This window comes from Anguilla anguilla, chromosome 15, assembly GCF_013347855.1.
Source record: "Anguilla anguilla isolate fAngAng1 chromosome 15, fAngAng1.pri, whole genome shotgun sequence".
In the NCBI taxonomy this organism is placed as follows: domain Eukaryota; kingdom Metazoa; phylum Chordata; class Actinopteri; order Anguilliformes; family Anguillidae; genus Anguilla; species Anguilla anguilla.
Window position 1 is genome coordinate 3,537,467 of NC_049215.1, and position 72,089 is coordinate 3,609,555.

The window sequence follows — 72,089 nt, forward strand, 5'->3', positions numbered from 1 at the left end:
CACATATGTCCACACACAATTATATATGCACACACATACACGTTCACATGCGTACTACAACAATTCACAGAGTTAAAGCAGCTATATATAAATGTAAGTCTTTATCAGACTACGTTGCATTCAGTGACCTTGGTGAAGACCTATACAATACACAATTTCTGAACTTTTGCAATGGGATTGTTCAGCAAGTCTTCACTAGCACACTCAGTAATGTGTCTTGTGAATTCTGTTGTTAATAGCATTCAGTGTAAAGACAGTCTTTCTGAGGTAGACTGCTCAAGTTCAAGGACAATTAATTTTCGTATTTTTTATTCATCTTTTTATTTTTTCCTTTTCTTTATTTTATTTATTTGTTTTTTTTTTGTTTTTTTTTTTTACAAATGCATGACATTCAAGACATAAAATAAATACTACATGTACAATATGTAGCAATGAGGTAGAAATGGTTATAAAGAACAATGCTTGAATATAAAACAATATATAGACATGAAAACAACATCTTTTGCTGTTTTTTGTACAAAACCTAGCCAAAAAGACACAAATCGAAAATAAGATTCAAGTGATTTGGTTGTGTCTGCAACATGAATAGGAATGGGTGTGCTTTTAACCTTAGTGTACTTCAGAAGAATATTTTTTTTCCTGTCTTATTCTTTAAACAAATATTTACGATTTAATAAGCTGCATCTCCCCAGGATAAAGCCACATTGTTGATGTGCAGTCTACATCAAACGTATCATAATGGTGCAATCTCTTGGTCCAATCTCTTGATCTCCCACCATGATGTAACTATGAATGGTACACTACACATTGCATCCAAACAACGTGTAAAATATAGAACTGCTGAGTGTCAGGGTGTATAATCAAAGCATGAATATCACTGAACCAAACATTATTCTTTCTAGAACAACAACCGTCATCTTCGGTTTTCCTAAATCCAAAATATGTTGACATTCCCAAACTCCCATTTTTCGAAGACCACAGAAACCTGAAAAACATAGAGCTAAATGAAGGGAGATGAGTAAATAGCTTTCATGTAAACTGCCATCACGCTCCAACGAACACTTCATTCATTTTGAGTTTCCCTTTCCAGCGAACACTAAGGAGACAAAATAATCATAAATAATAATAGCTTTTGGGCTAAGAAACACTAATTTTCTTTTTATATGAAGAAAAAAAAAACTGAAAAATGATGGCAGTCTTAAGGATTGGCAACTGTAAAAATATTCTTGAATGTGCTATGGATTTGAGGACAATTAAAAACAACTTCAACTTTTCAGTGCATTAATTGTTCACAAACTCAAGATTACACATTAAGCCAACCAAAATGAAAGACAACAAATGTATCAATTTAGGTTTTGAAGTAATTATATATGAAAACAGTTTCTTTGTGCAATAATCCTTGGTGTTAGCGTTTTAGTCAGGCAAACTGAAATAAGTGAAGTCTCACTGGAAAATGGCCTTTCATAGCAATGCTGAAATTAATGAAGGTCAGATTGTGGGTTAACACAGGGCAACAGTTATCCAGGACAAGCTCCGATAAGAGAAATGTCACAAAATTTAGTTTAGTGAATGTAAAACAGGCCTTCCATACCTCAACTAGTGCTTCCAGTTAAAATTTATGGAGACAAATACAGCACGATTCATTTAACGAAAACGAAACTCAATAATAGGTATATTAAAGAATAAAAAAGTTAAGTCCAATGAGGAATACATCAGACCCAGCCTTGTTATTATTGGGAGAACAAAACATACTGGCATGCCCTCAGTATACTGCTCTTCAAACTTCCTGTGGTATTACGTGGTACTATTCAACCACTCTTAGTGCTTAGCAACAGTTTCCATACTACTTCAAGAAAATAAAAATAAAATACCAGAAAAAGAAATACATTCAAACACAAGCCTTTCTTTTCTCATGCAGTTAAAGAAAAAGCAGTGTGACTTTACTGGCATCTCCCGCTTATGCTTGTCTGCTTGGGCACACTGCCCACAGCTGAGCAACCACGCTGAAGACAGTTTAAAGTGTAACAACATTAACACAGGAACCTGTGGGAGGAAGGGAAAGGAGAGCAACACGAGCCAATGGGAAAACCCCTCTGGAGCGATGATGTCATTGGTCATGTGATTTGGGGCAAAGTACAGTATTTACAGAATGTGATGGAAGATGCCCGCTCAGATCCTGACTTGCTTGATTTTGGAAAAAAAACAAAACATTTTTTGTTACTGAAAACACGAAAACAAAGAGACTCTGGAAGTTAGCATACCGAAGAGTTCCTGACATCTAGCCATCCATCCTCAAATGTTCTGCTTTCGGAGAGAACAGTAGCAAGCTGAGGTAGAACAGAAAGCAGGGCTCTCATAATCCTTACGTATCATAATAAGTATGGCCAGCAGCACCAGTATCAGCAGCAGAAAATAACTGGCTATCTAAAAACTGCCATTATGCCATTTTGGGAGAACACCTTAGCCTCTTTAACCCCAGAGACATTACCAATTAATTTACGTCTAATCTTGGCTCTCATGTCCTACACTGTGAAAGGGGCCATCAGTACGATTGATACTGATTTGTGTTGTTCCTTTGGACTGGTCTTGTGGCATTACATCATTTCCTGTGCTTTTTTGTCTGTGCTCTCCTCCCGTTCACTTTCCACATGTGACTGAAAGCAGTTCTGACTCGGTATTCAGAATTGATAAACACTTCTGAATTCAAGCAAACTTCTGCCCTCGCTTTCATGTCACAAATCAAATGAAACTACAATTCCCATGATTCTTCACATTAACCCTTGGTAGAATAAAATAAAAAAAGGGTAACTAAAATAAGCAAAACCTCTTCCTCTCAAAGTTCTCCCATCACTCCAGAGTATATCTGGTACATTCAAAGTCAGCTCCTTGTCCTTATCTCAAACTACTGAGGTAAACCTAAAAGTTTTACATAATATAATGTAGATTCCTAGCATAACACTCTCAGCAGTACGTAGTGCTTTTGACACAACCTTTTGAGGTACTGTACAAATCACAATCACTTTCCTGAGTTTTTAGCCAACAAAACATCAAAAGAAAATAAGTACATAAATTTGGGCCCACGTCACAATTACCCTTCTTGTTTTCTTCTGTTCTCACACGATACTACAGAACAGACACGATGAAAGAATACCGATTTTCTTACGATGCCCAACATCAGACCCCCAACACAACAGCGGATCCCTAATCTTAGTCTCACGTTTGAAGTTAAAGCTCTTTATATTAGCACATGCCACCAATGTAGATTGTGAGGCAAACAAACAAACAAAAATAATACAAAATGATAAAGCACCACTTCAGGCACTTGTTAGCAACTAAATTTAAAAGAACAGCAGAATGATATATACACATGCAGAGGGTTTTTATCCTCTCGAAGTCACCTTCGCCTTGCAACCTCTGCAAGTGGGACTGCCTAACATCAAGCATCAAAATAAGATTTATCCATTTCTCACTTGTAGATTTCCCAGCTGTCTTTTAAAGAGACTTCTTCTCCGACGCGCGGCAAGGTCAGCGTCGGTCAGCACCTCCTCCCCCCGCCCCCCCCTCCCGTCGTCGTCTTACACCGCAAGCGAAGGGGGTTCTTTCCTTCGTCCGTCCGTCCGTCTAACGGGTCTACCCCGGCCCGACGGTTCTCCCTCCACGCCCCCCCCCCCGTCTCTCACTGGCCGCTGCCGTACATTTTGTTCCACTCGGTGTAAGCGTCGAGCTCCTTCTGCGATGCGCCGGGCTGCATTTTGCAGAGAACGTTCTCGAAGTCCTGGTAGGTGACCGGCCGCAGCTGGCCGGGCAGGAGGGCGGAAAGGTCCGCCCCCCCCGGCAGGGCGTGGAGGGGCCCCACCACCGCCTCCTGACACAGCCGCGCCACGTCCAGCCCCGAGAAGCCCTCCGTCCTCCGGACCAGCAGCGACACCTCCTTGTCGCTGAGGCAGTAGCTGTGCTGCGACAGGAGCTGGCTGACTATCTGGTGCCGGGCCGCGGCGTCCGGCAGGGGGACGAGGAGCCGCTTGGCGAAGTACCTCCGGAGGGACTCGTCCATCTCCTCCGGCCTGCTGGTGGAGCAGAGCACCAGCACGTGGTCCTCGGCCGAGGCCAGGACGGCGTCCAGCTGGGCCAGCAGCTCGCCGCGGACCCTGCCCACAGCGCCGTCCTCGCCGGGCCTGGCCGCGAGCAGCGCGTCCGCCTCGCTGACCAGCACCACCGCCGGCTGCCGGCACCGCGCCACCAGGAAGGAGGCGCGCACCAGCTTCTCCCCGTCCCCCAGCCACTTGGAGGCCAGGGCGGAGCCGCTCAGCCGGAGGAAGGCGGCGCCCAGCTGGCTGGCCACGCAGCGGGCCAGCAGCGTCCGGCCCGTCCCCCGGGGCCCGAACAGGAGGACGGTCCGGGGCGGGGCCGGCAGGCCGCCGAACACGTCGGGCCGCATCATGGGCCAGAGGACCTCCTCCTTCAGCGCGGCCTTGGCCGGCTCCAGGCCCGCCACGTCGCCCCAGTCCACCGGGAGGCACTGCTGGACCACCTCGGCGGTGACCACCTCCAGGAGGCGCGGGTCGCCGCCCTTCAGCTGCTCCTCCGCGGGGTGGGCGGGCGAGGCGGCCGCGCCGACGGTCGGCCCGGGCGCGGAGTGCGAGAGGCGCTGCTGCTGCTGCTGCCGCCGCCCGCGGTCGTCCCCAAACGCCTCGCCCGACTTGGAGCCGCCGGGGGGCCCTTTGGCGGCGGGGCCGAAGGACGGCGGGGAGAGACGGCCGCCGAACTTCCTCTGCTGGTCGGAGGGCGGCGGCGGCGGCTGCTTGGCGGGCTTGAATGCTAGAGACGAGGCCTCGGCGCCCCTGTCGAACCCGTTCCCCCGGCCGGCGCTGGGGGCGCCGCCGTCCGCCATCCTGTACATGGGGCTGTGGCTGGAGCGCTGCTGGCCGTAGCCGAAGCCGCCGTAGCCGGGCTCCATCTCCCCTTGCTCCGCCATGTAGAAAGCCTTCCTCTTCAGCGAATGGTTGGCCGAGCCGCCGTTCAGAGGCGCCGGCGCCATCGGCGCGAGGCTGTGCGGCTGGTAGGCGTAGCCGGCGAGGGTGGAGGGGGGCAGGGGCGTGGGCGCCGCGATCCCCGACGGCAGGTAGGCCGAGGAAGGGGTCGCCCCGCCGGGGCTGTACGCGGGGGCGATGGCGGTCTGCGGAGGGTACCCCGCCGGGGGGTAGCTGTAGCCGGAGAGGTTCGGGGACCCGGCGTTGTAGCTGGGCACCAGGGTGGGGGGAGGGGGCGGCTGGAGGAGCCCGGCGCTGTGCAGCGGCGAGGGGTGGGGGGAGGGCAGGGCGGGGGCGGGCTGGCCGCCGTAGCCGGAGTGCAGGTAGGAGCCATTGTAGCCCGGCCCGTATTCCTGAGACGGGAGGTCGGGGTGGAGCCCGGGGCCCCCGTGGCCCCTGCAGTTGCCGCCGGGGTAGCCGGGCTCCGTCAGGGCGGGGGCCACGCCCGGGGAGCCGCCCATGCCGTCGGCGGCGGCGGCGGGGGGGACGGCGGCGGAGGGGGGCGGCCCGCTCTTGCCCCCCGGGATGACGTCGGGGACGCAGCCCATGGTGTACATCCCCTCCTGCCAGGCGTCCCCCTCCGACTTCCTCCCGTTGAGGAGGCCCGGGGCCGCCTCCGCGTAGGAGCCCAGCAGCGCCCGCTCGCCGGGGCCCTCCAGGAGGCCCGAGTACTTCTCGGCGTACTTCTTGAGCAGGTTGGAGGCGGTGAGCGCGGAGATGTCGTCGTTGGCCCAGGCGTACTGGTAGCTGGGCTGCAGGTGGGCCCGGTAGGCCTCGGCCTTGTGCGCCGGCGAGCGCGTGGTGGAGGAGATGTCGAAGTGCTGCTCCGCCCACTGAGCATGCTCCGGGGTCCACTGCATCTTTACGCCTGAAACCCAGCCAAAAAAACAAACGTCCACTTAATCACGCGCCAAAACATCCAATCAGCTCGGAGGGCTGCCTTAATCACGCGGCAAACCATCCAATCAGCTCGGAGGGCTGCCTTAATCACGCGGCACACCATCCAATCAGCTCGGAGGGCTGCGGGAAAACGTTAAATCACAGTCGCTAAGGGGCTCTTTGTGAAGACAGCGATGCACAGGAGAGAGAGGATTAACAAACATTCATGTCAGGAAAGACAACATATCAGCAAACGCAAGTGTCCTGAAACCCCTCTCACGTTCGTTCCATTTCAGAACGATGTACTTTTGACTAAGCTTAGCGCAAAAGCCAATCCTAAAACTGCATTTCGCGTACGCGCCACGCCATAACCTTAAAAATTCGGACTGCTATAGACATCCCACACCAAAATTCCTTCCCCGGCCTCCTCTGCTGCATGTAATAAATATGAGCTGGTGCTGACAGGCGGTATTGAGGCTGCCGCTCAGACTCCGGACCCAACACCTAGTTAGCGGGGTATAATGCACCCAGCACAGAACAACGTGACACAGACACCGCGGGTCACTCCGTAATCCAGCCCTCATCTAGCGCCGCCCGAGACGGTTTCGGAATCCGCCGCGGCGGCGGGCGGCGAAGCAATCTCCCGGCTGGAGGACTCCGCGCCCGCCGCGAAGCCCCGGAGCGCGGCGGCTGATTCCGCTCTGCCTCCCGCGAACGAGCCGCCGCACGCGTCGGTCCGTCCGTCCGTCAGCCCCTTCGGTTTACCTCAGGGACGGCTTCGCCACCCAGCTTAATCTCGAACGGCGTCTGCAAACGCCGCCGCTTTACGTACGCTGTCATTTTGGCCACGGATCGGCCGCCAGAGGAAGCGTCGCGCGGCGAAACGGGACGGGCGGCGACGGGTATCCAGTTTCTCCTGGCGGTTTGTTCCCCGGGCCGCCGTATCGACAGGCCTCGCCGCCGGCACGCGCGGCACCGAAAGAGCAGCGCAGCGTCAGGGGTGCCAGATGCCGGTCTTTGTTACCGGCCAGAGCCCACCCTGCTCAGCCCCTTCCCCTCACACACACACACACACCGTTCTGCAGCCAGGTGATCCTGCACAGTCCGGGCTTCACACTTACTGGGGACAAATACATGAATATCCAACACAGAAACGTAAATGCAGGTGCACACACACGCACGCACGAACACACACAGACACACACACATATGGTCACAGTAACACACACAGACACACACACACGCACGCACGAACACACACAGACACACACACATATGGTCACAGTAACACACACAGACACAGAAACACGCACATACAAACACACACACATGCTCACAGTAACATGCACATACACACACACACACACACACACACACACACACACACACAGAGTAACACGCACACACACGCACACACACACACACACACACACACAGTAACAGGCACAGACCTGTATAATCCGTCCCCACAGAAGAGGACGGAGACGCCGTTGCCGTGGGTGCCGCTGCACGCCGCCTGTTGTTTGGTAACAGAGCGCCGCGCGGGCTCCCACATGACACCCCTGAGCCGCCGCGCCGGGCTCCCGCATGACGTCCCCGAGCCGCCGCGCCGGGCGCCCGCCGCTAATTAGCAGGACGACGCGGCGCTAATTGCGTTAATTTACCAGGCTTTAGTCAAAGGCAACAGCGTGAAGGCTGGCAAAGCTCCCCGGCTTCAGAGCCCACGATCAAGGGCCCGGCAGCGACAAAGGGCCGGAGAGACAGAAACACAAGACCATTTAAGCCGGATCTTTGAAGCCGCCCATAAACAATGCATGCGGCGACTCCAGCCACAGGATCGGAGCTCTGTAATGCCACTCCGCACAGTGCCTGGGCGGCGTGCTCGTTTCCTTGAATATATCAGATATATAGGCCACGGTTAAATACAGGCGCCCCGAAGCAGTCGAAGCCACTAGACCATGGCAAACCCACTCCTGGCCGTCCAAAGGTAGGGAAAGTTGCTCGGAGAGTGGCTTTGACCTCACTGTCCTTATATTTTCATTTGCTTCCACAGTCTGTTTGTATGGTGCATTTATGACACCCGACTAATTAACTTACTAGCTGAGGGTTAGGGTAAGATGTGTATCGAGCAGGACAACTTGCGTGTATGAATCAATTAGCAGGCCTCTGCTTCTGTCAGGTTGATAGCTAGATAGAAAACTTTTGTCAGATTATTTTTTGTCAACTATTTACATAACATTTTAAAAATGAACACATCATGCATCTGTAAACCATAAAAAACAAAAAGAATAACAGCCATAATAATCAGGAATTTAAAATATAATGGATATTTTAAATTGTAAGAATTGTAGCAATGCTAACCCAAGCGGCTGAAGCTAACTCAAGCAGGTGAAGCTAACTCAAGCGGCTAAAGCTAACTCAAGCAGCTGAAGCTAACTGAAGTGGGTGAAGCTAACTCAAGGAGCTGAAGCTAACCCAAGCAGCTGAAGCTAACCCAAGCAGCTGAAGCTAACTCAAGCAGCTGAAGCTAACTCAAGCAGCTGAAGCAAACCCAAGCGGCTGAAGCAAACTGGCTGAAGTGCCTCTTTTCTTAAAGGAAAGTTAAAAAAATAAGAACTGTGTTCTGCTTACGTGCGTTTTGCTACTGACCACTGCTTTGAAATCATTCATCAACACCAAGACAAATAAGATTAAGAGTTCTAGGGCTAAATGCTCAGACAGCAATGTGATTACAAATGTATTAAATGCAATTAGTCAGGTTTGTGGCAAAAAAAAGAAAATCCATTCTTCTCTCTCTCCACAGCACAGCAAAGTCCATCATCTGCTTAAAATGCTTCCCTGCTTGTGTTTCCACAAACTAACTCCTCATGTTGTGTTGGTCGTGCTCAAGGGAGCAAGGTTCACTTTCAGTAGGAAAAAAATCTCAGACATGTCAGCAGAGAGAGAGAGAGAAAGGGAGGGAGGGGGAGAGAGAGAGAAAGAGAGAGAGAGAATGTGTGTGTGTGTGTGTGTGTGTGTGAGAGAGAGTGCGTGTGTGTGCGTGTGTGCGTGCGTGCGTGCATGTGTGTATGTGATAGTGCGTGTGTGTGTGTGTGTGCGTGCATGTGTGTGTGAGAGAGCGAAATTGGGGAGGGAGGGGGAGACAAAGGGAGCCAGAGTAAGAGTGGGGGTTGGGGAGAGAGGGAAAACCATTCTGAGAGGTAGTGGCTTCCTTGTGTGCTGGTGTCAGGCCTCAGTGAAAAAAAACACACGCACGCACACACAAAATGTCCCTGATCAATTTGTTCGTACACCATCCTATGGAAGAACCAAATATAATACCTATAGACTCCAGAATGTTCATGTGCATGGAAAGGCATGCGAAAAGGCTGTCATCACATTTAAACCCAGTGCCCAGTGGAGGCACATCTCTTTAAAACCCTAGCTTTTACACTGAACGCACAGACAATTTTAGCATTCAACTGAAAGCAGCGCACACAGCTTGCTTCATCTCACTGTGAGCGGTGTTATTAGTGAATGATCCATGAGTGGTAGTGCCTCGCTGGCTCTAGAGCTGAGGCTCATATTCCACTGATTAGCAACTCGTGGGCCACAGAGAAAGGCCTTTCTACAAAACTGCATTTGCCAAATACTCATCCCAGCAGTCACAGCTAGCACCTCACTGCCCACCCCCAAATAAACCATAAACAGCTAAAATGCATTACATTACAGGTATTTAGCAGACACTCCAATCCAGAGCGACTTACACAACTTGTAAGTCTACCTGATAAACTGTCATGCTCTCCATGAACTGGCATGTCATCCAGCGGTGCCACATAGCTACATTGCTATCGCTACAAATAACTGCAGACTACATCGCAACAGCACTGTGTGTTGAGAGACGCGTTAATTCATAGTAAGAAGAGAGAAAGGCAGAAGTGGTCTCACATGAACATGAATGTATTTATAGCTTAAATATTAAGCTAATTTTATATGACCTCTTGAAACAAGTACTCATTAGGCGAAAGCAGCTTTAGATTTACAACGACTAATGGTGGTTCAGTGCATTCTGCAATACTATGGAAAAGCACTCAACACTCAATCACACAATTTGTTTATGGCAGTATATTATATGTTAGGACACATTACTATGTTAAAGAATGGAATTAATATTGTGACATGTATATTAAAACAGCGGTAAATAGTATATTCTAGAAAATGGCATTGTTAAAGGTACAAATTGCCAGGCACATTTCTGCAATCTATGATACAGAGATCCAAGTGCTTTTAGCTGAATTAATGGCGTGATTCTTATACATTTTATGTACAGCACACAAGGATCTTTTCATGAAATCCACAGGCTAATCGTTACTGATTCAGATGAATGAATAAATCAAACCGGAGATTCTGTATTTTACAAAACGAACAAAAACGATCATTTTAAATAAAAACATCGACGCTGCACTCGATCGGGCGCGCGTTTAATTTCCATCGGTGCGATCGGTACGAACGGAGCAGGAGGAGGAGGAGGAGGAGGAGGAACGGCGGGCCGACCTCTCCAGGAAAGCGCTCCTCCGGCGAGCCTCTGTTGTTTTTAAGCAAACATGACTGCGCCTCTGCCCTGTCCAGCCAATTTCCCCGGGCGTAAATTGGTCTGCCGCTCGCGCAATCCTCTCTTCATTACCGCGCGCCAGAGAGGAGGCACAGACCGGGCGCTTTCTGTGTGTGACGCCATCCAACACATCACCAAGCAACAAGCCGCATTTTCTGCTCTAAACATTGAAATGATCTACTATCTATTACCTCTCTATTATCTATCTATCTATCTATCTATATATATATACACAAACATATACACACACACACACATATATATATACAAACATATATATGGGAGGTGTCAGCCATCTTTGAAATGTATCTTAATCAGACCCTGTACCGTTTTCAGCAATTTACTCCAACTGTGATGCTCATTTGCTTATTAGGCAATTGTATATAATTAAGCGTCGAAACAACGCACGAGCACTGAAGCCCGTCTTCAGTGCAGTTGGGCCTGTCGCCGTTCGCACTGTCGGCAGACAGACCGTTACACCCAGTAATGACGGCATTAAGCGGCAGCAGCGCAAACGGGCTTTTCTGAACAGCGTCGCAGAGGGAAAAGCAGAAAGCGGCTAAAAGCGCTCATAATTACCACTCATACCACATTTTCAGCGACGGCCGTGGACATTATGAGAGCGCCGCGTTTCGAATTGCGCACATGCACGCCGAGCAGTCCAGCCTTTGAAAGAAGAAGGGCTTCTGATATAAATGACGGAATAAGCAGACAGACACAGAACGTAAATAAACACACACCGTACTCATGTGATAATTAACTTCGGGATTTCAAGTAAAAAAAAAAAAAAAAAGAAACCAAATAATTCAATCTGCTGTGGTAATGAGTAGGAAACTGAACCCAATTCATCTTGTATATCAAGTTACAGCCGTTTAAACTCATTCTGGCTATCGGTACTCCAGCCATTAGCATTAATCTTAAAGACCAGGGGCCACCATTTAACCCCTAATTTAGCGGAATATGGGAGCTGGCGTCTCCGTAATTTCCGTGGCTCTCCTCCGCTCATTTGAGAGACCGAAGGCACGGCGTGACAGACCGCGGAGACTAAGATTGATGCGGCTCCTGTTTATCTCTGTCAGCAGTTCAAAGGATGACCCGCGAATACAGAGGACACCGCTGCACGCTCACAAAGTGGGCAACAAACCTGACAAAGCCACAGAGATAACTACAGATAAACATAACGGTAAAAGTACCTGCAGGGCACGTGGATTTAATTAAGTACTCTAAATAGTACTAATTAACTTCTTAGCCCTTAGTGAGTGACACAGACCACAATCTGGAACATTTCACTGTTTTGTGTAATTGAACTGAACTTTTGAACGTCTTCATTTGAAAGAGGAAAAAAAAGAAGGAAAAAAAATAGCACACCCACCCATACATACTGCAATCAAGAAACAGATGGATTATTTTTATAGAGTACCCTATAAAAGGAAGCATCTTATTAAACAACCATCAAACATCATAAAGTGCCTGCCAAAGTAAGTGTTCTACATGACACCTCAATCGCTATCAAAGAGATGTCAGATTTTAATATGCGGGCATGTGTAAATTATCAATAAACATTTAACTTTCTTTTTAAGTGAACACTCCGCTGAAACTAAAAACGAAAAAAAAAAAGATTTTTTCCCCTTTTTCACAATTAATATTTGTTGCTGCTGCATTTATTTTTCTAGCAGATAATAATCCCTATTTCTTTTGAAATTAAAAAAATTCAAGCATTCTCCGTGAGCGTACTATTTAAATCCATCCACAGTGCCCCGGCTAGCCACAATTAGAAACTAACAAAACGGTTTGAAGCGCCACGTGTTTTCAAAATATCGTTAGCATCGGAAGCGTAAATCGTCGCGTAACAAAGTGAGCACGCCTCAAGTTATTAGGCGCGAAGGTGCTTTAATCCGCCCGGCTCCGCGGCGGACCCGGAAGACGAACGGCGGGCCGAGCGCTCGGCGATCTTCGGAAAGCGACGAACGCGCGGCTCGATCGCAACGTGCGATGACGGCGGCTCCCGGGGGGGAAAACAATTTGGCGGGATAATTGCGCGCGGTCGGCTCGCGGCGCGCGCCCCGAACCCCGTTAACGGCCCAGTCTTGACTGGAAAAACCGCACTTGTGTTCCAACTGAAAAAAAAAAAAAATAATAAATTAAAAAAAAAAATAAAACATGTCAAACGTCAAAATTCCCAAAGTGATAAGGGCCTCGACAGAACCAGTCTGAAATATGAATGCGGGTATATAGCCTTGCCCAGGGAAATAAATCCGTTGCGCTGAACGTCATGTGTGATTTACTTTAGGATTATGTTAGATGCTGCGAAAATATGCGCAATTCATAACTTTTCCGTTCTGCTGCCGTGTCAGTAAGCCGCGTCTTGATCCCCGGCAGAGGCCTGCAATGCGCTGATGGTGGCGTCGACAGCCATTAGCGAAGGCTCCGCTCGTTCCAGATTTAGTTCGTTGTAGTTATACGCTGATGCCTGTTGGGAGAAAGCACTGCCCGGACACCTGACAGAGCCTGCAGTAACATCTCTCCAGACAGGCCCCCTCCGATTAATATTAAGTAACCCCTGTCAATAAAATATGTATTGCTCTTTTTTTCCCACCTATGGATTCCTCAACAATATCCCTGGGAGAATGAAGAACTGGTACTGTGTAGTGAGAGTACAGGCCAAACTCAATCTATGGGTATGAGGAGAAGGCATCACTTTAAGGAACAACTACGATAAAATCAGAGTGGAAGCTATGAAAGGCTGAAGATGGCTTTCCAACAATGATATTTAAAGACTTCCTCTGAATGCTATAACACTACAGCACTTCTGCGGTTACACTTACTGTAGAAAACTCTGGAATGAGCTCACATCAGGAAAACCAACTAGATAAAGGACGAGAGAGAGAGGGGGGGAGAGAGGGAGAGAGAGAGGAAGAGAGAGAGAGAGAGAGAGAGAGGGGGAGAGAGAGAGAAAGAGAGGGATAGAGAAAGAGAGAGAGAGAGGGGGAGAGAGAGGGAGAGAGAGCGAGAGAGGGGGGAGAGAGAGAGAGAGAGAGAGAGAAAGAGAGGGATAGAGAAAGAGAGAGAGAGAGGGGGAGAGAGAGGGAGAGAGAGCGAGAGAGGGGGGAGAGAGAGAGAGAGAGAGAGAGAGAGGGGGGAGAGAGAGAGAGAGAGAGAGAGAGAGGTATGGAGAGAGAGAGAAAGAGAGATGAGAGAGAGAGAGGGAGAGAGAGCGAGGGGGGGAGAGAGAGGGAGAGAGAGAGAGAGAGAGAGAGAGAGAGAGAAGCTGAGGTTTAGCGGCACCGAGCAGACGCCAGCGGCGCGGGCCGTAAACCCACGCGGCGTTGCCGTGGCCGCCGCCGCCGTCACCGCTAAAGGAGTCCACATATCCGTCAGACACTCAATTTCCTGTGACAAGACCCTGCTTTTCTAATCATAGTAATATTCATGATGCTATTCTCAGAGAAGACTCGGCGCGCGCATCTCCCGCTGTGACAGAGCTGTGATCATTTCAATCTAGTAAACACCCATTACACGTTCTGAAGCAGCTGCCTCCGTGACTGATACAGTAGTCACCCCCCCCCCCCCCCCCCCCCACCCACTATGAAAGCAGGAGTCAACGCACGAGTGTAACTGTGCCATATTATTATACGGGAAAGCTATACTTACACACTAAGCGCACCAACTTTCCTCGCAAAAACCTGCCATTTTTAGAGCAACAATTAAAGACTAATTCTGTTTGGCGGGAGAAAGTAGGTTAAATTCTTCTGCTACTTCTGCTCCTGCTTGCGTATACACTAATAAATGCTTTACTTCTTCTCCCCCCGTGTGTATGCGCAAACAAGCGCAGACTGAGCCTGATAATAATTTAAGACCCGGGTGTTAAAGGATGAGATGCAACCAAATCTTTTTTTTTTTAAACGGTATTCCACCATGAGTCCAACAAGTGATTACTTTGATAAGCAATGAGACGCTTGATGAAGAGGAAGCTCCCCCCCCCCTCCCCACCCACTTCCCCCTTCAATAGCGGGATCTAGGAACCCTGCTGAAACGTGTGTTGATATCAATTCTCCTGCCTGCGTGGTAGACCATGAATCTTTACAAGGACTCATTAAAAGACAGAAATGAAAGAAAGCACAGCACATTGGGGGGAAAAAAGCAGAGTCTTGACTACACGAGTACTGAATATATTATTGCAACATCGTGCAGAGGCCTGAGAATTACTTCTGAATCCGCTTAATAGAAAATGCAAATGTACAGCCTTGGACATACTGACATATCTCACTCATTCAAATCCATAGCAACGGGGTCCCATTGTATACTTGTTTCGTCTATAATTAAAATAGATCTCACTGTAGAGCGCTGGCCGTTCCGGCAGCAAATTAACCCTATTGATTCTCTTATTATTAAAGGTCCGCGCCATTTAACTCGTTTTCGTTTTAATTGTTATTGCCATCTCAATCCGCCACTGTTTCTTTACCACGGAATTCCTGAGTACACAGAAGTTTAACTTTGCCTTTCCATTTTTATGTGGTATTTTTGCACATTGATTTTTAGTAATTGCCCAGCTTGTAATCAGTAAGCATAATACAAAAACATGTAAGAACTGAAACTCTTCGCTTAAAGCAAAGGACAAAGAACAATGGTAGTTAGATCGAAAGATATGCCAAATGGGTAGTGTAATTGTTAAAATGCCTATTTAAAGTGCAAGAAAGCCATTCATTTAATTCAGGAGGACCTCTCTGTATAATTGATGTGACACAAGCTTTGCATGAACAGTGAAGACGTAGTCCATAATGCACATGTTACTGTGGCAATTATAAATCATTACAAATAGCACTTTCCTAAGCACACACTAAATATAGACATAGATGCGTTGTATTTAATGTACAGGCAATAAGCCTGAAGACAGACAGCTGGAAGAGTAATGACTACCAATTATCTTATATTGCCAGCAGTACTCATTTCCAAGTGTCTCATTTCTGAAGTATTGTCAACTGGTTGCTTTCGTTCTTTCGTTCTGGTTGCTTTTACCTTTCGCTCAAAAATGACTACGTAGGTCATTACGTGAAAGATGCTGAGATGAGATGATCTCTTCTTCAGCGTCACTTTCAAACTTTGTCTCGCCAAGTGGATCACAATCATGATGCACGAATCGCAACCCACGACAAAATAATAGAAACAACACGTGTCACATACGTTATAAAAATGCGGTACGCGATTATTCATATGATCGCAATGACCTGGATTAAATCAAGTAGGTGTAGTCACTTCAGGAAAAATGTTATTATCCTCCTTTTCTCTGATAAATGAAAAAAATCCAGGAAACAGGAAATGTGTGACCCGAACACTGTGATGCCCTGGAGATATTTTAAAAGCAATGTGAACTGCTGTCCAAAGAACCCGTTTGCTTGTCTCAACTTTACAACCCCAACTGTTTTAATGTGGTTAATAAGATGCATCATATTCACAGGACAAGAGTTTAAAAAAGCTATTTATTCACTAGAGAATGTCATAATACTTTATTTATGCAGTATATTATGAAAACCTAAAAAGCTGAATGGTATTGTGTTTCCTATTTGGAGCATATATCAAAATAATTGGCTACATATTATAAATGTGAATAGGAGGGCAAACAGAACAACATAATGATAACTGATTCACAAAGTGTGCTATAACTGAAAATAACTCCATTAACCCATCGATGCAAATTTCTTTCAGAATTTAAAAAATATGTTTTTTTCTTTATACATTATTATGAAGATTATAATTACTATTAGGCTGTAACTATTAACTTTTTGCTATTGTATTGCGGGCGGCACAGTGGTGCAGTGGGTAGCACTGTCGCCTCACAGCAAGAAGGTCATGGGTTCAAATCTGGGCTTGGGGCCATTATCCCTTGTCTGCGTGGGTTTCCTCCGGGTACTCCGGTTTTCTCCCACAGTCCAAAGGCATGCAGGCATGCAGGTAGGCTAATTGGAGACTCTAAATTGCCCGTAGGTATGAGTGTGTGAGTGAATGGTGTGTGTGCCCTGCGATATATTGGCAGCCTGTCCAGGGTGTATTCCTGCCTCTCACCCAATGCGCACTGGGATAGGCTCCAGTACCCCCCGCGACCCTGCTCAGGATAAGCGGGTATAGATAATGGATGGATGGATATTGTATTGTATTTACATACAAACTCCCACTCACAAGTTCAGGATCAGAGAAGTAGATATTCTTACAGCCACAAGCCTAATCAGGAGCAAGCCAAGGTGCCAATCGCTCGGTGAAAAGTTATATTCGTTGGTCAAAAGTCATATTCGTATTTTAAAAGTTTATTCGGAATGTTAAGAGACCACTTGACACTCTTCAAAGTAATAAACGTTTAGTTGGATTGTCACTTCCTGATTACAGAATATGTTATTCCGAATCCTGGAGGATGTGGTGTGATGGCGCTACTTCAGCCACTTGGGCGGGAATTGGAAGAGACTCTGGCGTTCCCACACAGGTTAGGTCTGCTGTTTCTTTCTGCCGTTCAGCTGAAATTTGTTTATAAAAAAATTCGACCAAAAATTCCAAATTCTCAACAAACTGTATATGGGTTGCTGTAGAAAATTACACTGGATATAAAATAAGCTTTGCAAATCTACTCCCTTGTGGAATAATTACAGCCTCTTAAGAGGTGCTGAGCCCAAGGTCCACTAAGAGTGTTTATACCCTGCAGGACATTCATAATGAAAAGGGGCTGATTTTAGTTCCTGACCTGAAATGGATTCATTTCACTTCCTGGTCACCCCTGAGTTTTATATCTCCAGTTCTCTCGCATCATGCACATGACGTTCCATGGGATTCAGTCTTAATCCACACACTGAGTGCATGTATTAGTCCTGTGACAGACAGCAAGGGTGTCTCAGATATTTATGATTATTTTTGCTCATTAAAATGTAAGGCACTTGCTGTCACTCCTTGTATGAAATCATGAAATGCACCAATCAGGATATGACTGGTCCCATATTTCAAATGTTTTCTCTAAATTAGTAGGAGTCTCTGTACTGAAAGGTCCACTTTTGTCTCTGTTGCTTTAAATTCATTTCTGAAGAAAATTATATTTTCTGCTTTAACTGCTGCTAAAAAAAAAAAAAAGCAATCTTACAACTTTGGGTTACTCCAAATTCTCTTTCAGTGAAAATTTGGCTCACCTGCTACTGGAATATTGCTCATACACAAATTGAAGGAAAAACTTGAATAAATGAGTGGAGAAACATAACAAATGCAGATGCTTCCATACAGGTGTACTGCATGACACAATTAAGCAATTAACACCCTACCATGCTCAGTGGCATGTACAAAAACACTGAGCAGGCTCAGTTGACCCGATTTTGGATCAAGATAAAAAGATCCAAGTGACTTTGAAAGAGGGTTCATTATTGGGGCATGGATGGCAGGAGTTTCAGTCACAAAGGCTGCTCAACTGGCTAGTATTCCAATAGGAACAATGACTCAAGTGGCATCTGCATTTAGATTTATGGGGAAAAACACCAGTAAGTGGGGTCAGAAATTGTGGTCAAAAGCATAGATTCGATGACCGTGATGCGTCTGCATTAGACTACCCTCAAAATTGTGTTAAAATGCGTTACCACTTTTGTGTTACAAATGTGCAATCTTTGTGTTACAAAGGGAGACCTTTTAACATAGACATAGAAAGTAACACAAACTGTGTTGTCCTTAACTTGACATGGGGGTGGGTCAAAACACGAGTTGTTTTTAAATAGATCTGTTTTGAGAGTCTGTGTGTTCATACACGTGTGAAGATCAGTAGCCACTGATTTATATGCAAATCTTTTTATAGATACAGGTTTTCTACTTCAAATACATCAAAACAAGAACCCCCACATACTCTGGGTGGCATTCTCAAACGGTTTTGATCTACGCAGCATGTAATCACACATAAAATAGCTTTTCATCCCTCCGGAGGTGAGATGTGAACGTGTACCGTATCATACATTTTTACCAATAACTTAAAACTTCAAACATCTTCATTCTTAAGCTACAACCTTTCATAAAGAGAGATCCAGCTCAGTAGTAAATGACTGGGCTCTTGAGTGGTGATAAATGCGAGTCGAAGTGAATGAGTCGTTTCTCTCTCTGTCACAGTACTTCTCAGCACTCATTTTTACTGTAGTGGAATACAGAGACTGAGATATAGAGTAGCAGCCCAGACAGGCTACGGCACCCAGACAATCGGGACAGAACCATCTCTTGGAACTCAGAAATGGTTAAAACACCACAGACACAGAGAATGGTGTTACATGTGCAGGGGATACCAGAAACATTTAATGTGTTAAGAGTTAGGTAGGTTATAATATTCGTCACCACATTAATCTGACAATCAGCTGACATTTGGTTGGCCAACGATCTGGGTCAAAAAGCTACCCTCCAGAAAGAAGTAGCCAGAGATTTGAAATCCATTAAAAACCTCCCAACATTGGTATAGCATGTTCAGCTGAGCAGGGCCTATTGGAAATGCTCCACGTACGAATATGGTGCGATTCCCCTTATTCTGGCGATGAAAGAATATCAGGTTACTCACACTCCTGAATGGACATTATGGTGATTTCCATAGGATCTAAACTCTCTTAAACACTGCCAAGGATTTTTTAAATTCTTTCTAGTGGAAGGTAGAGCTGGTTTAACATGCACTTTCAAAGAGAAAAAATATACATAATTTTATAAATGTATGTGTGTGCATATGTTTTTAATTAATAAATCATCATTTTTCCCTCCTGATGTATGCAAAGGGGAATACATACACATACTCTATTTGCCCATTTTGGTGTACATTAAGAAAACAAAAATATTTATTTTTGGACAGCATACATGTTATACTTGCTTAAGAATATTTCAGCAAGGGAAGGCTTATGAATTCAATTACATTCCTACACAGGCTTAATTCTGTCTACAAGTGAACAAACAGAGTTCTCAGCGACAGCAACAATGCAGATTCAAAAAAAGTTAATTTATGCAACGCCGGATTCTCGAGGAAAAACATCAATACTACACTCAAATAAAAGCGCGTAATCGTATTCATGAGATTTACCCAAACGTATTAGCTAACGAAGAAGTGGCATGTGACTGATGAATCCGCGTTTTTTCCCGGCCCCGTGCGAAGGCATCGTGTGAACTCCAGCGCCGGGCGCTCATCTACTTTCCTTCACCGCGCGGTGAAATATCGGCACGTGCGCGGCGCAGTCGATTCCCTGATAAATTCATCTGGAGGTGCCATCAGAAGATGGCCGCCGCGGCGAGAGAGAGAATTCAATACTCGCTCGGACGTGACACCAGGTGTCACGCATTTTTACATTCGTCCTTTCCCCTTTGCGATCCACCAAAACACCCTCCTGTAAAGAACACACCCCACGCAGGGATCCAGCCGCCACAATCCTTCAGTTGTGCAAAGACAGAAGTGGACCAGGAACACCTGCACCAAGACCCTGCCGGCAGCACTTAAAAAATCAGAGAGAAACCCTTCTCTGGGCGTGGGGCGTTATGGCATGGGGTCCTTGGTGATTGTTTTGGTGAGGGATGACTGACAGACCCAAAAACACTTCCAAAGAACAAAAATTGATTTCACGCCTTGCCATTACATGGTTTAGTGGGCTACTAACTGTAAATTCCCCCAACCAAACACAGCATACACATACAGAACTCATCTACAACACTGTTAGTCACTGTTCACCCAGAGAAACCGCTTTTAGAAAGGACTGCAACAGTTTTCAACACAACCAACTCAAAATTATTAGACTGAAAGAAGCAACTCATCTCAACTTTGAAGCAATAATTGAGAATTATATTCGATTTAACAGCAGTGCTAACATTTATGCAGTAAATGTATTTTTAAAAATTGTAAATACTTTTATTTCACCAATGTCACGTTGGGTAGGAATCGATACAGCTTTATTGGAATTCATTCACATTTCATCATTCATATTATAATGAACTGCATACTTTGTGTTATTGAACGTTAACACAAATGCGCTATGCTCGGCCGTGACTGACGCATAGTAGCTAAACGCCGAACGAGTGAAACTATGTGGAGAATGGCAGACGTTCATTGTTAACTTCCCAGAATGCACCTCGGGTTACAGGCTTGGATTGGATTCTCATGACACCCAGATTTCGGATCTAAGACGTGTGCGTCAGACATTTGAAGATGTTGAGCACCATGTCGTCTTTCTTGTTTTTGACCATACTTGCAGCCAATGCCATAAACGAACCATCATGCTTCACTTTTGCTATGCCGAAGCAGTTATTAAGTCTTATAAAATCCGCTTCTTTTATTGCTGGACCGCAGCTGGAATCGAGTCCGGTCTGAAGCAAACACTTCATCAGCGTATTCAGTTTAAGTGGATGATTCACGTCTAAAACCTGTAAACGTCACCGTGTATTAGACGAGTTGCGTACGGCCTGAAAATAGCCCATTCAAGCCTGGCGGGTACGGCGTCTGGTGCCTCCACAATAGAAGGGCCTGAAATGACTTCGCATCACGTAGTTTACACAATTTAAGTCGATGCTACGGAACAGCAAAAATGTTTACAATGCGAGGAATGCATTAAGCCGCAGGGCGCATTGGGTATATTTGCACAGGCAGTCCCGGTAGTGCTGAAAGCGTTCGCGAAGGCATTATTGTTCTGCGCGAAATGTTGATCATTAAAGCCGGACTCCAGAGACAGGGCAGAAACAACATTCTCAAGAGCGGTTACGCTCTCAAGCTGCGGCACCTTTCCCGTTTCCCTCCGTCACGCGAAAAACAGCGTCAAACGAGGAAACGCCAGAGAAGCCTCGTTCTTTTAACTTCTTTTTTTAACGTGACTGGTTACGCCGCAGCCGCTTTGACGTGGAAAGAAAAAAGCGGTACGCATTTCTCCGTTATTCAGACGCAGCCAAATAATGAATGAGAGGACCACGCAGGCTTCGCGGGTTTCGCGAGCTGCGGAATCCAGGAAAAGCCACGGCGGCTGTATTCCGCTTCCCCCGGGAGCACTTACTCACTCCGCGGGAGCGGGGCCGGAGACAGCGACCCCGGCAGACACGGCCTCATTGACCGAAAATCTACTTCCTCACAAAAAAAAAAAAAAAAAAACACAGAGACATATCCCTGCGAGGATGACTCCACTGAGAATCCTCACTAAGCAATGTGGGGTCGGGGTGGGGGGGGGGGGGGTTTGTGGGTCGCAATAAATTTAAATAATATTTAAAAACAGCTGACTAGTCCAAGACAAAGGCTTAACGTGTACCACTTATCCAATTCCAATCTGCCCCTCAATGATTTAACAGCATGGGCAAGCAGGCATTTGATTTGTAAACCAATAGGACTTCCCCGCCGCACATTCCTCGATTACCCTGTTCACTGGTCCAATGCGGAGTTGTGATTAAAGCACACCGGGGCCCATTACGGTTTATTACACTTTACAATGTGCGGGGCGGAGGGGCTGGGAGGGGGGGTGGGGGGGGGGGGGGGGCGGGGAATGGGGAGGGGTGTCAAATTAAAGTAAGTGTCAAAAACAGCTGATATTTCAATCTGGCGGCCAATGTCAGGAAAACAAAAACAGCTTATCGCAGTGAAACGCGCGCCGCGCTCGGTGCGCTCGAACCCGACGCTGATTGTCGCTAATCTGCGGAGGACGAAGGGGCCCCCGCTTCACACGAACGGCCTGGGGGCTCGCTGCCTACAGGGCGGGGAGATGCGCAAAAATGAGGTTTCTGTCACGCACGCCGGCTTCACTAAATATATACATTTATGTGTGTGTGTGGGTGTGTGTGTGTGTGTGTAGGTGGGTGTGTGTAGGTGGGTGTGCGCATGTGTGGGTGTGTGCGCACGCGTGGGTGTGTGGGTGTGTGCGCATGTGTGGGTGTGTGTGCGTGTGTAGGTGGGTGTGTGCGGGTGGGTGTGTGTGGGTGTGTGTGCGTGTGTAGGTGGGTGTGTGCGGGTGGGTGTGCGTGTGTGTGTGTGTGTGCGTGCGTGCGCATGCGCACGTGCGTGTTTGTGTGCATACGGTAAATGTGTGTAAAACAGTACCAGTTCACATTTTCAACGCGCTGTTAAAGATGAGATTCTCGGATCGTAAATTCGCGCGCAGGTTACGGCCCTTGGCCGTCCTCCGTGATGCCTTCGCTCACGGCTGACGTGCGTTCCGCGAAGCCCGGGAAAGAACAAAGGGTCCTAAAGCATATTATAATTGTTTGCTTTGTGTCACCTCACCGTGGGGGGATTCATTTCATTAGGCGACCTAACTCGATTGCGCCAAGACCATCTTTCCGGCGCTGAATCGTTCAAACTCAATAAATCCGTGACAATGTCACCGCGTTATGTATTTTTGCCCATCCGTACTAGCAAAGAAAATAAAAAGTGAAGGGAGGGGGGAAAGGGGGGGGGGGGGGGGGACATGCCATTTGTCATTTTATGTGCTGCAATGCTTCAAAATACAAAAAGCTGGCATCCGGCTTTTTGAGTCATAAAACAAGGCCAGAACGGTGCCCGTTACACTGTGCTTCCACTTCTAGAACCATCCTCTCGTGAGAGTGAATGGCAACCTACCTACAAGATAAAAAAAAAAGAACCTTGAGTCACAACCGACTGTTTGAATGCTTTTATGTCAAATAACATCGTTTTAGTTTATGCCCAATAACATCATTTCACCTCACGGAAGACATTCAGCACCGTGACAACAAACATACCATAGGCGCAAACGATTTTGCAGCTACTGCCCGTTGAAACAAGCTGTAAACAATAGAACACGTTGTCGTTTCTTTATATTTACATGCATCCGTCTTGACCCGAGGACATGTCGGTGACAACAGCCAAAACTGGCAGGCTAAATTTGCTTTACCCATCTGAGTAAAAGGCCACGCTGACACACGGGGGAGGCGCAGCGCGTTCCGTCAAATTTCTATGCACGTTACCAGGTGTTTTTAAATGCTCAGCTCAGCTAGGTTTTAACTGCAGTCGCAATGATGATCAAAAAGGGAGGCATGTTTAGACAATACGAGATTTCTCTTGCACTTTTACACAAAGCGCTTCAACGAACCTAATTAACATGCAACAACATTCAGAAATAAAATCAACCAAGAGGAAATATTTTTATAACCAATTAAGCTCGCAATTTCCTGTCTATCTTAGGTAAACAGACACACACACACACAGACACATGCACACACACACAGACACGTGCGCACACGCACACACACACAGACACGTACACACACACACACTCAATCTCGCACACACACACACACACACACACCGAAGTAAATCACCATCATACTTAAATCCACACTGTCAGGTTTTAATTTAAAATGGCAGCCTTTAAGGTAAAATAAAGGTGTGACATTCTAATGGATTTCCTGCAATTAAAGCGCTTTACAATTCATTCGATATGACACATATTCTTTCAGCTAAAATTTGAAGCATTAATCTGGTGACCCGTGGATCCGTGAAAGCAGTAAACTTTTACAGCCGACTTTATACAGGCTACTGTATTTATTAAAAGCGAGGCTTGAATGAATGGCTTTTATACAAACCTAACCCGGCCCATTGTTTTAATCGCCCCCAGTATTAAATAGTAATTGAGCGCCTTAACATGAAAGACTAATTAAAAAGAAATGAAGTGCAGTGTCGTTAAATAAAGGGAGTTTGTCCGCAGTTGTGAATAACGGTCTCTCTTCCGAAGCCCCGTGCGTGCGGCGATGCACTATTGACTGCGGTTCAGCTTTAAGGTCACTGGCTGGACAATGGCGAAACTAGGCTGCCCAGAGACTCGGTGCTCAATACCGAGACAGAAATGTCTGAGATGCGCTGAAATAAAGTTACTGAACTGAAGTGGCAAAACTATAAAGGGAACTTAAACAAGGAGAAGGTTGTCTAGAAAATTGGTTCACCCACAAAATCACCCCCCCCCCCCCACTCCACTCCACCCCCACCTCCAGCCCCCCACCCCTCTGCAGCATTCAGCTCGGCAATATGAGGTGAACTACACAAGGAATGTAACGCCGATGCCTCCATTTACCTTAAAACAGACATACACGTATTCACTACCACTGAAAAGGACTTGCGCTTACACTGAAGAGCATGGGTGAAAATACAGTTTAAAAAAAAAATGAAAATAGGCCCGCAGCTCACATATCAAAATGCATTCATACTGCTTTTTGAGAGATGGGGTTTTTCAGAGCAATATTAGTATGAATAATATTATTAATTATTATTATTATTATTATTATTATTATTATTATTAACAATAATAATAATAATAATCAACTCAGCATTAGCGTAACTGTGAAGCAAAATTTTCAACATTAGCCAAAAGGCAACAAAAGAAACGAGTTGTAAGGTGAGCTGTGTAAAGTATATTTAACTTGCGATGTTAGCATATGAATCCCTCCACTTCAATACAGGCTCTTCACAGGGAGCAGCTTCAGTGACGGTTCCATGTTCATATCACTGAGACAGGAAACCGACCGATCAACATCATTTATCATTCGCGCGTGATTCATGCTCTTAAACCGCCTCAAACAACGAGAGAACGTAAATATCAAAAGCTTATAACCCAACTGCCACTTTTACGCTCATTTTAAGATAAGCGAGGCGTCCACATTATTCACAAGATTGCAGCGTATTAACACGAAAGTAAATAATGACATCGGTAGGCTGTAAGCGGGCGTGCATTTGGACTGCATATACCTCCGGGGTCCGTCTGAGAATTCAAAATGTCCCCTTTCAACGGCTCTAAATTGAGCCCTGCGGAGCTCCAGCTTCACAACGGCGGCCTCGCCCAGGCTGCAGGCTGAGTCCCGCTCATTTCCGCGGTGCCGCGTCCTGCCTTCCCCACCATAACGAAGCGCAAACAGGCCCGAGCAACAGCGGCCCCGCAACAGGTCACGCCGGACCACCGGCCACCGGCTGGACTAATGAGCAGAAATGGAAACCGTTGGCGACGAGCCGCTGATTGAGGCAGCGGTTGGCGGCTGGCGGGCGGGAGCAGAAGCCAGGGGTAGGTGGGGGGGGGGGGGGGGGTGGGGGGGCGGGGGAGGTGATGCCAGCGTGGGCCGCGCCGACGCGGGGGCCTGCCAAGCGGCCCGGCGGAAATGAGATGGGGGGGGGTGGGGGGGGGATTGGGGGGTCAGCGGAATGAAAGGGGCTCCAGCAGGAGAGCCTTCACGCGGGGGCCAATGGCTGCGGACCGAACCTTCATTCCCCCGAGCGCGGGGGTCTTCTGGTGGTCCCGAACAGAGGGCCCACTCCTTCGCCCCCAAATGAAGCCGAAAAGAGAACGCGTGGCAAGGGTCCCCCCGCTGTCCTTCAGCCGGCTCGTAACAAGTGCACGCAGGAGCCAAAGGCCAGGCAGGCTGATCGGCCACAGTCAAGATGGAAATAATGGGTCCACTCAGTTTTTGATGGCGACAGAAATGCCGAGACCTCATTATTCCAGTTAAAAAATAAATAAATAAATAAATAAATAAAAAAAGTGTCTGCATCCAGGCTTAATGTTTGATACACAGACAAGCAGTCAGGGGGAAATGTACACACAAATCAGGTTCCTTTACAATTACATAGACAGTAACAGAAAAAAATAACACACAAAAAGCTATCTTCCCTCAAGTAGATGCGCGTTCAAAATCATTTACGCAGTTAAGTAATGATTGAATCTGAATGTGCTGCATTTGCATGTTCTGGGTTTGCCCAATTAAAAGCTAATTAATTAGATACAATTCTATTAAGAAACAAATCCCACTCATCGATAGACACGACCCCCGGGTCACCGATTGCTCAAGCGCAAATTGGCTTTAAGAATCACCGCAACCTAGAAGCACAATAACCGCTCGAGATTTTAAAAAACGGAAACGCGCGGAAGGGGGCGGTTCTCCGGTGTGAGAAACGGACGGACAGAGATTCCATCTGTAAAGCAGGCCCGAGCATCAAGAAGCGGAGATCTGGGAGACGTCACCTCTGGGGAAAACCTGGAGCAGGATATGAAAAGAAATGATTTACTCTTTAAGATCCCGCTCTTCTGATCTCGGCAGCGGGCATCGGTCACGCAAAGTCGCCGTTTGAGAGGGTAGCCGCCACGGGCCTCCAGTGGTTTGGAATCGTCCCTAAAATAACACCTTATGCAGCCCGTGAACTGCGCAATGGGTCCGTATTACCCACCAGAGCAGGCAAACGAGTCTCACTGTAATCTAGCCTTCAGAATGTAAGAATGTAAAAAATGTAAAAAATGAGCAAAACCTCAACGCAAACCTCTTCCTGTGATCTAGCACCTGAGCTGCGACAGACCCCACGGTCCAGGGCGAAACTCGGCCCCGTCAGTGCGGACTGGATGGGAACCCTAACGCATTACTGGCCAGAGAATCACCCACAGCAGGGGGGGGGTTACAGTCAGCAGGATATTCCCTTCTCCCGATTGGTTGATTGGGCGCATGTGGTCTGCCTGCGGTCTACCTACGGTAGCGGTTCGAGCCGCGCAGTTCCCCAGGACCATCGTTGTGTACTGTCAATTACGAAAAACATGCCTGCAGGAGTAGGTCCTCCACAATTTACAAAGGATGATGCAGTGATTGGGGAGAATTACAGCACACCATTCTAAGTCATGCAACAAGGAAGCTCATTTTATTTTAGTTTCTTTTCAGGCTTTTTATAATGTAATTTGTGTGTGTTCAGGATTTGCATTTCGGTTTGTAGGTTACTTCCATTAGTGTTTTAGAGATGTTCTGCCCGCACACTCAGTCTGGGAACGCTGTTCTACCTGGTACCGTTACTCGTACAATTCAAGTGAATGCACTCATTCTCTTACATTACAAAATCACTCTGGATAAGAGTGCTGGCTAAACGAATGTAACATAATGTGTAATGTGAAAAAAAATCTGTTTAATCAACACTTACACACTTACAATTATTATAATAGATACATGCAGAAAACTGGGACTTTATTAAACTGAAAATAAATCACATATGATGAGCACTACAATGCAGTACTTCACTTATTTTTTATATAAATGCAGAAATGATAATGGTCCTCAGGAATGTATCTGATCAGGTTGCTGTTCTGATGACTGCTGTACCCAGTCAGAGTTTTGAGGAGAGTGCTTATTCATATTCACCTCCAGAATCTTACCTGGGTCACTGCATTCAAAATGTGGACAAAAAAAAAAGCTAAATATGCAAGGATGAAGTGCGAGTAATTTGGCATTACAGCCAATAAATTATACGGAGAGGAGGTGAATTTCGCTTAACCGCGATGAAAATCGCCCGTGTCAATCCCCGTTTCTAAACCCCCGCGTCCCGTCTTCCCCCCTCACGCTCAATTTAAAGTCTCTTAAATCCTCTCTTTCCTCTCGGTCTCATCTTGCATCTCGACCTCGTCTGCGGGCCAGCTGCGGCGGAAGAGGAAACATTCGCATTGAGCCGCAGTGGTCAAGATGCAAAGCCTGTCTGATCACGCTTTTCGGGAATATAAGCTTAAAAAGAAGGTGCATTTTCAATTGCAGAAAGAGAACAATGCTGCCTCAGTAATTATGATATGAATCACTGCTATTTACACATGGAAATTTCAGTGTAGGTATGTCAGACAAGCACATAAAAACAAAAAATAAATGAAATGCATATCAGGGACACCGTGCAGTTTGCGGTAACTGAGAATTAAAACTGTGCTGCCGACGTTCTATAAACCTGTCACATGTATGACCTACTGAGAGTTCCACGGTAATACTTCTGTCCAGAACGCAGGACTCTCGCTTTCCTTGTTCTTGACATCCACCTCTCCGATGACAGTTATGAATCACGATGATGAATAGAGGACGGAAAAATCAAGAGAACAGATTCACGCAGGTGACACCAATTTAATTTCAGGAGGAGGAAGTCGTGTCACGATCAAGAGATTCACATAAAGTATTAATAATCGCAAACAGGGTTGCCAAACACCCTGCTGAATATACAAATTTATGATCAATTAAATCATAACCTATATAAATAATAACTTAGCCTAATTAATGAATGAATGCCTATTCTATTTATTTTAAATTATAAAATTAAATTAGGAGGAGACACGAAGAGAGCTTGAAAAACTGGCTGAAATAAAAGCACATCCGATCTATTTTCTTGACACTATGGAACCGGATAGCCAAACAGCACTGAATAATCCATTTCCAGTGTGAAAATTCTGCTACTGGGAGAGTAACACTGACTTAGATGACCTCTGACCTGGCCTGCGGTAGCAGCTATTCTGACAGAAACATCAAATTATGCATAATCTGAGAAAGAAATATAAATGCATTATTTAAGCTCTTTCTGGTAAACCTGGGGTCCACGGCTTTGTTCTAACAGCGCCCCACAGAATGCTGAGTTTCGTTTCAACCTTAAAATTGGCAACCAACAAACCAAACGAGGTTAAGCTGTGCAATAAATCATTTTAATTGATCAATTATGCACAGATTAAAAACTGAGACGAGCACACAAGCAGCTCACTAGGACCAGAGGCTAGGCCAGCTCACTAGGATCCATTGCATTAAAGCAGGGGTGTCCAACCTTATCCGAAAAGGACCAGCCCGTGTGCAGGTTTTTGTTTCAGCCCACAACTAAGACACCTGATCCTACTTGTCAAGATCTTAATTGAAGACCAAGATAAGTCAATTAGTTAAATCGGGCATTGTCATACCGCTCGACTAAAACATTAACCAGCACACCCACGCCGGCCCATTTTTGGATACGATTGGACACCCCCTGCGCCAAAGGACCGTGACACGTCCGTCAAGTCGGTCATAATTTGCTTTTCGCCTTCTTGGGTCAGTCAGAGAACCCGGGCAAAGCCGCCCTTACTTATGCAGGCATCACCGCGGTGTACAGGTGTCCGGTCGTCTGTCACCGGCAAACATACACACGGTGACACCGCTCTCCCCCGTGACAACCCACTGTCAGCGGGTGGCCGGCGACTTTTGGGGGGGGGGGGGGCGCGGATCCCTCAGGTACCCCCCGGAAAGGCGCATTAGGACCCTCGGTGACAGACTGACAGGGGCCCCCAGAACACGTCCAGCTTCACCCCCCCCCCCCCCCCCGGCCGTCAGGCCCCCGGCCTTCCAGAAGGCAGGCACGCTTCCACCCAAGGGCTGGCCAATTCTGTTCAAACCACCGGCTCGGCCTACACGCCCCCCCCCCCCCCCCCCCCCCCCCCCCCCCCCCCCCCCCCCCCCCCCCTTCATCTCCCTTCCGAGCTCACCTCTCAGACTTTGAGACTGGAAGTCCACATTAGCCGAAAAGCTGAGGCGGTAGGAGGCTATTGTACGGATGCAGCCACATCTGGCTCGATATTTATAGGCAAAGTGGGGAAGGACAATGCACTACATTTCAAACATAATTGTATCCATTGTGAATTGATGTGACCGCAAAACACACAGTCATGGGGAATACACAAATAAACATGACAGAATATCTTGATTCTATGAAAATAACTTACTCACAGTTCACAGGATCACATCTGGCATGTTCACTGATTTCAAAGACAAGTAGATGACAAAAGCATGTTTACATTTGAAAAAATCATATTTGACTCTCCAGTGCAAAAATAATTATCAAAGACAGATAACAACCCTGCATTACATTACATTGATATTGCAGTTGCCCTAGTATATACACAGACACACACACGCACATATTGTTAGCTCTCTTGTACATTAACTAATGATGCGACAACACAAAACACACAGCTAGTCAATAAACAGCTGAGCAGCCAACTGCTCAATTACTTTTGGTCCCACAAAATGAGAGGACTACGCATACACACGGCTGCAATTCCTATATGGCTCACCCGATATGGATCTAAATATTCACAAATTAAAGCTGACAGTCTGCACTTTAACCTCAAATTCATCCAATGTGTTGGAGTACAGAGTTAAAACAAGACAAATCGTGTCACTCCCCAAATACTTACTTACTGACAGCACTGTATAGTGTGTACAGCACTGACAGCACTGTACACACACACACACACACACACACACATATAGGCTATACAAGTATAATTCTCAAGGGTAATGATCACCTGGGAGCAGATGAAAATGTGAATCATTTTCAGGCATCAATCAAAACATCAGAACAGTAACAAAAATGATAACAAAACAATTAAACTTTATTCATAAATACATGCCTTTCAAAAAAAAGATCACACTACTAATCACACTACACACGATCTGGGAATATATAATGAGAATATTTTAAAAATAAATATGATATAATCAGTCATATACACCATATTTTAGTGACACATCACCCTATTCAAATATTACCTTTCAGTCCTGGATTGCACATAGCACTATTCACAATTCAATCCATTATGTTAATATCACTAAAAGTAATCATACATACAACTCACAAGTATTTTCATTCTACAAATGACTTGTCATCATACATGCAAAAAAAGTTTGAAGCACCAATTACTTCACCAGTTTGCCAGTACAATGTACAACAATTTAATCTAAAGACTTTTGTTGTACATACACAATATTTTAGCTACATCTGCCATTCAAATGCTTAATCATACTGTAAAAAACATGACAATATCAATTAACCTCATTTTAAAGCCAGATTGTGAGTATACAGCCGTTTAGCAGATACACCTATACAGAATGAATTACAGTTTATTCTTTTTACCTACAATCGATTTATACTGCTGGATATTTACTGAAGAAAATCAGGATAAGTACCGTGTTCAAGGGGTCATTGCTGTCATTTAAGCAACTCACACACATACTTACTCACACACATACTTACACAGCTTCAGTCGGATATGCATAGATATATGCATATCAGATCCGATATGCATCTCAATATGACCTCATTTTTGAAGCCATAATTCACAAAAACTTTTAGAATCATGACATGGATAATTAATTTTAAAATTATAAGCAGAACTTTATATTATTTGTGATTTTGGGACCTATTTAACAGGATAGGTGGATCACGCAAAAGCTCTAAAAGTTGGTTCTAAAATCACTAAGCTTGTTTTATTCCCCATAGCTAACAACAACGGATAAGAGAATGACAGCGTGTGAATAATTTCTTCACAACCGTCATTTTATAATACATTAATGCCAGTGGCGATTTGATAATGAAAACACAAGGAGAGTCAAGCCTGTTAATGCCATAAAACCTGCAGGATAATGGTGAACTCTATAAAAGGAGTTTCTTTCCTTCACTGAAATCAATCTAACTCCATGTGGATCAGGTAAATCCGTCAATTAGGCCATACTCAATAGAAGCACAAACAAGCTGTTTCCAGTTTTAGATCTTAAACACTTAATGTGCATCCTTAACACAGCTACAATGAGCGATATTACTGATGCAACTGAGGTTTCTTTTAAAAGGTTCTTGAAGTTGAATTGGAAAAATGTGCAAGATATTTTCCTTGATATTATTAGAACTGATATTATTGATATAATTATGGCATGATATATTCTTAAGCATTTACCGTATGCAAAAGGTATAATACTGAGGTGGTCAGTCAAAGACGGTCAGAATTTTTATTTCCCAGAAAAATGTTTAAACAGGTATGGCCACACTTACATGCAGGCGTTAAATGGGCAGTACGTAAAGAATATACGCTGAGAAAATTGTTCTGGATAAGAGTGATAAATGTCTAAAATATAACAGCGTAGTTTTACCTGCTTCAATATGGATTAGAGGAAATCTGTTTTAGGATCCCAATATGTGAAATGAATTCCCTGCGCACTAGAGCAAGGGTGCCTAATCTTATCCGAAAAGGTCTGATGAGGACAAAAGTTCATGTTTTAGCCCAACACTAAGGCTGCACTTACACTGCAGGTCTCGATGCCTAAATCTCATTTTTAAAATTGAAATTTGTTCTTTTGACTATAGTGTTTACATTACATGACCCGCATGTGGCCTGGGCGTTCACATGTCAATGCGGTGTGTATGACGCACATGCGCATAGAGCAACACAGGTAAGGTCGGCCATGCTCTATGCGCATGGCAACAGACAGAAGTCAACATGGAACCCAGTGAAGTTACGGTGATGCTGATTTTGTTCAGTGCCCTGTGCTTCAAAGGCAGGACATGCAAGTGACAGCAACTGATGGTAAAAAGATGGAGAAGGGCCATCACATTTGATGTCTAATTACATGTGCGCGACAGGCACCTCCACTACTTCTGTTGAGAAGGCATGAATACACAAGAGGACTCACAGGTGGGGGGGTGGGGGTGGGGGCACTCCTATGATTTCCAGTGGTCGAAAATTTTTACAGTAACAAGAAAAACCAGCGAATATTTGCACTTTCCAGTCGAGTTTCCTGAGAAAGCCACTCCATTTCGCCGACCAAACCCAGCCAGGAAGTGGGTCGTCGGAGGAGGAGGGCTGTTGTGGCTCGCTACCGGCGCGGGGTATTGCTCTATATCGCACCTTTCTCGCGCAAACACACCCTCTCTGTGCTTAATAGTCCGTGCGGTTTTTCAGTCTCTGAAAAGTGAACTTTTTAGAGAGTACATACATTTGTCCCACGGTCATTAACTCCTGGAACTGGCTTCAGAACGACGTGTCAGTGCCCTCAGTGTGTGGGAGAGGCTGGCGGGGCCCGTATCCCCCCCCCATAGCCCCGAATGAGAACCACGGCCATTATTTCAGTAGCAAAGGCCGGCGTTTGGTGGTGGTGAGATATTTCGGTGAGATCACACATATATCATATATGTGTGCGTATCTGTTTTCTAAGCATAACATTTTTAATTGCTATTAGAAAAAAAAAGTAAGTAATGAAAACACGGATAGCAAAATAATACATAAGAAAGTTTTTAAGCACTTGTCAGCCATAATTCAGTGCAGGAAACAATGCACTTTTTACCAATGCAAATAAATAAAAACAGAAAAAGGGCTAAAAAAAGTAACATTGCACTAACCAGCTAGGAGCACGTCCGTACTTAATGTGTTGCACATACATGACGTCAGAACGCAGCCACACTGCCAGGAAAAAAGCAGTTCAGAGTGTTCAAATTTAAGATGGATGTCGGCGATCGGAATTGTACCGGAACACCACGTACAAAGCAATTAAATCCGATCTGCGTCAGGTGTGGAGGGGGAAAGAAATGGGAATCAGGTCACATCAGAGTGTAAATGGAGCTTAATACACCTGATTCTGCTCATCAAGGTCTTGATTGAAAACAACTAGTTAATTTAGTTTATTCAGCTGTCACAGTGCTGAGCTAAAACTAAAGCCTGCACCCACACCGGCCCTTTTCAGAAAAGACACCCCTCCTCTACAGAATGCAAATTAAAATCCAGTTCTGTTGACCTACAAAATAGAAAACATGAGATATTCATAAAGCAGCATAAGAATTAAACTGCCTTTCATAAATGATGACTGTTCAGTTTCTCACCCTTCGCTCCAGCCATATGCTCTTGAATACTGGACAACACAAAACTCCAAGCTATCACACTTTTCAATTCTCAAAGGCCTGATAAAGCTAAAATTGTCACCCTAATTTAAAAATGCAAGAACGTCCGAACACACGCGGAAAATAATCATTTTCCCAACCACAAAATACAAACGCAGACCCCCTTTTGTCTGAAGTCCTGTGGCACTGGCAAAGAAATTGCAACTCCCTATTTTTCTGTAATGTGAACGCTCCATTCAGCTGTCTCCATGACTTATTCTACCCACACTTCTACTCTCATACTGATAACAACATTCGGCATGATGTTTTTGGATATCCCCACCAAAAATATGGAAAGAGAGAAAACCCACTCATAAGGGCTGCACACAGCATGACATTTCTATATGGCTGCAGTCAGAAAAACTTTTATTTTTCCAAGATGGGATGTTAACAGAATTGAAATGAATCACACTGCAATCCATGCCTTCTGAGAGAGAAGAGCAGCACCCAGACCCAGCATCTGATGATACGTCCGGTCGCATATATTTCTGGTAACAAGATTCCACCAGCGAAGTCCGGAATATAAAACACAAACAGAAAAAAATGGCAAATTTAACCACATGCAGCCATATCACTGAACGCCAGCTAAAACAGCAATAGTGGAAGGCTCTGGTTTTTGTTCCAAGCAGTTATTCTGACTTTATTTTTTAACCAGCTGTGCTAGTTCACTCCTACATCAAACCACAGAGCAACAAAAATGTCAAATAAAAATGAATGTTTGGGTAAATTAAATACGGTAGTGCAGAGACTGGGATGAAATCCTGAAATTAATCAGCCTTCTTTGTGCACCCCTGACCGAAAGCAACCTCCTTCAACCCAAATATTAACACATTAGTCTCATAATGTAAAACATAAATGAGCTGCAATTTTAATTTTGGCAGCAATTAGTGTAGAAAACTTAAATGGCAAAAACACTACTCACCCAAAACTCATACTTCTCTCCAGTAATATCAAACCCCAAAACATTTTGGATTCTTTTTGGTGTTTTTGGATGGTGTATTTTGTCTGAAGTAAATGCATTAATATTTTATAACTTTTTCACCCAGATTATTGGGTAAATTTCTGCAGACGGATCAATAAAAATGGCCTTGAATGGGTGTGCATTCTTTCAAGCTATTTGTCCATGTGAATTAGACTTTATGTCCACCATGTCGGTCACACATATGAAGATAACTTTTCAATTACTTTCATTAAAAAAAGCACTGAATTGGCACAATCTTCCTCTCCGTTCACAAGCTAGCTACACGTGTAAACATCCATTTATGTGAACACCCTCCACAACACATAGTACAGGAAAATAAAGAAGTAAAAGTAATTCATGAAGACACAATACACTGACTGATAATGTTGCTTTAGTTTGCGTTTCTTTTTTACAAGGGAAAGTGACGAGAGACACGTGTTCTCCTTTTCAGCTTGAATCCTGAACTGAAAATGAAATCCAGGAAGCTAAAGCGGAAACCACCCAGACAGCAAATACACAGGAGTACAAGTCAAAGTATCTTAAAAACGTAAATGCCTCCAATGAGAGTCAGTGATGTTAAAGCCAAGCAGGGCCACAGATAGGGTGTGTGAGGGTGTGTGTGTGTGTGTGAGGGGGGGGGGGGGGGGGCTTTGGGAAACTGTCTCAAGCACAGGCCCTGGGGGGGGGGCCAGAATGAGGGTGTAACCATTTTAGATTTGGTTCACAATATATATATTCGGGGGGGAACTCCCAATATATTTTGTCCTGGGCCTGAGATTCCATAGCTGCTGCCCTGAAGCCAAGTGCATAAGAACAGACCATCCCAACCGGACCGGTCAGTGAGGAAACGACGAGGTGTGATCATGACCAAACTCCATGGTGACACTGGAAAAAAAATAAATAAATAAATAAAATGAACTGAAATAACTGGATAGCTAGAACTGGATAAAATATCTGGATAGCTAGAATACAGAGAAAATACTTTGCTGCATGTACGCTATCAAATGAATGGCCCATATAAACAGCTAGTATTCATTACGGTTTCAGTAATAATAATCCTAGGAATTTCTTTCATTATTATGAGTATTTCGCTGAACACTCAGACAGCACTCCCCTCCAAAAGGTGGTTGTTTTCTCTGGAACTCAAGGTTGTTTCTGTCAATCAATCCTGGCAGGCTGCCAGCCCATAAAACATAACTCTATTGAGGATGGATAACACATTGGAGATTCACCATTAGTCTGTGTGAGAGAAATATCTCATCTACTGTTACTCTTGCCATAGTTTTGTTTAACATCCACAAAAATGTTCCAGATGAAAGCTCATTTTTTAGTTCATGCTCCATCACCCAGCAGGAAGATGTACAATGAGTTTACTTTCGACTGTCCTTCTGTCTTGAGAATTGACTTTGAATGAGTAGAGAATTTCAAAATCGGTGAACTCTGACTTCGGGGACAAGAATAAGTTGGAGCAAGCCAGTGGTGCAAGCTAGAGAGACAGATCGTTACAGCACTTCAGTAAATTATAAGGACATCTCATTAGCTAGCTGTGACTTTAGTTCTGTTCCCCTTCTATGGGTAAGAAGTATAAACATTAATGAAAACAGCAAAACATGTGGCAAAGCAAACATTTCTGCCTGTTCACTAGAATACAGTATGAGCACAGAAAGTAGTTCATTTTCAACTGCTTGCTCCATGCTGAAGTAACATTTGGCCACCGAAGTTAAATTATAAAAGGAAAAATAAATAATAGCAAACAAGCAGTTAGCTCATATTTTAAACCTTTTACCAACTGTAACGCAATGCAGATATTCGTAAGCAAATGCAGAGTGTGATACACAGAGCTGGTACGCTGCAGAAGGGATGATATCTTGTCCAAATGACAGAAATGTTTTCGGTGGCAAGAAGCTGCGAATAAGCAGAACTGCAGTAATTAGCAACAGATGGCAGAAACGCAGTTTCTAGCACAAATGCGACCACTGCTATTCAAACTTAAAAACTACACCCATAATTTGTCATGCTTCACTGTAACATGGTGTTGAAACACCTTCAGTATTACAAAATGCAACACAGTGGGCACACTACACCAGCCCAATTTCTTTTCTCCCAAAAACTCTGAACTCCACGACCATCTAATTGGACCAAATCTTACTTGCATGAACTTAGCACAAGTGGTGTCAAAAGCTGCTGAGAAAGGTTCCTTACGAGTAAAGCCTATTCCTGCAGTATATTTTAAGTCAATAACAGGTTTTGCAGCTGGCAAGGGTCCTAGGTTTACCAAAGACTTCAGTCTCCCAATTCTGAAAAGACCTGTTCCACCAGAATGCGCGTGGAGTTTCAATACCGACCAAAGTTGAACAAAAGTTTCTTATTCTTTTACAATTCATTCCTGTCACTACAGAAGACAATCTCACAGCACCACAGAACATTTTTATGAAGTAGACTTAAGTTTTTTTTTTTTTTTTTTTTTTTTTTTAAATGATGGAAGCGCAAATCACATAATATATCCTTATAATTAAAAAGCTTTGCATGCACATCAGTAGCTGTTTAATGAAACCTCCTTGCTTTCATTAAAAGTGACAACACATTTTTGATTAGTGGCCAATTGCATTTATATTAAAAATCACTAATCTACACATTTATTACTTGCACATAAAAACCTACTTATTGGTAACATTCCACAGGACAAATCAATGGCATGTTTAAAGAAGGTTATTCTGCACAGGAGGCCTTGCAAAATTATTCATATCCCTTTCAAATACTTAAAAAGAAGTGAAATCTTTTCATTAAAAAGAGCTTCCAGAAAAATAAAGTGCTCTTTTGGACTGATATGCCCTAATGCATGCGCAGCTTGTATCCTTGGTCTCCTTGAACTGAACAGGAAAAATATCATAATAGCCATTATGAATCAAAAGTTTAGAAGACCTAATTAAAATGGATACAATGTAATGAAGACATCAGTATTTTCTGCAAATGTCTCTACCTGCCACATGGGGTATGGTAATTACTAAAACAAATCCATGAATGCTCATGAATCTTCTACAAGTCCAGATTAAAAGCCTTACTGCTAAACCTAATTTTGGACGCCAGGAGATTGTCTTTTCTAACGGATTCCCAATAGGCATCAAACTGTCTCTTCTCTTTCACAGAGGAGAGACAGCCAAAGAGAAGAGAAGGGGGAGCCGGAACAAAACCTATAGTTCATTGATTGAAACTGCAAGCAAGAAAAAAAAAAAGGAAAGCTGACACAAAGCCATATTCTGTTCAAATCATTTAAATTACTTTTATGACATGCATGGCCTGAATTTAACGGCCCACAATGATGTATTCAATTCAAAAGCACAGCAAGTTACATCATGTCACGCACAGCTGAACAACACCGCGCGTGCACACACACACACACACACACGCGCGCACCTCCCATTCCCCCCACTCCACACGCGCACACACACACACACACGCACAGACGCGTACACACACGTGCACACACACACGCGCGCACAAACTCACACGCACAGACACGTACACACACACACGCACAGACACGTACACACACGTGCACACACACACGCGCGCACAGACACGTACACACACACACGCACAGACACGTACACACACGTGCACACACACTCACACAAACAGACACTCACACACGCACACACACACACGCATGCACACACACAGTCTCTCAGTTAAACGTTTACATAACGCATTTCAACAAAACAGACATTAAGCAGCGATATACGGAGTGCTCGGTAATATCAACAGATGCCTGCATTTGTCAACGTTACAACTAAAGCAGAGCATCGTCCCTGCCTCCTCGCAAAAAATCAACAAAGAGCAATAAAACCAATGGGCCATAAATGAGTCAGTGAAACTCTAAAATATACCATTTCTCCTCACCGCAGAGTTCAAACAGCGTGCTGAGAAATAAGGGGCCAATCTCACCGTGGAGGAACCTCCGTTTCCCACCAACAGGAATACCTCGCTCTGATGTGCGTGACATCAGTCGCAGTTCCCCAGTGACTCGACTTCTAAAACAAGACTACCTTTTTCCCCATTTCCACACAAAACCTCAGAATAAAAACAGACGCCTTTTTTTCCTGAACTATCAAAGCAGCACAGAGGAAAAGAATGAAGACAGGGCGGTTTAAAACGGTTTGATTACTGCGTTCGGCAGCATTTAAGTATTCTTCCTGCCAAAATGACATTGATATTTTTCACCATCGGTTGTTGATTTAAGTAACTTGCCAGCTGCTTGTTAACATAAGCTAAATCTTATCATAAGGTATCCTGCTATATTTAGCTATAATAAAGCAATAAACATTATTATTGTAACGAGTCATTATCGAGAAAGCTTATTCTACAGTCAGGCCAACCAGACATCAGGAATGGGTTTACTACAATTTGCCAGCAAGATAGGGTGCCAGGTAGTTCATCCTGGCACCATTCTATCCCATGGTCTGGTATGGAATTCAGACCAGGCCAGGGCCAACTGTAGCCGGCAGCTCCACAGGGTGACGCAGTCCACGCTAGATCGCCCATGGACGGGGGGGGGGGGGGGGGGGGGGGGGGGTTCAGCCAGCCAGGTAGGCCGTCACCGTCTCAACGCACAGCGGTGAGCACTGCTGTCCAATCAGGGGCACAGGCAAGTCCACCGGTTGAGCTGCACACGAGGAATCCTCCTCAGACTCATGCCTGTGAGCTCAGCGGTGAGCTCGGCAGTGAGCTGCGGCGTGATGAGAGGAGGCAGCTGGCATCACACGCTTCAGCAGAGAGCGCGTGCTCGCCCGTGCTTTTCGAAATCAACAGCAGAGGCTGCAACAGCGAACGGTGGATGAACATCAGGGCTCTACAGGGCTCCCATTTTAGGAGCGTTTGCTCATGAAAACAGGACGTGCGCTAACTGGAAAAAGTATTCAGGAGCACATCTGCTAATTGGGATGCATTGTGCTCCTTGGGGAAAAAATGTTAGCACAGAGGCCTAAATATGACTGAGCATTTCAGATTTATAACCAAATAAATGCATACATCCTCATTGTAAAAAAATATTAGAATTATTATAATTCTTATATCATTTAAAAATGATAAGATCCAAATCACATCACCTACCTGTTGCAATTAAAAATAAATATTTTTCATAGTCAAATTATATTCCATAAAATCATGTGACTCTTACCACATGGGCTATTCCTCAAGTTGGTATTTTTGGTAACGCAACGGTGCGATTTAATTCTTAAATAGGTGTGGCATAATGTCCAAAACGGCGAACAGTTCTTTAATTTATAATTACTCTTTTAAATGCACTAAATGTAATAACAGTGTGAGGCAAAGCTATTCCAAATTTAAAGTCTGTGTTTCCATCAGTCTGCTCCATGTTATCTTGAGCATGACATTTCTTCAGACAGCCAACAAAGCTCTGATTTCATATTGCAGGTGGTCACAATACAGTAAGAGATTATGGTTGTAACTCGCAGATTCTGGCATTTTGGATGTAATATAGCCGGTTGGCCATGTTGCATCCCTCCGTGTGATTCCTCCCCAGAGTTTCCGGTTGAATCCTTTGACAGCCAACAAATAATCTGCTGTGACTAAGCAAAATTTTCCATATAACACACTGTATTAAAATTGACTGACCAAAGCATGTCTGCTATGGGGCTTTTTAAAGCAATGTTTCACGTGGTTAGTTATTCATATTTGTGGACAGCATTTTTTGTTAAATAGGAGACCGTACAAAACCCAGCAAAACCCTGAGCAAAGGCCTTAGAATTCCTTCTTCGCTTACAATAAAGGGGGATTCAGAAAAACGTCTTAGATGTCTAAGAAAACGTCTCCACCAAAAACATCCTTATATTTGCTTACATCGTACACCTTTTGCTTAGCACTAGGCTGAATTTTGGATGTGCATATTATATTCTTCGATTCAACAACAAAATAAATATATATACATTAGATACGGTGAAAGCCTGCATTTTTCCACGCATTTACTGAGATTTTTTAAATTTTAATTTTAGCAATTTTTAATTTTTTTTATTGTTTTAATTGTCAGCTTTGTTTTCTATGCAGCAGCCAAATATCGGCTGTACACCAGAGATCAGGGCAGTAAGAGACACAAATGCACACAGAATCCACACACTAGGCAGAGATAATGGACATGTATGCATTTTTAAAAATGCCTATGCCATACGCTGTCAGTCAAAACACACACACACACACACACACACACACACACACACACAAACGGTCTGAGAAGACAGTCGATGCGTCTAAATGAGATGGTAGAAAAAAATGGGGGGGGGGTAGATGGCGGGAGGGAGGAGGGGGAAGGATGTCAAGGATCCGCGGTCCTTCATCTTTGCAGTAGAGCAAACACGTCTCTCGCTACAGCAACAGACGGCTGCTTCCACTTTCTAATGCGCCCTAACTTAGATCACTGAAAGAACTGTCAGCACACGGAGAAGCACACAAAGATAACGCAGCCAGCTGCCACAAGGGAGGACGGACTGAAAAGAGAGAGAAAGTGCAAGAGAGGTGGAAAAAAAAAAACAGCTCTCAGAAGAAACGGGACTGGTTCCATTTGCATGAGTCTACCTCCCTTGGGGTCTCCCTCGCTTTTCAAGGGGGAATCACAAAAGCCAACATTTAGCATATTTGTTTAAAAGAAGAAAAAAAAAAGAGAGAGAGACAATCTTTGGCTTGATTTCATTTGATCCTTTGCTTTATCAAGACAGAAGACGGGGAGAACGGATCAGGCTCGTAACCGAGAGCAACAAACGTGTCCACGCTTCAACTCTCACCGCGGGTGCACCCCGGTAGGTAGCTTCAGTCAAACCGGACAGCTTCTGGAAGCTTCTCGGAATCTGAACGCCGTCCACCGCTGTCAGTCTGACACGTTTATACAGGACACCTGAAGGAACGTCGGGCGTTCCACCCCCCCATTCTGCCCACTTGGTCTTTTTTGGGGTCGCTGACAAATCACGGCATGAATAGTGTAAACAAAGCAGACAAAAGGACACGGTTTCAAACAGTCCGTTTGTCAAAACACACACCATAATCCCGGCCCGGCCTGGCCCCCTCTCATTACCCCTTTATTATCTGGGGTCTGTGCGTCAAAGTTAGGTTGAGACAAAACGACGCGTCACGCACAGAACCGGGGAAGGCTGCACACTCCCCGTCAATCAGGCGAAGAGCGATCCTCGGAAGGTGGAGGACACCGCATAGACACAATTACGATTCATCAGATCGACATCTGTCAAAGTTCTCCGCGCTTGTTTTTCTTACGGTCGGGATAAGGGAATAAAGTCGTTGTGTATAACAAGTAGTAAAAGTTACTAACACGCACGGTAGCCAAAGCCATTTATGAATTTTCTGCTATTGGGTTTATAGGATTGAAGTGGATAATTAAGATGTCAAGGTTTATATTCAGACTGCTCTCTGTCAAAGGGATAGATCACTTTCTGGATGTAGTGTACGTCTTGAAGGAATCGAAGGTAAAGTTTTTGAAACGCGGTTGTACAAATAATAATTTAAAGCAGGGGTACACAACACCGGGCCTGGAGGGATCGGTCTGGGTGCTGGTTTTTGTTCCAACCAATTACCTTAGTTTTTGTTTTCCGACAGCTGTATAATCAACGCCGGTTCACTACTGTACTTCAGCGCAGTAAAATCTTTAGCATACACTGGCGACCTGCAGCTGTAACTGGTGCTTATACAAATGACAGATCAAGATATGACTGAGCCAATTAAACAAGAGCAGGAGTCAGAATCAGAAAACGGATTGGCTCTTGTTGCGCACCCTTGCTTTAAAGCTATTTTATATAAGAGCTAGAGCTATTTTATATTATTTCGGTTTTAGAGTTTGTTTTCAAATGGCTCAGACATTTTTATGTGCAATGAAGTTTAGTTAACATACTTACAGACAATATAATTCACCACAAGCAAAACTGCCAGGGCAAATCGAAAACATGCACTAAAATAGAAAAATATTTTTGAAAAGTCCAGAATGTGAATTCTCTCCTCAGCGTGTTATTTGTGCCATCAAATTTCAAATACTTTCATGTTTTCAGCTGCACAAAATTACAGAATCACATCAACAAAAACAAGACTCAGGATTTTAACTGAACATACAGGCTGATTCAGCCTTCAGACACCAAAAATGTGTGTCAATGCAAAACTACATTTTTTTTAAATCCACAAAAGCTGTCAAAACCAGTTGAGACCACGTGTCACACCTTTCTGGCATTCCAGGACATGTCAGCAGTACACAGCCACCAGGTCTGGGGTGAAAATAGCACTGAATGCCATTCAGACTAATTCACAGAGACTCCGAGATGTGTATGAAAAAAAAATAATTACAAAGTACAAAATTACAGTGCCTTTTTTTTTTTTTAGCATTTTAAAAATGGCAAAAACCATTCTAAAACAAGAGGGAGAGAGAAACTGATCGTTTAGGATGTTCAAACTGGTTCGATAATTGAGCCATGCTTCACAGCACTCGCCAAATTCCATCGAATGTATTATTCAGCAGCGTCAGACTCCGGACAACTTCCTAAACAAGGGCATTTCAGAACACGCCAGTGAAAAATGAATCAGATCTCCGTCTGTGAAAACATAGTTCCCATCCTCTCGGTTTGTAAACTAATCTCCGCAGAAATCCAAAGGCCTATAAAATGGAAGGCACAATTGTTCTAATATAAAATTTAAGCTAAGAGCAGAGATTTATCATTAGCCAAGGTACACACAGCACCAACAAAAATATATAATTTGATTTAATGCTACATCGTTGTGTGCATCTTCCACACAACACATACATGTCATATTGCTACACAGTCCACAGCAAATCTATTGTAATAACAACAACTTACAGAAATATTTTATTTTGCAATTGAATACAATGAACATAAACACGCAATAACATAATGCATTACATAGACAACTGGAAAGATATGCCAGAATAGACAACAGTACGTAGTTAAATATCAAATGTGCATATGACATCACAATAACTTCTCTGTAAAATAATATAACTGGAGGGTTAATTAAAGTCTTACACTAAAATAACTGAAAGACATGACATTGATGGGGGGGGGGGGGGCGAGGGTTAAATAAATTGGAGGGGGTTGGGGGAAATCACATCTATTTTAGCTCCCCATTTTGCCCGTGAGAGGCCATTTCTGCTTGTTCCACAGCTCCTCTGTCTGCACGCATAAAACTCTCCGCTCGCACGTCAACATGCGCAATGTCAAGCATAGAGGGTGGCGAAAAGAGGCGGGGCCAACATCTGTCATCGCGCGTGCCACGCCGCCGCGAACTCCACACCCGCGTTAGCTCCTGGCTCCGCCCCCGACCGCGCGCGCCACAATCAGGAGCGGGGGTGTCACGTCGTTTAGCATGCATATTGGGGCGATGCGACTGCAGGTTAAATGCAGACTAACAGCAATTTCACCCCCTGTAGTGCGGGCACGCACACTACAATTTCCGCCCTCGTACGCGAGCTACAGGGCTGAGAGCGTGCACATGAACTCTGCACACTTTCGCCAGCCATTCAGAACGACGCACTTAACCCACAACGTTGCTTACCCAAACAATCAATATGACGGCTAGCGTTGTCATCAACATCCAATTCGTGGGAAACATAAACAGGGGGAAATATATTTCTCCAAGGGTGACCCTCTATTGAGGGTCGTCTCTAAAACGAAATGTATTAAGACGACCTTTTTACAGGGGATGCTACACTTGGCTTATTTGTACCAATGAGACCCGTTTTACCCGACAAACAACACTGGCAAGAGTATGCCATGGTGTTTACTGAAAATAAATGTGTACACAGTTCAAAGTTTAAAGCACAATGCGTGCCGTGTGATAGTTTATTCACAACCGTTTCACCAGCGCTGTGAACTACTGAACAATCATTTCAATTTAGAGTACAGTCCGTTCATATTGCTACAACATGCAAAGTATAATCTTGAATACCTCTTCCAACAAGCAATAGCACATCATTGTACAAGGGGCTGCATAAAGAGTCATTCAGTTGTAAACCCCTTCCCCCACCATCCTAAAATGCTGATGAAACATGCAACATTCTGGATGATGAAGACATGATGTGCAAGGAATTCAAAAATGTAAACTCAACATTTTGAGTGTAGTTTATACTTATGGAAAAGACAAACAAAAACAGTATTTTCAACTTGAATATTTCAAAGTAAGGGACAAAAGACCACAAATTTCCATAATGAATGTGTTTCTCAAGTTCAGCAGTGTCATATCTGAAGAGGGAAAACACACTTCAGCCCATAGTTGCTGAAATTAATTTCCATGTTAAATAACAAGATGCAAATGGAAGCTATATACAAGTACATTTAGCACAAATCACTATTGTCGTAGTATGTATTTACATTAACAATTCTACAAATGCATGTTATATGCACAGCTATAAATTAAGCTGTATTGGAAACTCGCACTGCAGAAAGAGGACTGACCTCATCTAATTACGCTTCTGTAATGTAGGCTAGAGTATTCGCAAGGCCATGGAAACGTGTATTACCTAGTAGCACAATGCTTGGCATCTGATTATTTCTTTCCCCCCACACACACACAATCAATAAATCACGTCGTGATATAACCTGTTGTGTTGTTTGGTAGCCATCAAAACCGTTGTCCATAATATTTAAATGCTGCTGAAAGTGTGATGTCCAAACCGTCTATTAGTTTCTTATATTTACAGGGCAGACGTGCCTGCCCTCCCTGATGTGATTAGTGTCCATTACAGTTTTATACTGAAGAGCTCATCGAAGTGGCATCAGCTGAGGTCAGACATATAACCTGACTACATTTCTCAGTTTAAGTAAATAACACGATGAACGTCAATCCGTTACAGAATTATAGCATGTACGGGCCTGGGTTTTATTTCGCACATAAAGGAAAACATTTAAATACTGCGCAACAATCGATAATCAGCATCTGCCACATTGGCAGGCACTCTTAAATGACACGTTTCCTATTATCGACGAATGCAGCGGATTGATGCAGATTAATGCACACGTAACCTCCACTCGATAGTCATTTTAACTTTTAGTCCTCGTTTCAGTAGTAAACATCGGGAGATAAACAGCACACAAATATTAAACTTCAACTATGCACTGCATGAGGGCAGTTTAATTGCGCGTTAATTTAGATCATACGTAGGCCTAGTGACAGTAAATCAATCGCAACCAAAACTTGAAACAATCGTATCACACGCACACACACACACACACTACGTTACCCTACTGTTCAAGTACACTCGAACTACATTTGCCACATCCGTGATGTTGTTTTCAACATGCAGTCAAAATGAAATCAGTAAGCGGAAAACATTTTCTCCTTCAGATAACTAGATAGTAGAACTCCTTTCTGTCCCCGATTTAAAATGTATAAATGTGATACCCTGTTCATCAGAAGCAAGCTGACCAATCTGCCCTGAATATATATTACAGCTTTAACATGCAAACGGGGAAAATCTTCCAAGGTAATCGCATCCCCGCGTATTGCTAAATGACTCTGCACTCATACCGATAACATTTCTGATATAAAAACACAAAACCAAGAGACAAAACAAAGAGCATCGTTTTAAATTCAGTGGATTCCGAAAATAACGTATTCGTACTTTGGGCTATAGCGTGCAAACTAGTTTTTGTTGCAACCATACAAAACAGGTTAATACCGTGTTGACAAAAAATGAAATTGATTCAAAAAGGATTCAACACAACAAAAAGAGAATGTGTAAACTGGCACAACAAAACAGGTAAATACATTTCAATGCTGTGAAATTCCAACATGCATTGAAGATGATAGTAGCCTAAAAATAAAAATAAAATTTACTAGATATACGTTCTTCAATTGAACTCACAATTTATAATCTAGAGCTCTGATCAAAATACATTCCATAATTTAGTCTAAGGCACAAATCAGCGTGTGCACCTACACAAACACTGAATTACATGCAATGATATATATATATATATATATATATATATATGAAACCATAACACTCCAAAGTTGTTTTTTTGAATATATATTTAAAGCAGTTAAGTGCAAGTGAAGTAGATAAGAAAATTGACATACCATTAACAGTGGTGCAACTGATCATTTCTTGCTGCGATATCAGGGGGAAAAAAACAGAAAAAGAAAAAAGCTGAATCGGAATTTCACAAGGAGGAATTCCAAAGGTTGCTTTTCATTAGTCATTTTCCGCTGTGCTCTCAGATTTCACTGCCTTGAAACGTGGGCCCTTGTCGTCAGGTACTCATTTAGCCTACATGCATATAATTAAGGGAAAGCAACACCAACAAAAGATCACTTGGATAACAAGTGAAGACACAGGAAACACTTTTTTTAAAGTATGAGCATAACGCAGGTCCGCGTTAATGTTAATCGCTCCCGTTGATAACACCAATGAATCTGACAAATGTGAAGATTAGAGTATTTTAGGTGGCATTAAAACTTGCATTTTTCGCTCGAAAGCTTTCCGAGGAAACGATACACCCACCACACAGTCCCCCACTACTTTAAAAATAGATGATATGCCTGCAGTTGCCCCCACAACGAAACCAATGACACTGTATCCATTTCCCAGCTTTATATCCGTAGTGATCTCCGCAACTTTTTTTCAAACGATGATACATGCATGAACTTCTCATCGCTGAAAAGTTACTTTGAAACAATTTAAACCCCACCCCATTCTCGCACGCTCTCATTAAACACCAAACACTGGTATCCTGAAGGAAATACGCGTGGATCTTTTCCCAGCCGCATCAGAACCCATATTCCCGCAATTCTCTGTAACGTTAAAGCAATACTATTTGTACATAATGAGCAGTGTAGAGATATGCGTGTGCACTAAGCTTTTCTCCGCTGAATCGCGAATACAAAGGTTCGATGAAGGCATGTTAAATCATAAAGCTGTCGCTCAAACGTGGCACAGCTTCGGTATTTTTTTAATTGTCCAGATCCCGGGTATACTAACGTGCAGTCTTACCTGTATGTGTGGCAGCCTTGAAGGTTAGAGTTTCATCGATCCGATGTATGTGCTGATGAATGGGTGTTCGGGTTATGCGAGGATGCTTGCGATTTGAAACCATTCCAAGTTAGTGAAGGGAAGACTGACCACAGCCTCTGCCATGTTGGAATTTCAAACCCAAAACAGCTGCTCTAGAGAAGCCAGCATGCCTCAAATTGCGCATGCGTGGCCGCAATGGAGCCAAATTCAAATGTCATGTTAATAATATTGCATATTGGTGTATGCAAAAACTTTACTCTCACCGTAGGACTATCGGTCCTTCTAAAATAAAAATTAAAAAATAAAATAAAAAACATAAAAATATTTTTGTTACGTTAAACGCTACCAATTATCTGAATTAAGCATAATTGTTGGTACAGTTAAGATAAGAAAAGTATTTGTTTATTTTTCACAAGATCCCACAATGATAACGAAATGCTAAAACAACAATGGGACAGAAGTTCTTGTCTGGGAGTCTGCATAAAGTGCACAGTGAATTTTATTGTAAACTTGTTAGGGGGCCTTATATATTGCAAAATATTCATACAAAAGATTTAAATAGAATAATATTTAGAAAGATTATTAATGCTACATGTGAGCAGTAAGTGAAATAGCCCACCGGTTTTGGAAATATGACGTGACAAAGATAGCCTGCAGTACTATATAACCTAGTAACATATGGTGGAATCCTGCCTTTTAGTTCACGGATATAAATCCATAGTATTTTTCAATCAGACACCGGAATAAGCTGTAGTAAAGGTGAACACCATTATTTAGGAACGGTTCTACTTTCTAGTTCAAGCGAGGGAAAGAAAATACAAGACTGGGACTCTGTAACTGACAATTCCTTAATTTTAAGGGTTCCCATGGAAAACAAATTTAGCCTAGGAAAAAAAAGTGTACTTAACACATCTAAGGCTGTGTTTGTGCATGCACGTGTGTATATATTCTGTGATCATGTTTATATGTCACACAATCACACGTTCTGCTTGATGACAGAGCAGTGTATATTCCAATGATAATTATAGAACAAGCATATAATTCATAATTCCAGTCCTAATTAATGTGGAAATGCATTATTAGGGGACCAGTGGGGAGCAGCAATTTGAACAAGACATCAGAGATTATATGGATGTCAAACAAACACTACAGTCATATCATATTACATAATAAAATAATTAAAATGTAACCTATAAATTGCATTTGGGAAAAGCCGTATTTAATGTGTGCGTGCAAGGGTGTGTGTGTGTGTGTGTGTGCATGTGCGTTTTCATTTTTTAAAACACAATATATAAGCAACACCTTTTTTCTTTGTATTGCTTTTTTTTATTCAGTCATATTTTCCTTTTGTTTGTTTGGAGTCTACAGGGACGGCAGACCGAACCTCTTTTTGACATGTGATCTGTAAGTTGGCACCCGTGGTCTCGAAATGCCTCCACAAATTCATGAGCAAGGACCTTGGGATGATGCATTGATTTGGCCCAGAGCACTCCCTGCAGACCCAGGCACTGCTTCCTGCTGGCCTGCAGTTCTTCGGAGAATTCCTACCCAAAGGCAGCCGCCAATCACCTGGCACATTCCTAGACGTTATTTACTGGGTCCGGCAATTCGCAGTTTATGTCGAGAACGCCTGGAGATAAACGTTTAATCTCTTGACCGTGTAACTAGCTCTTTGCTTCATGTAAATAGAAATGCAGAGGGGAATTTAACAATATGCAGAACAGCCAGAGCTCTTAATCTCCCGCTTGTGATGTAGCCAGCCAGTCATCCAGCCGATTAATCAATGAATCGATAAAGGGAGGGCCACCGTTGTTGAGGCTTCTCTGCCTGTAAACAGCAGCACAGTGACGCTTCGCAGGATCTCTTGTCTTTGGTTCATTACCAGATCCTGACAGTCATCCTGTCTTTCATTAAGGAAACATCCACACCATGGATGTAGGGATAGCCGTCTAAGCTGTGGACGGTTCTTGTTTTTTTGTTTTTTGTATTTTTTTGTCCTTGTGTCAGCAGGCAGGACATTGTGAATTGCCATGCTCTGCGGCAGCTCTGTTCTTTCTACAGTATGTCAACACATCGTCAGACTCACTCAGATCCCTTCATTGTTTCTCCTTTTATACACTGTGAGCTCCATAATGTTTGGGACAAAGACTTACGTTTTCTTGATCTGGCTCTGTGTTCCACATTAAATAATTCACATGTGACTGAAGTGCACATTCTCTGCTTTTATTTAAGGGTATTTTTTATACATTTCGGTTTCACCATGTAGAAATTACAGCTCTTTTCTACATAGCCACCCCCATTTCAACCATAATGTGTGGGACATAGTATTGTTATGTAAATGAAAGTCATCATGTGTAATACTTTATTACATATCCTTTGCATGCATTGACTGTTTGTGATCCATAGACATCTCCTGAGTATCTTCTCTGGTGATGCTCTGCCAGGTCTGTACTGAAGCCATCTTTAGTTTCTGCTTGTTTCAAGGGGCTAGTTGCCTTAAGTTCTCTCTTCAGCATATGAAACACTTGTTCAGTTGGATTCGGATCAGGTGACAGACTTTGTTCCGTAGGCAATATGTTTGGGATCATTGTCTTGCTGAAGAATTAAGCACCATCCAAAGAATTCGGAGGCATTTGGTTGAACTTGAGCAGATAAGATGCTTCTGCCCACTTCAGAATTCATTCTGCTGCTGTTATCCATAGTTACATCATCAACAAAGACAAGTGAGCCAGTACCTGTGGCAGCCATACATGCCCAAACCATAACACCCCCACTACCATGTTTCACAGGTGGGGGTGCCCCCACTACCATGTTTCACAGGTGGGGGTGGGGGTGCTTTGGATCTCAGGCACTAGCTTTCTAGCTGAAACACTTTGCTCTGCCATGAATCTTGGTCTAATCTGTCCACAAGACCTTTTTCCAGAACTGTGCAGGCTCTATTAGTTACTTCTTAGCAAACTGTAACCTTACTATTGTTTATTTGCGGCTGACTAGTTGTTTGCAGAGTAGCCTCTATAGTTCTGTTCTGAGGTCTCCTGCGAACAGTAGTCACTGACACATCCATGCCTGCCTCCTGATGAGTGTTTCTGATCTGCTGGACAGGTGTTTTGCAGTTTTTCTTCATTATTGTGAGAATTCTTCGGTCATCAACCGCAGAGGTTCGACCAGGCCCTTTGTGATTACTGACCTCAGCAGTGCTCTCTTTCCTCGCAATGGTTTTCCAAACCGTTGAATTCAGCAAGCCTAATGTTTGACCTGTGTCTCTGTTTTTCTTACTGCTCAGCCTCATAATGGCTTCCTTGACTTTCACTGGTAAACTCTGGTCCTCATGTGGACAAACAGCAACATTTTGGATGTGTCCCAAACATTATGGAGGTTTATGATTGATTTTTAACGTTCACAAAATAAATAACAAAAATGTAACCGTCGCCCAACAAATTATTAAAAGTATCCTGTCAAATATGTGTTCAATCAGATAGTCTGCTGTTGCATATATCCAGAAAGTGGTAAATTATTTTTAAAACCCACCTAGTTTATTATTATTAAATCAAGGCCAATAACCCACTATTCAGACAAATGAAGTGATTCATGCAATGCCACAATGTGGTACAAAGCAGATGAGGCGACATGTAGTTCATGTAAAATATATTTAATGCTGAGTATTTTTTAGGAAGTGAAAATCATTTTAACATGCATAAATATGTGATCAAAATGTGGATAAAGGAAATCAACTGCCAGTAATCCCTTGAGAAAGGCTCTACTGAAATGTAGTTGTGCCAGTATGTTTCAACAGAATTAAAAATTTTGAGCAATACTATCAACTACTCTGATGTTTGTTGCTCGTAACACACACCTTTGATTTGGTCAGGAGCATTGCATTTTTGAGGTGCATCTTGCAGTGAGAAGATCTTGTTTTTAATGGGATTATATATATTTAATGGGAATATTATATACTGTTCATCTCATCGCAATTGATCATTATAATATTGTTTTTTAAATTAACCACAATTTCAATCTAATACTGTATTTGCAAAAAACAAACAAAACAAACAAAAAAAAAAACCCCATAAAATACTATACACATGACTACACAGACAGATTAATAGATAGATATTATCTGAGAGACCTGCCTCGTGATATTTCAGACAGCGTAGCTTTGATTTAAGTGCTACATTAATCTAAATAGATTTGAACTTATTAACCATTTCGGGGGTAATGATCTGGGTCTGCATGTAACGAGCTTTATCTCTTAATTGAACAGCGGTGTGTTGCTAGGATATGTGCGGCAGACTCTTCCTCGCGGTTAAATTGTTTATCTCCTCGGGGCTAAGGTTAAAGGGTTCCTGAGTCACGTGGGCAGCCGCACTCTGACCTTCTGCCGGCGGACTCCGATGTCACCTCTGATCACTTCAAGAGCAGGTGAGCGGGTGATTTCATTTTCTCCGCGAAACACGGGAAGAGGAAGAAAGCCACAACATCTCAAAAAAAACGACTCGCTTTGAAATTTAGGTGTGAGTTTTATAAGATTTTTGAACTGTTGTTTTATAATCAAAGTGATTCTCTTTAAACTCTTCCAATATTCAATATGAATTCATTTAAAATATCTGAGAAATATAAGGCACAAGCATACACTTAATCTTCATTGTCTTCATCTTAATCTCATTTTATGATATTATTATTATTATTATTATTATTATTCCACACTGCTGCCATCTCAATGGAGGGAATCAACCTGTAACATTTTGTGTAAAATAAAATAATAAAGAATAGTACAAAAAATATTTTGGGGGATATCACAGGTAAAAAAAACATTCTCAATCTTACACTGAGTAATTGTGTGTTTCAATTCAAGATATGTCATATTTAGCCAGTGGCTAAATGTAACATCATTTTATAGCAACCAGCCAATATGCCAATACAAGAAAATAAATAAATAAATAAATAAATAACCAAGGACCAAGTTCCATGAATGAAAATAAAGGTAGCATTGTCAGTGAAGAAATCCATGAAGGGGGTGGTGGGCAGCGATGGGGGGTGGGGGTGGATAAATAAATGTAGATTACAGCTTCCACAATGAAACTCAATACACTGAAGCGCGTAGAGCTCTCAGAAAAGAAAAGAAGGGAAAAAATGAAAAATGAAAGGTTTGGGGTTTTTCACATTGTTTGATGATGGGTAGCTGAGTCCCTTTATAGACTGGGGCTAACATCCTAATGGGGACAAGCTTGAAGTGAATGGAGCCCACAGAGGATAAGCTACTAAATCTTGCAATAAAAGCAATGTGATTTACTGTAAATTCCACAGGGCTGACAGTGGCACAGCTGAGGGCATAAACACTCTTTTCAATGCTGCTCCTTCACTCAGCCCCTAAACCGCTGTGAACTACAATCGCGTGCTGAGGCATGCTGCTTACCAACCGTGACTTTGATAAATAACCAGGAAGTCCCACTGTTGGCTTAAAACTGGAAGTTATTCAGTTGCAATTCTGCATTTGTCCCACTTTAATGGATCTGGAAGTGGCTTTAGCGGTAATCTGTCAGTGATTGATTAGGCCTGGCCAAATCCCCACTCTCGCTCCCTTCGTTCAGTCGGCGGCACGCCTGGCCGCAGCTGTGCCTCCGCGACAGAACGGCTGTATTTAGGAGCGCGCGGTGTTGTATTTACCTAAGACGTAAACGCCGTTATTTCGCGTGACCGAATGCGAGCGGGGGTCCAGGCTCGCGAGCCAAAGGGAGAAACGAGACGTGGCATATTCTTGTTTACGCGCAAAACAAGCATGGGAAGAGCGGTATAGGCGAGACCGTCTTGAGCTTTGTGAGCATCATGTGGTCTACTAACATATGTCAAGCTGTTTCATCAATCATTACTAATATACTATTACTCCTATAAGGTTTATACTAATGCAGAGGCATTGTTCGTATGGTGGATGTGTAGATTTATATTGTATTATGTATGTTTTGCTAGCCTTTCAGTGTTCATTATAATATAAACATTTATTATCCATTGTTAAAAGTATATAAGAATTCCAATGTCCAACAACATATACTACGTATACAAGACACTTGATACATTTGACATTTTTATTAATTCAGTTAATTTGATCTTCCATGTCCAACAGTGTACTTTGAAAGACTTTAATCAGAAATTCAAATGAGCTAATATATTGCCTTTTATTATCCTTAAGTAAAGTTTTTAAACATGTATTATACTTGCAATGCTGTGCAAATAAATAGAAATTAATAAAGAATTGCATGATTGTACTTGTTTCCCAGACAATCATTTCCTAACACTGTCCTTGCTGAATTTGCCACAGGTAGTTGAAAATACAACTTAGGCATGGAATCATTTATTGATTGTGGTCTATCAGACAATTTTAATCAGATGATTATTAATCAAAACTTTTTTTAATCAGTTACCTGCACAGAGCAAAATCTTTGCAGTTCTGTTTCTGCTGTTTTAATCTTTTAAGGTGTGGGAGCACAATTTTCACATTGTCTGACCCTTCTTTAATCAGGCATTGAAAACAAAGCTTAGTAATAATGCAATTTATTTCACATTCAAAGAATATTTGGGGTATTTTTAAAAGCAAGAGGTCTGGGCAAAGACCTGTGCATGAATTTTAATGGAGACACTTAAATTGTGATTATTCCACACTGCTGAAATACAGGTAAGAAATGGAATTCAATCAGAGATTGTGCATAATGACCATCATTAGTGGAGAAATAATAATGACATCCTATCTGCATTAAACCTGCTGACAATTTCCACAATGATCTTAGCCCTATTATCGATCTCCATGGAGATAAGCAATTGTCACATTTTCAGCGCTACATAAGTGTTAAAATGCATACTTTTTTTTTTTGCGGCAAACGGTTTTGGTGAGTACCGGTATTCATCAAACGAGCTATTTTAAGCATGCCTGCTTGTTGTGTGTAATTGAAAACAGGAGACGTGGAGCATCATTGTCCACTTCAGTTTTCCTCTCAATGGCATTCATATCTGTCGCTAATCCATAGGAGAGCGAGGATGCAGGCGGATTTTTTCAAATATTTATACACATTTCAATTGATTTCCACACTTGTTATGTGTGAGTGGAAATATTTTGAGAAATGGGAAGTGGAGGAGGGGTACAGTGTGTGCTTCAGATTCGAGTAGGCTGTCTGTGTACTGCCATCAGTCTCCCAAAAAAAAAAAAAAAACATAAAAAAACTGAAATCTCCATTTTGCGGTAAATGCTCATGCTTAAATGCTTTTTAAAGTATGCCCATGAATTATTTCCTGTAATTGAGGTTATCGTGGAGATCTGAGGTTGAGATTGGGAAATGCTGAGGATTTTAGTTGTTTAGTGTTATTTTCTCTAAATCAATGATTAAGACTCATTCACTGCTCAAGATAATGAGTTTTTAAAATTTGGAAATCTGTAGCAAGCATATCCTGACACACAACACTTGCACGTATAATTACATACATTCACCTTCTTTGTGAGCCAAGTTGTGATGTTAAAATTAAATATTTTTCTTCTTTTATTTCGTCCTGCGAAAATGCAATTAAAAAGCTGAAAGAAGCAACTGGGTTTCCACGGTTTGTAGAAAACAGAAGACGCTTCTTGGCATTTGGAGGTATGCAACACCAACTATCAGCTTGTGCACTTCAGAAGACAGGAAGTTTATTCAAATATGGAGAGTGTTACAGGTAATGTCGATTCTGATATGCGACCATAAAATTTTTGCTTTTGTATGATATGTCATGTATGATATCAACATTAGCATGAACATCTATTGTCCTGTACGTTTTCACTCCGACCCTAACAAAGCACACCTCACTCAACAGCTGGAGATCTCATTGAGCTGCTAATTAGTTAGAGTCAGGTGTGCCCAATTAGGGTTGAAATGAAAAACCTATGGTAGATCTCCAAGAACAGGGTTGGTCATCACTGTTCTACATGGATATTTTATACAGAACCAACAAAAAAAAAATTCAATTCCAGGGTTGGAAAGGAACCTGCCACAAGGCTGAATGGAGCATTACTTGGCTAGACAAAATCCCTGCGGTTTACTTTTTAGATTCAATAGCTTTCAGTTGGATGGACCCAGTCCAATGTATAAACTCAGTCAAGTATGCAGTCCAGCAGGACTCAAAAAAATGCTGCAGTATAATAAAGCATAGTGCTTGGCTTTTAGACAGCATGTGGCTTTGCAGTTATTCTCCAAGAACCTACTGTCCATAAACAGACATCTGCATGCATTTTGAATGTGTACAAAATGAGAAAACAATGAGACAAATATGCTTTTACTTTTTTACATACATTTTCAGCATATATAAAATACAGTATAAAAATAATTTAAAGTAATAACACAAATGGAAGATAAATGGCAGATGCTTTTAATGGTTTTCCTGTGCATTTCTTTAGGATTTTGGCCCATATTACATGAAGATACATGCGCTTTTTTTGGTGAGGGGAAGATACCATTGGCTATTACAATTTCCATGTCATTCTCATCTCAGGCAGCTGAAAAAAAAAAGTAACATCTTGGGTCAATTGGCAGCAGTGCAAACAGCATATCCTTTGTATTACAGGCATTTAGCGGACGCTCTTATCCAGAGCGACTTACACAACTTTTACATCGAATTTACATTGCATCCATTTATACAGCTGGATATACACTGAAGCAATGCAGGTTAAGTACCTTGCTTAAGGGCACAACGGCAGTGTCCTACTCGGGAATCGAACTTCTGACCTTCAGATTACAAGACCAGCTCCTTACCCATTATACTACGCTGCCACCCCTGTGTGATACTGCAGGGTTCCCACCTACCAGTAACTGTGACTGACAGCACATTGAACACATCACAATAAACAACATGATGTGTTATGCTGTGAAGGTGAACTGCAGTGTTAATTAACACTGTGTTATGGCACCTTGCATAAACCAAAAAAAAAAAAAAAAAACTGCATGAACCATTTCATAACAGGTTGTTTTCTTAGAAATGTACGACAGAAAACAGAGAGCTATTACAGTATAGCCATTTCCTATGGACATGGAAATTGGTTTTCATCAACCTAAACATCAGGATAGCACTCTGTTTATGCACCAGATGGAACACAGTACCAGTACTTACCCTAAAATCATTACATTTCGGATAGACACTTCACGTCACTTGTTAATTTGATGTATGTAGCTGATGACAAAAACTGTGAAAACAGAAGGCAGTCCTTTCTGAGTGTACCTCAAACTACCGAGTAACAATGTATCAAATATAAAAGCTCTGAATATCTCCTCTTAGTGAGAGATGTCTGCCGCAACCAGGCTTCTCTCTGCCTGAATCTCATCTTCTGTGAGATTGTCTACTCCCACAATAAGCCTTCTGTCCTGATTATTTTCATCAGGTTCTGTGTCGTATTCCTTCTGTTTTTTTATTTAACAATCAATTTGATTTTTGTTTATTTAACAATCAACTCTGCAAAAAAGTAGATTTGACAGAGCTTTGACTGGCACAAAATTGTTCAATCTGCTGCGACTTAGAAATCCTACTTCTCCATCCCTCAAGCATTGTATGGGCAGTATTATGGATGGCAGTGTAGTATAATGGATAAGGAGCTGGTCTTGTAACCTAAATGTTGCAGGTTCAATTCCCAGGTAGGACATTGCTGTTGTTCCTGTGAGCAAGGCACTTCACCTGCACTGCTTCAGTATATATCCAGCTGTATAAATGGATGCAATGTAAATGATGTGTAAAAAGGTGTGTAAGTCACGCTGGATATGTAATGGAGTGTCTGCTAAATGCCTGTAATGTAATGTATTATTTTGGCCAGTTAGATCTATATAGGATGGCATTCAGTGTCTGCATCATGTTTGGTTTTAACTTTAAGTTTCCTTTTTTGCTCTATCAAAATAAACATCCAGATATGTGCATGTTTTTTTTTTTAATTCTAAATGAGCCCTCGCAAATGTAATATATTTACTAGAAGAATGAAAGCTTGAAATGCTATCCCTAAGATATTTTCATTCTAATGAATAAAGGATACAGCTAATAAATTATGTAGGCACTTTAATTGATATCATTTGGTTGTCAGAATTGTTCTTTCCTCAGATTTAATCTGATATAGTTGATATAGCACTTGCACATGAATATTATGTTGAAAGCTACGTGCAATATGTACGCATGCTTAAGTATGTCCTGTGTTGTAACATGACTTACAGTGCTGTGGCGAATGGTCTTCAGATTCAAACTGAAAGTAATCAGCATAGATGTACCCTCCTTGTAGATAATGAGTTTTTGTTTGTAAAATGTAAATTAACGGTGTTTTAAGAAGCATTGGAAAACACAGCAATTATGGAATGAGTTAACATCAGCATGTTTTATCTCATTAAATGACAATTTGGCATACCATGCAAATCTATGACAAATTGCAATGAACAGAAAGTAAAGATGCATAATAACTAATATGAACTAATATGAGTTTTGTAATTTTGTGTAATTCTTATTTACAATATTTAGCAATTTAGCATTGTGGTTTCCTTTGACCTGTTATGGATTCGTTACTCAAAATAAAATAGAATAAAATAAAAGCAAATCCTCAGCAATAAATTTTGTCTGTCACTGAGAGCATCTACCAGGCTCTATTGTATTTCTACTGTAAAAGCACAAGGAAGAAGTGACAAAAGAATTCAAAGGACAGAAGGGGACCTTCAGGATAGGCCCACCCCAATTTATTGGCTGCCATCAACAAATGGACTGCACTTTGTCTGAAGCCTTCATATAAAATAAATTCCACTCTTTTCGTAAATTTGCAGAGGATTCATAGAGCATTGTTTGACAGATAGCAGTTGTTCGGTTTTGTCCCATATTTATAATTTTCTCTTTCTAAAATGGCCGAAGTATTTTATTCTTCTGCCCCCACATGCCCCAGACCACTGGTTCTGAGGGAAAAAAAATAATGGAAACTTCAGAAATAACAAAGGCCCCCGTGAAATTGGCATAGTTGTACAAATGAGCATAGATGTTAGCTTAAAAGCAATTTCTACATGTATATCCCGGCTGAAGATAATGGAACAGACCCTGGGATTTGACAAATACTGTACTGTATTTAAAATTTCAGTCATGCAAAAAATGACTTGCGTGAGCCTGTACCCCACTTACAAGAGATTATTATCAGTTTGCACGAGGCCGCTAGCTTATCCATTTTAAACTAATTTGATGTTTGACTATGGGTAACACCCACTGGCTTGTGTCAAGTGCTCTCAGAGAATCGAGCTGCCAATCAATGTGGCTTCATCCAGTTTCATTTGGAATAAAAAGTGTTACGGTTAACCAATGTGTACTGTATTTCATAATGAAATGCAAGGCAATAGCACTTACAGGTACACTACCATGTTACTAGCTCCTGGTAAACAGGACTGGAATTGGCTGAGGGAAACCCCTGAGGAGACTAACAAGCAACAACAGGAACAAGCATAAAATGGCAGTGCGCATTGCAATGATGTGAACAGTGCACCAAACGAGACATCTTATGAACCTCTCCACTATGCGTGTTCCGTGTTGACAGTTCCAGTCCAAAATGCTTGCTGTACCTCACCTGCGTCGGTGCTATACTCTCGATTGGTGGTGGACGTGAACTTCCTCCCTTCAATGTGAACTGCTTAAAGATCATGAAATGTACTACATAATCACAGCCAATTATCCATATATGATGACATTTCATAATGCGCCGTGCAGATGAACATCTGTATTAAATGGTGGATCATTTTCATGACCGGGAAGTTTGACTTACATTTTCCCCCTACTTATTTTGACCTAATAACATCCTTACAACAGAGATATGTCAACAACAGATGTTACTGTGTTGTCTGCAATTAAAAATGCCTTCATTAAATTAGATATTTGTGCCTTGTAGCAAGTGGCTCAGGACCGATCAGCTCCATCATTAGCTTGCATCAAGCAGCGTTCCGTAGAAGGATGATTGGCCATTCAAAAAAGAGAAGTACAGTCGGAAAATAAATAAAGACACAGCCTTCATGTGGGTCGGTTTGTCAGATCTCAAATCTAAATTAATAGCCAAGAGAGGCTGCTGCTTGGAGAGATTATTGAACGTGAATCCCAGCTGAATGATCTGTGATTTGCATAACTTCTACACCAGACTAGCTCCATCTGTTAGGGTTAAGCAATACTGGCAGAGTCAGAACACTTGTGGATGCAACAATAACAAAACACAAATGGTCTCTCTGTACTGTACGCAATGAACAGAGCTCTAGAAGCTTCAAAACCAACAGCATCAGTGCCCTGAAATAAACATTTTCTTTTCTATTCTTTACAGAACCCAATAATAATAATACTATTGCTACTACTACTACAACAACTAATAATGATAATAATAATAATAATGATAATAATAATAATAATAATAATAATAATGTGCTACCATATATTGTACACATGCTAAATCTACACTAATAATTCAGCCATTAAACGCATGCAAGATTTTTATATTTAGATTTTGAATTCTAAAAAAAGGTCTCATTTTAATTTCTGTCATCGGCTGCTCTTCGCTTGTGCGTTTGGCACCGTCCTGTCCACCCAGAAGTCCGTGCAGCGGCAGCGCTTCACGGAGAGAGAGATCAGGCCGGCGGAATGTTCCACCTGAAAGGCGGAGCCTGGAGGGAGGAGGCTGAAGGACGGCAGCGGTCGGAGCGCTTTTTGGCCGCGCGCCAGATAGAGACGCGGGAGCTCAGTCTCACCTCTCCGCAGACGCCCGTCTCAGAACCGATCCGGAGCGCTCTGCGTTTTTCAGGACCCACGCCCCTGCGCACGCACCGGGGCGAGGCCCGCCCGCGACTTCGACCGATCTCTCACGCTAAAGTCCACGCCCGCTAAAGAGTTAGACTGGATGCGTTCGCGCAGTGTTTTTTTTTGTTGTTGTTTTTTTACGTTGCAGTTTGTTGTGACGCTCGCAGAGCGCGGACGCGTACGGTTCGGTTTCGTCGAGCCGTTTCCTGTCAGATTCAAAGTGAACGTAACACACGACCCGCTGGGGCGGCGCTGCCAGGGGGGCTCCGTGTTTTCTGTCGTTGCGTGCGGTACGTGGCGAGCGCCTCAGAGCGCATCGACCGGGTCATTAGCTCACGTCACCATGACTGGCCATTCAGTCCGCTCTGGCACCGATACTCACTTGAGCTTCTTTTCATCGCGGTGTTTCAGACACGAATCGAGAGCATTTACACTTCACCCGAAGAAACAACGTTCACTGCACTCTTAACCGCGAAACACAAAATGGTGTACTGTCCATCAAAACCATTTTTGTCGAAGGAATAAAAAACAGTTCACGGACATCATATGATACAATTTGTGACAGAAACATATTTGTACGTTTAATCTACTGAAGATTGTGGCCTTGGTTTTTTTAAGGAACCAACAAAAGTACTTATTGTATATGAATGCAATCATATTGTTTCATGTGATACACCCAATAAAGTAAACAGAAATCAGGAAAATGTATGTTTATTTCTCATTCTCTTAGTAACACTTACATCCATAGCACAGGTATAGGAGATTTATAACAATAGCCAACAAATTATTTTTTATTCAACATTTTGCCTTTTTTCACAGTTGAAACAATAGCACACTTTTGCCATAACCACCCAACATAATGAAACACAAAAGGGGAAAGGTTAGACACTGCATGGATTTTGAAGCATTCAATTATTTTATTGATTTTTTTCTCACAAAATGTGTTATATACTGAATATACTGAAATGCTAATACTTTGCTTTTTGCTGGTTCTAACTAGCTCAGAAGGATACATTTTATTTCTGACCTCACAGAAGGTCACCAGAGTTAACTGTGTGATGTCATTCAAACCAGTGGCCATTGTTCGGGGAGTGCACTGAGCTGAATTTTTATTGAACTCTAAAAAACCAAAAAAACCCACATTTCTCCTCTGGATCCCATTTATATTGAAGTGGATGTCATCATTAAAACCAGCAATGCCAAAGTCTTTCATTGAATGTTGATACCTCTTGACTACTTTTTATTTTGACTTCACTCTTAGCGCTGAATTGCTACACCCATGAAAGAATCCAAACCTTTTAAAAAAAAATTTTTTATTTCTATTTTCTTTGGCTTTGGCATATCCGTGAAATGAAATATATGGAAAGATCGACTCTGCTGCCCTTCGGAGGAGGGCACACACGGAGCGGGGAATAAAACAACAATAGCAGAGTCTCAGGGACACGGGTAATTCGCCGGTGGATTTGCGAAGCAACGGCGAACGAACGCAGAGCAGAACCTGTTGAATCTTGACAGTTTATTCTTTAATCTAGTTGTCATTATTAGTTTGATGTAGGCAACTTTCAGCTCTGGCCCATCCCGTGAGCTTTCACGTTGGCAGCCGCTCCGACTGCAGCCAGTCCGCATTCGACTTAAGATTTAACCCCGGGTTTTCTGGATCCCGAATCTGACACCTTTTACTCGACGTATATCACCGTGGTAACTTATGCTGCACAGCTAACCTGGTCCTGGATAGGTTATCTTCAGGCTAACAGATTGAAAAAAATAAAAGCATCGCCCTTTCACCAACTACAAATCTTTCCGTCAAACCAAAATCTTGACTAGTGCCAAACAAGTTCTGCGCACTCTTTTCAGAATAGCTTTTGAAAACGACTTCAGAACTTCCAGATGACTAGTAACTCCTGCTTTCACTTGTACAGTACACACAATGACTGCTTTGGAAAGCTTTATGTGAAACCGGACTCTCTCTCACAAGAGAGTACAAGATAAGGAAGGGAATTTTACTAGCTGTTTAATTTCAAATCTTTTTTTGCGCACTTTATCATTTGGCGAGACAGATTTGGCTGGTTCAAATTGAGCCAGACTCCTTGTTAGTGAAAGGACTCGTGGGAAAGCATTGCTAAGCGTTAATGTCTAATGCATCATGTCACATGGTATTTAACATCCACCAGTCACGAATCATCTTTATTTTGCAGTGGAATGTCTGCTAGGTTTGAGTGATTTAACATGAGATAAAATGCTAAGGTTCTCGTGACTATAAGTTGTTTGTCTCCAAGAACAGCTCTATAAAGCAGATTATACTGCTTATACAATACACAAGTGAAAATTACAATTAAAACGGCACTCCATACAATCTGATACAGTATTTTATATGAGACCACGAACAAATGTGTGTGTGTGCCCGTGTGAAAATGTGTGTGTGTGTGTGAGTGTGTGTGCATGCGTGCGTGCGTGTGTGCGCCTGTGTGAAAATGTGTGTGTGTGTGTGTGCGTGCGTGTGTGTGTGCATGCGTGCGTGCGTGCGTGCGTGCGTGTGTGTGCGCCTGTGTGAAAATGTGTGTGTGTGTGTGTGCGTGCGTGCGTGCATGTGTGTGCGCCTGTGTGAAAATGTGTGTGTGTGTGTGCGTGCCTGCGTGTGTGTGTGTGTGTGTGTGTCTGTGTGCGTGTGTGTTTTTCCCTGATGGTATTTGTATGCATTTTTTGAGGCGAGGTTACAGCAGACGATCTGGCCTCTGACTGCGTGCGTGGGAACGCAGCCAGCCGTGGGGCGGATCCCATAACTGTCCGTGGAGCGCTGTCAAGGAGACGTCCCGCTCTAAATTTCACATGCCGCGCCTCCCTGACAGACAGCGCTTTCAGACAACAGACAGCGGAATGCGTTTTCGCTCAGACGGCGCGGATATTACTTGAGGTGAGGAATTAATGTTTTATGTGGACGATAATAATAAGAAAGAAGAACAGGTCATAACAAGATCATCAGTGCTCAAGATGATAATATTGTACTGGATTACAGAATTATTAATGGTCTTTACAATTGTAATTCATAATAGAATATATTTTAAATAATCATCACACACACTTACAATACATTAAAACACACCGAAACAGGTTTGCGGTCATAGGTTTGTATGACTGATCTCATTTCGAAATTGTTCATGAAATATAGGGTTTAACATCTTTTTTAAAATGCCAACTGCCAAGTTAGTGATATTACTCTGATATTAACTGACATATAGAAGTGACTACAACATGGGGGATATTTCAGGGGGAATCTGTTGCCTCATTGTCATTGTTTTTATTCTACTCTTCCACCTGCTCTCTCAGTATATTTTTGGGCCCCTAAAATGCAAAAGTTTGCAACAACTGAATGAATTAATGAACGAATGAATGGATTTTCTCTTTTATATAGCACTCAAAGTGCTTTACAGAAATCACCTCGACCACTACTAATGTGCAGCACCCACCTGGGGTGCTGCACATTACCCATGACACTTGGGAACCCCCTACTCTTTGAGAAGAGTGTCATGGAACCTTTAACGTCAGAACCTCGGTTTAATGGCACATCTGAAGGACAGTGCCTCCTACAGCACAGTGTGTCATTGGGGATTATTTGACCAGAAGGGAAGATCACCCCCTGCAGGCCCGCCAGCGCCACTTCCAACAGCAACGTAGTTTTCCCTGGAGGTTTACCAAGCCTACGCTTCCCTTGCTTCAGCCATTTGGCAGGAGCAGGATGCATGATGGTACGGCTGCAGGCGGAACCGAGCCACGGAATCACAATGCCGTGGCTATACCTAACGGCTACGTGCGCGCGACGCGATGCATCTTTATTTGCGGCTGATGAATGGGGAGCATTGCGTCGCAGTCGGGGCACGTTGGTACAGGTCTCATTCGATCTCTGGGCGAGGGAAAGGTCAGGGCCGGAGCCACGGCTGACCCCGGAGGGCCTCCCGCGGCTAAGGCAAGCCGGACCGCCTGACAATAAAAAAAACGAAGCTTTACCGGGCACTTCCAGCGTCCCGAGCCCCGTGGACTGGAAGAGCTTCGCCGTGGCACGGTGTTGCCGGCCACTTTGGAACGACGAGCCGCGAGCCCTGGCGATCGGTACGCACGCGACAGCCGCGGCGGGCACTGCCCTTGGCGTCTCTGGAGCGCCTGTGCGCGTGTGTAAACAGGGCCGCGCGTTTTTCACCTGCTACACTGCGCTGCCACCACCGGCCTGCAGGGGTCCCCGTAGGCACCTGAACTACAGGGGGAAATAAATTACATATTACAGTTAACCACCTGTTCAATCCCAATGTACAACAGTGAATATGATAGCCAATCATGAACACGGTTTGCTTGCTTGAGAGGTATGCATTCTTACATGCTAAATATATCCTGTCAAATACTGTCAAATGCAATCCACACATTTTAGTTATATAACTGTTATATGACAGATCACTTGAAAACAGTATTCAGGATTGAGCCTTAGATTGTGTGAATAAGGGTTGAAGTTGAACACAGAGCAAAGCTCTTATAGTGTATTTATTGTTCAGTCAACAGGCTGTCATGGTGACAAGCAATAGGTGAAGAAATCCAACTGGGAGAAAATCTAAACTATGCTATGCAGAAAGTGCATTCTTATAGATGCAACAATTCTGTTGCAACCGCTGACAAACGGCAACAGAGAAGGGTCATATTAAGTGCTTTTCACACAGTCTGTGCTAATGGTGCACACCAAGCACATGCCTTTGATTCCCAAATTTTCTTAATTTCTTCAGTCTTCATTTCTTTTCAATCCTATTGATTTAGGTATAGGACTGATAACTAAGACGTTTTAAGGACAATGAAAAAAGTTGCAATGACACCCCTATTCAAAAAATCATATTTCTGATGACACCAGTGAATAGTAAAGCCGTACTTTACCTTGCTTCTGCCTGCAGAACAGTTTCTGATACTGCCCTTTAGACATTGCATCATCAGGAACAATTCACACAGGCACAGTGAGCGTGACAGGCACAGACAGCAATTTGTGTCCCTAAACAAATGATCAGTCAGCCTCCCCATAGGCAGGGATGGCCAAATATAAATGACATTTTTGTACGTATTTCAGAGACAATTTTAATGTATTTTTGGCCCATTGCTTGACACCTGTTGTTTTGCAGGTGCCAAAGAGGTATGAACCTCACAAAAAAGGCGAGCAACCTTTATTATCACACATGCAATACATACAAGCAAATGCATACTGTCCATAGTATGTACTGTATATTCAGTGCGAATGATTGTGAATTCTACTGATGAGTATGCAGTGCATGCAAGTGAGCTTTTCTTGTTGGAAAGAATATGGTGATGACTTTCCACAAAGCGTATGAATGTGCGCGTATATTTCCTGCTGTGAAGCTGCAACGCCAGCAAGCGTTGGGAAACTGCCACCACGCCCGGGATTTCCTGGGAAAGCAGAAAGGAAGGGAGTGCACACTCATCTGTGAGGGCTGTGAGGGAAGGTGCACTCTTATAGAGGGGGAGTGGCTGGGGAGCTTCACAGTCGTCTAACTAAGTAAGTGACTCAGCTGGAGGCCTCCTCCTCTAGGAGCCGAGAAATGTCCATACTTCACAGACGTCACCGTGTGCCTTAATAAATGCGGGTAGCAGGTTAACCTGTTAAAAACACACACACACACACAGTGAGGAAGATGTGTTTCTAAAAGATTACGTCCTCTTCATTTAGCAATCACAATTCGGAAATGTGTCTGACAGGTGCCAGTCTCGATAAATTTACAGTTGTCACTAGATCCAGGTTTCTGGGACCATATGATTTAGAACGCGAGCGATTTAAGGAGAGGGTATGTCGGAGACAGCAGCGTACGGTATTGAGGCAGCCAGGCCCCATCTGAGCGAAGTGGAAGGTCTCATCTGGCTGGAACAAAAACAGGCCAGCCATTTCACGGCAGGTTTTACATCCACGGTAGAGTTTCATCGCGTCTATTCTCAGCACGTGGATGTGACTGACGGTCAGCTTCGGGAACATGATTGAAGGCGTTCTTCATCCATTTGCAGTTCCTGCCCAAGTCCGTGATGTCGGCCCCCCTTTTCCTGGTCGACCCTTTTTCTTCTTCCAGGGGAGCTCATCCCTGAGGCGTGATTTTCGAGACCCGAAACCCGCCCACACTCCCAGATCCCCCCTGTCTCCTGACCTGAAACAATACGCTTGAGTGGCAAGCGTATTCGCGCCATTACTATCAAACTGGTCTGCAATGGCTGCTGGTTCTGTTTACATTGCTTTCGATGACAACATCCTTCACTAGGTTTCTGTGCCTCGATAATCAGATCTTATTTGCTTCGGCCCTGTTTTTTTTTTTTTCCTCTGAGAAACATGCGCACAGTTTATGGATCAGATGAATTACAGCGCGATGAAGCATGCTTAAAAATGGCGTGCTTCCAACAAACTGCACCCGTGGGAAAAAGGTAACGCTGTGCTAGCTCCATAATTAAGCCATCGCAAAACAAAAGGAACTTACAGCTAAATACATCACACAAACTGCTTTTGGGTTGAGGGAACTTTTAAGAGCCATCCAAACAAATGAATGTATCTATAATGCAGTCCGTAAGTATTTGGACAGTGAGACTGTTGGTGGCTCTGCACTCTGGTACATTGGATTTGAAATGAAACAATGAAGCCTGGAGAAGGTTAAAGTGCAGACTGTCAGCTTTAATTTGAGGGTATATACATCCATATTGGGTGAACCTTATAGGAACTGCAGCCTTTTTTTACGCAGTTCCCCTATTTTTAGAGGATTGGCATTGTACTCAATAGCTTAATTACTGCACTTCATCAACTGACATCAAATGGAGGGACTCAAGGGTGGGAGATCAAAGAGAAAAGGATGACATCTATCCTGAAGAGATTCACCTGCTGCACTCTAATCACCCTCTCCTTAACCCCCATTGAAAATCTCAGTCTTTTCCAGTTTTCCAGAACACACCCTTATTACCAAAGTACTAAAACATATTCAGCATATGCGACACAGAGAGGGTTGATTGCGGAGCTAGGAGGAATGCTTCTCCACTTTGGCCACTTCCTGCCATTTCACAAGGCTAGGGAGGCATTCTGGACTTGAGTTGAGTTCCTGAGTTACTCCATAAGCCCTATAGTCCACAATATGGGCTCTCACTTTATCATGTGTCATGATGTCACCAAGCAATCATTCCGGAGCCTGAGGGAATGAGGGGTGAAGGGGTGGTAAAAAAAAATGGGTAGTTTGGAACACCTTAAAATCATCATCAATTTGGGTCTGCTACCCACATCTATGGAGAATGGCACAGCTACTGTACAGTTAAAATGTCTGGGATTTCCTTCCAAGAAAATAATAACAATAATAACAATAATTACAACAACAACAATAATAATAATAATAATAATAATAATCATCATCATCATCATCAGCAGCATCATCATCATAAGTAGTAGTAATATTAGTAGTAGTAGTAATAGTATTTCTCTTTTCTTTGGGGGGAAGAGGATAATTCTTGTTTTGTTTTTCTGTGGTTCATGTTGCAGTCCAAAGAACAGCATGTCAGTAACCTGTGACATCGTCTCCAGCAGTTTGGTAGTTTTTGGATCATTGTAGCGTACAGAATGTTTGAACTAGTTTTCGGGAAATAAAACCCTTGCCTCTAAGTCACCATCAGCGTACCTTTCTGAAAAGGTTAATTCAGCTACACTTCCATAACTTTGGCTTGGAAGAGCCCGTAGCACTGGGGTTCTGAATCCCAAATCATGTGATTGAAGGCTTAAGGAGTAACTCTTTAAAATAACCATGGCATATGCCCCCGCTACAGCTGCAGTTGAATTTTATCAGTAATTATCCCAGATATTGCCTACATAAGGCCAGTTATAAAACATGGAGTGAGGCAGTGCAGCCCTTCCAATAATGCCTGTTTTGTGTGAAAAACAAAAACTATTTTGTGTGAGAAAAAAAACAAACTAATATGAGTATCTTTCATTTTAGCACTTTACTGGCTCCTGTTTTGCCGTTAGTCCTTTTTTTTTGGGGTTCTCATCAACAGACAGGGGAAATATTGCTGGGATTGGCTAATTTTATGTCCTTTCGTACGCTCGCCATCGGAAAAAAGTGGACGCCCCCACCCGCGAACGACGTATTTGCGCTATGTCGAACGCATTTCTGCGAGCACTCGCCCGCTTTCGACGATGCTTTAGCCGACGGCCGAGCCGCGCGGAGCGGTCTTTTCCCTCCGGAAACGGGTCGAGCCGCTCGCTGGAGATGGGCTTTACCTTTCGGTGAGTGCGGGAGCTTATCACGAAGGCGGTGATTATGCTCTTCTGTATTTAATCAACAGAGAGTGAAGTTGTGTTCCCTCAGAGTAACGGCTAAGAGTGGAGGAAGGACTACTCGAGACACTCCAGCGTTATATAATCAATTGTTTCAATGGCAGATTTTTTTCCCCCCTCTCTCCAGCAACCTCTTACAAAATTGAGATGCTTTATTGAGTGCAAATGGAGGTTTGGAGCACACTGCTCTTGAAAGGTAGTAGATGATATTGGGATTTCTCATCGAAGGTAATTGAAATTTGGCACTTTAAAGCATTTGGTTGACATTATCCACCTATACAGAGGACAGGCTTTTGTGCGCTAGACATCCTCTAAAGGAAAAATTTGAATATGTTGCAAAAATTATTTTTTAATCAAATTTGCATAACAGTGCAGTATGGAATAACAAAAATGACTATTATTCAAATGTTCTTTTAATTAGTCTACAAAAGCTACAGAGGCATATCCACACAAAAAATGTTATTATTTTCAACGATCATCGTGCAAAGGCTAAAGTGCCCTTTTTCTGTAAACATACCCAAGGTTCATTGTGAAAGATACGCAAAAACAAAAAAAAGAAAAAACCTGCTCTTGTATGTCTATATATTTCTATTACTGCATTCACAATAAGATATTGAATACCTTGGTGGGAAGGTGAATGCTGTCCTCAAGCATAAGACACAAGATGAAATACTGTAAATCCCACTAAATGAAAGTATAAACCAGGGGAAGACATGCTTTTGTTGTCTCTCTTGCGTCATTCCTGCTCTGTTTTCCAAGGTGAACATGCTCGTTTTCTATCTTCTCAGTGATAAGGAAAATAAGCAAACATGAAAGGCCAAATCTGACTCCAGATAGCTATACCCTTTACCAAGCTACTACTAGTACTGCATGGTGTTTTCTTCTGGGGGTTATACCTTGAATTAGCTTTTGTAACCTAATCCATTAATCCCTATTTAAAATAAAACAGGACACACAGAATAGTTTCCGGTCATGAGAGGGAGGGTGTATTTACTATGAGAGGGAGGGTCTACTATGAGATGTGCTTAGTAGAGAGGTGCATGGTCACGCGTGACCGATCAAGAATTTTGACCATCTGAAAGCCAGGCCTAGGACCGACGCCCTGTGCTTTGGCCCTCCAGCTCACAGGCCCTTCGTTTCTCTTACTGATGCCAAGCCCTTAGACAGAGAGAGGATCTCTAAAACAACTACCAAAGCTGCTTCCTGGCTGCCACGTTCTATCATTATCTTACCATAGAGATTAAGTGGTTGTATCGCACTAGGCTGGGTTCATTCAGATTACAGTAGAGTAGGCCAATGGAGGCAATGTGAACAGAGTGACCTATCACAGATTTACCTCAGTCGTGGGCAGCAAGGAAGGCATCTCTCCCGCCCACACTAGATTAATTACTTTCTGAGAGAACGACAGTAGAGATAAACAGCTACAGTACAACAGCACAAAGCTCCCGTAAAAAGTGACATTCAGTATAGTAAATGCAGCCTTGTGATTTGAAAAAAAAAGTTTATTTGGGAATGAAATAGGAGGGGAATTTGAGCTGTGGTCAAAAGTGCCGACGGGCCTTCAATCCCGAGAATGTTGTCGTCTGGACTCCTCCACCGCTGCGGTCCGGCCCCGCTCTCTCCACTGCCTCCACCCTGCCCACTTCCGTCAACGCCTGCTGCTCACCACCACCCGGCCCCGCCCATCGTCTGAGCCGCCACCGCAGGACTTAGCTGCCACTAATTTGATCCATGTGTGCATTGACTGACTGACCGTGTTGGTCGCAAAGCTACACCCTGAGCCAGCCAGAGGAGGATGGGTTCCCCCCCTTGAGCCTGGTTCCTTCTGAGGTTTCTTCCTATCTGTTACAGTGAGTTTTTCCTTGCCAATGTTGCTTAGGCTTGCTCCTATGGGGCTTTAGGCCAGGGTTGTCTGTGAAGCATATTGTGACAGTTGTTTGTGAAATGCGCTGTATAAATAAATTTTGATTCGATCTGAATATATCCACATAATGTAATTTTATGAAATCTCAGAATGTGGAATGTGAAAAAAAAAATTTGGCTACCATATTGGACAAAACATTTGACTACCATAAACAAAAAGCACCTACCCACTCCAAATATACAAGCCACATTTATTAAGGGTTTGTGAGGTATAAAACAAATGCACATATTTACTAAACTGGCGGATGTACACTTTGAAATGTTATAATAGTGGGGAGGAGGTTTAATTCAACTTTGTTTTTATATGATTATATATGAAGCATATCCTGCCATTCATCAAGGTTGACTGCATTTGCAGATAAATGTGTACGTGTTTGTGTGTGTGTGTGTGTGTGTGTGTGCGTGTGCGTGTGCATGTGTTTTGCATGCCAGAAGCAGATCTTAACTCTCACTGAGGCATGAAAGCTTTGACATTGGCCTAGTAATGTTGTAATCACTGCTAGAAGGAGACATCATTGATTCAGACATTATGCATTGAAAAGGAGAGAGCGTTCTGTACTTGATCTCCACTCTCAAACATGTACTGAAATAACACAGATATTATCAAAGCCCGATTAGGACCTACATTATAGAATTGGGCAGATACCAGGTAAGATAAAATGGTATGGAAGTGCTTTGTATTTAAGTTTGTGATGTTTGTAATAGGAATATATTCATTTTCATTTCGAAAATTGGCTAGATTAGATAGCCATTATGGATTAAATTAAGAATTGCATATTGATTCATATTCCTACATTTCAATCCTGAATTCAATGTATAAGTTTACTGTACGTGTACTGTACTGTGTATTATAACTGCACAAGATGATTTTGAGGGGGTTGATGCAAGACTGGTAAGTGACCTTACTATTAAGTTGTGTATTGCCGGCTAGACCTGATTGACCAAACACATTAAGCTTTCTATTTTTCTTTGAGCCTCATGCGATTATAAAATGAGTTATAATTACATTATATGTCATTATTCTTCATTTGGCAGACACCCATGTCCAGACTGGTTTAAAGAACAAGGTTATGTGATTACATCATTGCAATTCATACAATATTCCACG

General features: G+C 43.1%; 1 protein-coding gene across 4 annotated transcripts; it reads right to left on the minus strand.

The window, feature by feature from the left end:
• Positions 1 to 3,674: 3,674 nt before the first annotated feature.
• Positions 3,675 to 48,072, minus strand: LOC118213695 (fidgetin-like). Of its 4 annotated transcripts, XM_035392738.1 has the most exons (3): positions 47,920 to 48,058; positions 47,007 to 47,037; positions 3,675 to 5,898 (listed from the first exon to the last, which is right to left on the minus strand). In XM_035392738.1, the coding sequence occupies exons 2-3, from the start codon at positions 47,029 to 47,031 to the stop codon at positions 3,677 to 3,679; spliced, it is 2,247 nt and encodes a 748-aa protein (XP_035248629.1). In that variant the 5' UTR covers positions 47,032 to 47,037; positions 47,920 to 48,058; the 3' UTR covers positions 3,675 to 3,676. The 4 variants fall into 4 exon arrangements, with proteins under 4 accessions (XP_035248629.1, XP_035248627.1, XP_035248628.1 ...); XM_035392736.1 differs by lacking the exon at positions 47,007 to 47,037 and having other exon boundaries at positions 47,920 to 48,072; XM_035392737.1 differs by lacking the exon at positions 47,920 to 48,058 and having other exon boundaries at positions 47,007 to 47,575.
• Positions 48,073 to 72,089: the final 24,017 nt, after the last annotated feature.

Coding starts and splice junctions, on each gene's coding strand:
- LOC118213695 (XM_035392736.1), bottom strand. CDS start 48,022: ATGGTTTCAAATCGCAAGCATCCTCGCATAACCCGAACACCCATTCAT. Junction 5,899..47,919: donor CAAGGCTGCCACACATACAG/GTAAGACTGCAC, acceptor GCTGGGTTTCAG/GCGTAAAGATGCAGTGGACC.